Raw genomic sequence first — 72,089 nt, forward strand, 5'->3', positions numbered from 1 at the left:
CCGATTTTGCTTCTTGAGACCCTACAAGGCCCAATTCTTATCGGAATGGACTGAAACATTACTCAATGACTTCTACAATATTCAGCATTCAATTCATTTATGGTCCGAATCGGACTATAACTTGATATAGCTCCAATAGCATAGCACTTCTTAATTATTACTCTTTGTTTGCCTAAAAAGAGATACCGCGCAAAAAACTCGAGGCTTTTCGCAAAGGCTGCTCTCTTATATCATCGCTTGTGAAAGTATTTCTGAACCGATTTCAAATTTTTTAACTGATTTCAAAAGCTAATAAAATTTACTATTTTTTATGCTTAAGTCCGATTCTTCTGTCAAAATTTAATAAAAAGACAATTTCATTGTTTCGTCCTATACAAAAAACTGTAAAGAAGACTTAATGTAGATGCGTTTTAAGTGTAATTTTTATATATTGTGTTAACTCTAATAGGATATCTGTGAAGTACACTATTGGCATTTTTTAACCAAAAAACTGGGAAAACCCTTTGAGTTCTCAAAACGCAAAACTCAAGCTTATAAAATATTTTCATTGGCCCACGTAATAACTAATTGCATTCCAAAAATTTCTTGCGCCATCCACGGCTTGGGGTCTCTACGGACATTTTACTAAAAAATTCCGATTTTGCAAACATCTTTCCCCAGTGTGGGGATTTTGGGTGTTTTCATCAAGAAATGTGGCCAAAATTTGTACTAATTTTTTTAAAAAGATATTTATTTTAAAATTTGTGAAAATTAGAACGATCTTTAGTAGTTTTAATTTTATGAAATGTTCAATTTGAATTTTATTTTTTACAAAAGTGTATTTTTTTATACCCTCCACCATAGGATGGGGGGTATACTATTTTCGTCATTCTGTTTGTAACTACTCGAAATATTCGTCTGAGACTCCATAAAGTATACATATTCTTGATCGTCGCGACATTTTATGTCTATCTAGCCATGTCCGTCCGTCTGTCCGTCCGTCCGTCTGTCTGTCGAAAGCACGCTAACTTCCGAAGGAGTAAAGCTAGCCGCTTGAAATTTTGCACAAATACTTTTTATTAGTGTAGGTCAGTTGGTATTGCAAATGGGCTATATCGGTCCATGTTTTGATATAGCTGCCATATAAACCGATCTTGGGTCTTGACTTCTTGAGCCTCTAGAGGGCGCAATTCTCATCCGACTTGACTGAAATTTTGCACATAGTGTTTTAGTATTACTTCTAACTACTGTGTTAAGTATGGTTCAAATCGGTCCATAACCTGATATAGCTGCCATATAAACCGATCTTGGTTCTTGACTTCTTGAGCCTCTAGAGAGCGAAATTCTTATCCGATTGGAATGAAATTTTGCACGACGTATTTTGTTATGATATCCAACAACTGTGCTAAGTATGATTCAATTCGGCAAATAACCTGATATAGCTGCCATATAAACCGTTCTGGGATCTTGACCTCTTGAGCCTCTGGAGGTCGCAATTATTATCCGATTTGCCTGAAATTTTGTACGACGGATCCTCGCATGACCATCAACGTACGTGTTTATTATGGTCTGAATCGGTCGATAGCCCGATACAGCTCACATATAAATCGATCTCTCTATTTTACTTCTTGAGCCCCCAAAGGGAGCAATTCTTTTTCGAATTGGCTGACATTTTACACAGGTCTCCAACATATAATTTAATAGTGGTCTAAACCGGATCATATCTTGATATCGCTCTAATAGCAGAGCAAATCTTTTCTTATATCATTTTTTGTCTAAGAAGAGATGTTGGGGAAAGAACTCGACAAATGCGCTCCATGGTGGAGGGTATATAAGATTCGGCCCGGGCGAACTTAGCACGCTTTTACTTGTTTTAATTTCATGAAGATATCTCTATCCGTTCCAAATTGGCAGACTTATTTCCACTGTTTTTCGCATCCCTCTGTGCTCCGTTCAGACTCTACTATATAAAGGAGGCCCTTTATTTTTGAGCTCAAAATCAAAATCGGACAGCGCTCATTGACATATGAGAAGTTTGACTCTGTTCCTTTATGGAATGTTCATGGGTAAATTTGCATTTTTGCCTGCCAGTTAAATGCATGGTAATGTTGAGTTGCGTGGCGGAATTTTTGGAATCCCTGAATGAACGCCGCGCTCTTAAAAAGGTGCCGACTTCGGTTCGCGAACATGGTGGAATCATATAAAAAGGGGGACAAATATACTAGGAATGGCTCGTCCACGACGATATACCTGTCGCCGGTTTCGCTTATTCGCTAATAGTCAAACTACTACAATGTTAAGTCACCTAAGGATAACTACGATAATGTTATCTACTGGGCGGTTAATGATCGGCGTTTTGTTTTCAGTGGAGCGGCAGATCTAGAGCCCGGGAGTAGGCCCAGAGTGGACTCCAAAGACCAAATAGCTGCGGTGGTGGTATCATGTCGCCGACTGGTGACTGGTGGCCAGGGGCTTTCGACGAAGTCACCTGGTTCGAGTCTTAGGGACAAGGCCGAACCTATTTTATCTCCGCATTGGTCTTCTCTGGCAAACCAATACGCTCCTTAAGAGGTTGGAATAATAAAAAAAGCATCGCTCTGATTTATTGAGTGGTTTGGTGCAAATTATCCTTAAAATCTTACCGAGATTGGTCTCGAAGATTCGCTGAACAGGCTACTCCAAAAGCTGCACGTCTAGAGTCGAAAATGGCACCGCAGTCATCTTAAAGGTTGCGGTCAACTGGAAGGCATCCCATCCCTTAGTGAAGTAGGACGAACAATAGTGATATTGGTGCAAGAACCATTGCTAATATCGCTATGGAAAGCTTGGTGATGGTCTAAAATTACCTGTCGGAAACTCTGGCGTATATGACACACATTTTCCACGCATACGTCGAAAACGTCGTTGACCTAGCCAAAAAGTAGTTTTTTGACTGAACTAAAAAATAATAATAACTCGTACAACTATGTTAAACATTCGAAAATTTATGATTGTAGCTTCCCTGGTGCATGGTTAAAAGTGTGTCTATAACATAAATCGTGTGGGTACGAATCCCAGAGAAAACGTCAGAAGCAGAAGAGCACAAACTTAAAATATTTAAAAATCATAAAATATTTATGTAGACGCTATAGCAACCACAACCAATCTGAAACAATGTTATGATATCGACACTAAACAAGTAGTAGAGCTTTTTCGAAATTTATGACATTTTATATACGACGTTTTCGACATTTACAACTTTTTGAGTATCGAAAACCTAAACAAGTAAAAGCGTGCTAAGTTCGGCCGGGCCGAATCTTATATACCCTCCACCATGGACCGCATTTGTCCAGTTCTTTTCCCGGCATCTCTTCTTAGGCAAAAAAGGATATAAGAAAAGAGTTGCTCTGCTATTAAAACGATATCAAGATATGATCCAGTTCGGACCACAATTAAATTATATGTTGGAGACCTGGGTAAAATTTCAGCCAATTCGTATAAGAATTGCGCCCATTGGGGCTCACGAAGTAAAATAGAGAGAACGATTTACATGGGATCTGTATCGGGCTATAGACCGATTTAGAACATAATAAATACGTTTGTTGATGGTCATGAGAGGATCCGTCGTACAAAATTTCAGGCATATCGGATAATAATTGCGACCTCTAGGGGTCAAGAAGTCAAGATCCCAGATCGGTTTATATGGCAGCTATATCAGGTTATGAACCGATTTGAACCTTATTCGACACAGTTGTTGAAAGTAAAAATAAAATACGTCATGCAAAATTTCAGCCAAATCGGATAGGAATTGCGCCCTCTAGAAGCTCAAGAAGTCAAATCCCCAGATCTGTTTATATGACAGCTATATCCGGTTATGGACCGATTTCAACCATACTTGGCACAGTTGTTGGATATCATGACGAAATACTTCGTGCAAAACCTCATTCCAATCGGATAAGAATTGTGCCCTCTAGAGGCTCAAGGAGTCAAGACCCAAGATCGGTTTATATGGCAGCTATATCAGGTTATAAACCGATTTAAACCATACATGGCACAGTTGTTGGGTATCATAACAAAACACGTCGTGCGAAATTTCATTCCAATCGGATAAGAATTGCGCACTCTAGAGGCTCAAGAAGTCAAGACCCAAGATCAGTTTATATGGCAGCTATATCAGGTTATGGACCGATTTGAACCATACTTGGCACAGTGGTTGGATATCATAACAAAACACGTTATGCAAAATTTTATTCTGATCGGATAAGAATTGCGCACGCTAGAGGCTCAAGAAGTCAAGACCCAAGATCGGTTTATATGGCAGCTATATCAAAACATGGACCGATGTGAACCATACTGTTGGGTATCATAACAAAACACGTCGTGCAAAATTTCATCACAATCGGATAATAATTGGGCACTCTAGAGGCTCAAGAAGTCAAGACCCCAGATCGGTTTATATGACAGCTATATCAAAACATGGACCGATATGGCCCATTTACAATACCAACCGACCTACACTATTAAGAAGTATTTGTGCAAAATTTCAAGCGGCTAGCTTTACTTCTTCGGAAGTTAGCGTGCTTTCGACAGACAGACGGACGGACGGACGGACGGACGGACAGACGGACGGACATGGCTAAATCGACATAAAATTTCACGACGATCAAGAATATATATACTTTAAGGGGTCTCAGACGAATATTTCGAGTAGTTACAATCAGAATGACGAAATTAGTTACCCCCCATCTTATGGTGGAGGGTATAATAAACAAGTAAAAGCGTGCTAAGTTCGGCCGGGCCGAATCTTATATACCCTCCACCATGGATCGCATTTGTCGAGTTCTTTTCCCGGCATCTCTTCTTAGGCAAAAAAAAGGATATAAGAAAAGATTTGCTCTGCTATTAGAGCGATATCAAGATATGGTCCGGTTTGGACCACAATTAAATTATATGTTGGAGACCTGTGTAAAATGTCAGCCAATTCGAATAAGAATTGCGCCCTTTGTGGGCTCAAGAAGTAAAATAGAGAGATCGATATATATGGGAGCTGTATCGGCCTATAGACCTATTCAGACCATAATAAACACATATGATAATGGTCATGAGAGAATCCGTCGTACAAAATTTCAGGCAAATCGGATAATAATTGCGACCTCTAGAGGCTTAAGAAGTCAAGATCCCAGATCGGATTATATGGCAGCTATATCAGGTTATGAACCGACTTGTACTTTATTTGACATAGTTGTTGAAAGTAACAATAGAAAACGTCTTGCGAAATTTCAGCCAAATCGGATAGAAATTGAGCCCTCTAGAAGCTCAAGAAGCCAAGTCCCCAGATCTGTTTATATGACAGCTATATCAGGTTATGAACCGTTTGAACCATACTAGGCACAGTTGTTGGATATCATAACACAACACGTCGTGCAAAATTTCATTCCAATCGGATAAGAATTGCGCACTCTCGAGGCTCAAGAAGTCAAGACCCCTGATCGGTTTATATGGCAGCTATATCAAAACATATACCGATGTGAACCATACTGGGCACAGTTGTTGGGTATCATAACAAAACACGTCGTGCAAAATTTCATCACAATCGGATAAGAATTGCGCACTCTAGAGGCTCAAGAAGTCAAGACCCAAGATCGGTTTATATGGCAGCTATATCAAAACATGGACCGATATGACCCATTTACAATACCAACCGACCTACACTAATAAGAAGTATTTGTGCAAAATTTCAAGCGGCTAGCTTTACTTCTTCGGAAGTTAGCATGCTTTCGACAGACAGACGGACGGACGGACGGACGGACAGACGGACGGACGGACGGACAGACGGACGGACGGACGGACAGACGGACGGACGGACGGACAGACGGACGGACATGGCTAAATCGACATAAAATTTCACGACGATCAAGAATATATATACTTTAAGGGGTCTCAGACGAATATTTCGAGTAGTTACAATCAGAATGACGAAATTAGTATACCCCCCATCTTATGGTGGGGGGTATAAAAATATTTGTGCAAAATTTCAAGAGTCTAGCTTTACTACTTCTAAAGTTAGCGTGCTTTCGACAGACAGACGGACATTGCTAAATGGACTTAAAATTTCATATATAAACACTTCATGGGGTCTTAGACTAATATTTCTTGGTGCTACAAACGGAATGACGAAATTAGTATACCCCCATCCTATGGTGGAGGGTATAAAAATGGTATGGCAGCCATGTAAACACTTATCCCGAAAGAGGTGTCGCACGGCGGCCATCAGTAAGGACTCGACTATAAAAAGAGGGCTTAAACTTGAATCGGACAGCATTCATTCATATGTCAGAAGTTTGCCCCTGTTCCTTAATGGAATATTCGTGGTTTGCTCTTAGTATATTCGTTGGACAAAAATGGTAAGAGTTAATATAGAACTTTAAAATTTTATACAGAGGTATATTTGAGTGTAATATAGAAAAAAGTGTAGTGTAGTATTGTCGAAATCGGTCTATAATCTTATATACCTCCTATAAAAACCTTCCGATTTATCTTCTTTAGCCTCCCAAAGTCGCAATGAAAAATTAGGAGTCAAAACAACTACCACAAGTATAGTCCAAATCGGTAAAAAAGCTGATATAGGTCCCACATAAACCGATCTCCCTATTTAACATCTTGAGGCTCCAGAGGGTGAATTTTAATCCGATTTGGATGAAAATTTGCTCAATGACTACTGCTATGACTCTCAAAAACTCCGGCAAGTAGGTCTAAATCGGTACATAACCTGATATAGCTCCCATATAAACCAATCTCTTGATTCTTCTTAAGCCTATAGAATGCCTTTACTTTAACATAGGCCTTTTCCTTGAATTGTGATTTACGACCTACTGATTTCAGGTGTTAATGTTAAGTTTTGGAATTTGGTGCATTCAAGGGACTATAATAGTAGAATGTTTCCGAAAAGTGGCCGAAACATGATTTTTTACCAAATTGTCCAAAATATTGAATTGTGGCAAGTTTGTGCAGCTGAAATCTAGCTTTTTTCGATTCGGCCGGGCCGAACTTTGGATACCCACCACCTCGGGTATATATGTAAACCACCTTCCATCAAAATCCGGTGCATACCTTATGTCCCATAGCAGTTATATCGAAATATGTTCCGATTTGGACCAAACACTAATAAGTACAAGTCATTGTTCAATTGTGTATAACAAAATGTTGGTATTTTTAGTAGCTAAATTAATATCTTAAAATAAACCGATCTGAACCATATGCAACACAGATGTCGAAAAGCCTAACATAAGTCACTGTGTCAAAATTTCAGTGAAATCGGATTATAAATGTGCCTTTTATGGGGCCAAGACTTTAAGTCGAGAGATCAGTCAATATGGCAGCTATATCCAAATCTGGACCGATCTGTACCATATTGTATTGGGTTGCCCAAAAAGTAATTGCGGATTTTTCATATAGTCGGCGTTGACAAATTTTTTAACAGCTTGTGACTCTGTAATTGCATTCTTTCTTCTGTCAGTTATCAGCTGTTACTTTTAGCTCGCTTTAGAAAAAAAGTGTAAAAAAGTATATTTGATTAAAGATCATTCTAAGTTTTATTAAAAATGCATTTACTTTCTATTAAAAAATCCGCAATTACTTTTTGGGCAACCCAATAGATTAATGTCAAGGGGCTTAACTTAACTCACTGTCCCAAATTTCGGCGACATCGGACAATTTCATGGACCCAAAACCTTAAATCGAGACTTCGGTCTATATGGCAGCTATATCCAAATCTGAACCGATCAGGGTCAAATTGAAGAAAAATGTCGAAGGGCCTAAGACAACGCTGTCCCAAATTTCAGCAAAATCGGATAATAAATATGGCTTTGATAGGCCTAAGACCCTAAATCGGAGGATCGGTGTATATGGCAGCCATATCAAAATCCAGGCCGAAAATCCAAATTGACGAAGGATGTCGAAGGGCCAAACACAACTCACAGTCTCAAATTTCAGCAAAATCGGATAATAAATGTGGCTTTTATGGGCCTAAGACCCTAAAGGATAAGGATCGGTCTATATGACAGCTATATCCAAAGCTGGACCAATCTGAGCCAAATTGACGAAGGATGTCGAAGGACCTAACACAACTCACTGTCTTAAATTTCAGCAAAATCAGATAATAAATGTGGCTTTTATGGGCCTAAGACAAAAATCGGCGGATCGGTCTATATGGGGGCTATATCAAGATATAGCCCATCTTCAAACTTAACCTGCTTATGGACAAAAAAAGAATCTGGCAAAATTTCAGCTCAATATCTCTATTTTTGAAGACTGTAGCATGATTTCAACAGATTTTTACGCTGATCAAGAATATATATGCTTAGGGTCGAAAATGGATATTTCGATGTGTTGCAAACGGAATGACAAAATGAATATACCCCCATCCTTCGGTGGTGGGTATAAAAAGAAATGGGGCGGCCCAAGTCGGCCCTTTCTGGATCCACTCTGCTGAAAATTTTAATGTTGACAGTTTTTATTATATTTTTGCGGCATTTAAAACTAATGGTACTAACCATATGTTCGTGTCTATGACACCTGTCGTTGACAAATGGGCTTTCAGTGTTTGTATCCCAGTTTAAAACAAGTAAAAGCGTGCTAAGTTCGGCCGGGCCGAATCTTATATACCCTCCACCATGGATCGCATTTGTCGAGTCCTTTTTCCGGCATCTCTTCTTAGGCAAAAAAGGATATAAGAAAAGAGTTGCTCTGCTATTAAAACGATATCAAGATATGGTCCGGTTCGGACCACAATTAAATTATATGTTGGAGACCTGTGTAAAATTTCAGCCAATTCGTATAAGAATTGCGCCCATTGGGGCACACGAAGTAAAATAGAGAGAACGATTTATATGGGATCTGTATCGGGCTATAGACCGATTCAGACCATAATAAACACGTTTGTTGATGGTCATGAGAGAATCCGTCGTACAAAATTTCAGGCATATCGGATAATAATTGCGACCTCTAGGGGTCAAGAAGTCAAGATCCCAGATCGGTTTATATGGCAGCTATATCAGGTTATGAACCGATTTGAACCTTATTTGACACAGTTGTTGAAAGTAAAAATAAAAAAAATAAAATACGTCATGCAAAATTTCAGCCAAATCGGATAGGAATTGCGCCCTCTAGAAGCTCAAGAAGTCAAATCCCCAGATCTGTTTATATGACAGCTATATCAGGTTATGGACCGATTTCAACCATACTTGGTACATTTCAACCATACTTTGTGCACAAATTCATTTAAATTGGATAAGAACTGTGCCCTCTAGAGGCTCAAGAAGTCAAGACCCAAGATCGGTTTATATGGCAGCTATATCAGGTTATGGACCGATTTAAACCATACTTGGCACACATGTTGGGTATCATAACAAAACCCGTCGTGCGAAATTTCATTCTGATCGGGTAAGAATTGCGCACTCTAGAGGCTCAAGAAGTCAAGACCCAAGATCGGTTTATATGGCAGCTATATCAGGTTATGGACCGATTTGAACCATACTTGGCACAGTTGTTGCATATCATAACAAAACACGTCGTGCAAAATTTCATCCCAATCGGATAAGAAATGCGCACTCTAGAGGCTCAAGAAGTCAAGACCCAAGATCGGTTTATATGGCAGCTATATCAGGTTATGGACCGATTTGAACCATACTTGGCACAGTTGTTGCATATCATAACAAAACACGTCGTGCAAAATTTCATCCCAATCGGATAAGAAATGCGCACTCTAGAGGCTCAAGAAGTCAAGACCCAAGATCGGTTTATATGGCAGCTATATCAAAACATGGACCGATATGGCCCATTTACAATACCAACCGACCTACACTAATAAGAAGTATTTGTGCAAAATTTCAAGCGGCTAGCTTTACTCCTTCGGAAGTTAGCGTGCTTTCGACAGACAGACGGACGGACGGACGGACGGACGGACGGACGGACGGACGGACAGACGGACGGACATGGCTAGATCGACATAAAATGTCGCGACGATCAAGAATATATATACTTTATGGGGTCTCAGACGAATATTTCGAGTAGTTACAAACAGAATGACGAAATTAGTATACCCCCCATCTTATGGTGGAGGGTATAAAAATCCATTTTGCTAACATAAATAAAAATTTAAAATTTTTGGGATAAAAATGTAGCATTTCTTAAAAAACCTCCGCAGGAAAACATCGATTAGTTGAAGTGGGACCTCAAATATAAATATTTTTTTGGTAAGTTTCTTATTTGAATGGTTTTTTACCAGATTAGTAAAAAATTTCAAAACTATTTTCATTTTAGGTTCTTGAATTTATGTCCACCTGTGCCCCGTTTGGACTTGGCAATAAAATGAGGTAACTTTTGGTCTTTCTAGTAGTTATATCTAAAAATAAACCGATCTGAACTATATACCACACGGATGTCGAAAAGCATAACATAAGACAGTGTGTCAAATTTCAGTGCAATCGGATTAAAAATGCGCCTTTTATGGAGCCAAGACTTTAAATCGAGAGATCGGTTTATATGGCAGCTATATGCAAATCTTGATCAATCTAGACCAACTTGCAAAAATATGTGGAGGGGCTTAACTTAACTCTTTGTCCCATATTTCGGCAACATCGGACAATAAATGCGCTTTTTATGGCCCCAAAACCTAAAACCCAGAGATCGGTCTATATGGCAGCTATATCCAAATCTGAACCGATCTGAGCCGTATTGACGGGGGACGTCGAAGGGCCTAAGACAACTCACTGTCCTAAATTTCAGCAAAATCGGGTAATAAATGTAGCTTTTATGAGCTATATCCAAATCTGAACCGATCTGGGCCAAATTGATGGAGGATGTTGAAGGGCCTAACACAACTCACTGTCCCAAATTTCAGCAAAATCGGATAATAAATGTGGCCTTTACTGGCCTAAGACCCTAAATCGGAGGATCGGTCTATATGGGGGCTATATCAAGATATAGTCTGATATAGCCCATCTTCGAACGTAACCTGCTTATGGATAAAAAAAGAACCTGTGCAAAATTTCAGCTCAATATCTCTATTTTTGAAGACTGTTCAACATGATTTCAACAGACAGACGGACGGACATGTCTAGATCGAATTTGCATTTCCCATATTGCCAAAAACCATGGTTAACACCAAAACCATATATTCAGAACAAGTAAAAGCGTGCTAAGTTCGGCCGGGCCGAATCTTATATACCCTCCACCATGGATCGCATTTGTCGAGTTCTTTTCCCGGCATCTCTTCTAAGGCAAAAAAGGATATAAGAAAAGAGTTACTCTGCTATTAAAACGATATCAAGATCACATATCACAATTAAATTATATGTTGGAGACCTGTGTAAAATTTCAGCCAATTCGTATAAGAATTGCGCCCATTGGGGCTCACGAAATAAAATAGAGAGAACGATTTATATGGGATCTGTATTGGGCTATAGACCGATTCAGACCATAATAAACACGTTTGTTGATGGTCATGAGAGGATCCGTCGTACAAAATTTCAGGCATATCGGATAATAATTGCGACTTCTAGGGGTCAAGAAGTCAAGATCCCAGATCGGTTTATATGGCAGCTATATCAGGTTATGAACCGATTTGAACCTTATTTGACACAGTTGTTGAAAGTAAAAATAAAATACGTCATGCAAAATTTCAGCCAAATCGGATAGGAATTGCACCCTCTAGAGGCTCAAGAAGTCAAGACCCAAGATCGATTTATATGGCAGCTATATCAGATTATGGACCGATTTCAACCATACTTGGCACTGTTGTTGGATATCATAACAAAACACGTCGTGCAAAATTTCATTCTGATCGGATAAGAATTGCGCCCTCTAGAGGCTCAAGAAGTCAAGACCCAAGATCGGTTTATATGGCAGCTATATCAGGTTATGAACCGATTTGAACCACACTTGGCACAGTTGTTGGACATCATAACAAAACACGTCGTGCAAAATTTCATTCTGATCGGATAAGAATTGCGCACGCTAGAGGCTCAAGAAGTCAAGACCCAAGATCGGTTTATATGGCAGCTATATCAGGTTATGGACCGATTTGAACTATACTTGACACAGTTGTTGGATTTCATAACAGAACACGTCGTGCAAAATTTCATTCCAATCGGATAAGAATTGCGCACTCTAGAGGCTCAAGAAGTCAAGACCCAAGATCGGTTTATATGGCAGCTATATCAAAACATGGACCGATATGGCCCATTTACAATACCAACCGACCTACACTAATAAGAAGTATTTGTGCAAAATTTCAAGCGGCTAGCTTGACTCCTTCGGAAGTTAGCGTGCTTTCGACAGACAGACGGACGGACGGACGGACGGACGGACGGACGGACGGACGGACGGACGGACGGACGGACGGACGGACGGACAGACGGACGGACATGGCTAGATCGACATAAAATTTCACGACGATCAAGAATATATATACTTTATGGGGTCTCAGACGAATATTTCGAGTAGTTACAAACAGAATGACGAAATTAGTATACCCCCCATCTTATGGTGGAGGGTATAAAAATGCTTATCGTAAATATGGGTTGATTATATAATACACGTTAGTTCATGATATTTACTCATTTATTTACCCGATACAGCTCCCATATAAATCGATCTCCCTATTTTACTTCTTGAGCCCCCAAAGGGCGCAATTCTTATTCCAATTGGCTAACATTTTACACAGGTCTTCAACATATAATTTAATTGTGGTCTAAACCGGATCATATCTTGATATCGCTCTAATAGCAGAGCAAATCTCGGGAAAAGAACTCGACAAATGCGCTCCATGGTGGAGGGTATATAAGATTCGGCCCGGCCGAACTTTGCACGCTTTTACTTGTTTTACTTAAACTCATTTCTTTGCAATAAGCAAGCACTATTATCGTCGACAAAACCTCTTCTGAAACTTATTGCTGAATGAACTACTTAAAGAAATTTGGATTTTTAGCTCAATAGTTAGCTCAATTTAATAAATGTTAGTTAGTGTTGAACTAAAATTGTATGTGCTGACTGTGGCATTGTCAACTTCAAAAATATATTTTTTAATCCTTCTGGCTCACCACAAACGCTACAAACCTACTTTAAAGTATGAAAAAATTCTAAATCATTTCACTGGTTCTAGGCTTGAAATCGGGACGTTTGTATTGAGAAGAATAATGACATGATCTATGACACAAAAGCTTCTACACATTTTTGGGCTAAATGTTATTTTAAATTATGCTCACTTCCACTGCAGATATCATTGTGTCTTTAAATAGTATGTCAAACGTAAACAAAAAAGCATGGCCATCTTTGATGGAAAAGAGTTAGAAAATGTTTTGATTTTATGTTGTTAGGAAATATTGGAAGAGGAAAATAGTCGATGACTTAACTAATAGTCATGTGGACGAATGTGTAGAACGTCTGCTTTTAAAACGGAAGGTTCTTGGTTCAACTCTCGGCTGCGACAAAAGGTAAAGTTTTATTTAATTTATAAATACAATGTTTCTTACTAAATTTGTCTTTTTCAAAACTGATAAGCAATTGATAGCGTGGGTGTGGAAGACATGCGGAACTAAATGGATTATATAATTAAGATGTGTCCGCCAATCTCCAATTGGATGCTTCAAAAAGTTCGGAAATATCGATTTTTTAATAATTTCACCTCTCAGTTTCAATGCTCCTAAGTTGACATTTATGAAATTATTGTAGTAGCGAGCATATAATTCTTGAGCACCATAAGAAGTTCAATATTTTTCAAATTTAGTTCATTTTAACTAGTGTTGAGATTCAAAATTTTTTGATTGTAAAAGAAATAACATCGGAAACGCCTGCGCAACGCTCTGATATGGCAAAATCAAGTGTAACCGCAGCCAGGACTGAATATCGCACCTCCGCTTAGCTGGTCAAAAGCATCATTCACAGAGATAAGCGAATATATTTTAAAATGCTAGCAGAGCCAGCCCAAAATGCAGCTAATATTAAAAGCATGCGTGGTGTTTACGAGTCAATCAAACAAATGAGTTCAACGACAATAATAAAAGATGAAGACGGATCGGAATCAACAACACCCGAACAGCAGTTAGAACGATGTAGCGGATTTTTCAGCTCCGACCATCTTAATCCCTCAATATGCCGAAACCTACGCACTATGTACATATCTACAGACCCACCCACCTGTGAAGAAATTGGAGCCGTTCTGGTTTCACTCAAAAACGGCAAATCACCCGGTTCTGACAACACATCTGCCGAAATGTTGCTGTATGGAGCACATCCCAATGCTCAATCAATCAGCCCATGGGCTGGTATACAAATTTTATTCCCACAGAATGGAAAAAGAAGAATCATAGAAAAATCATTCTAAAGAAGGGTGATCTCACCCAGTATAAAATATGGAGAGTGATCCATAATAAGGCGTATTTCGCCTGCAATTCCATTGTGTCTGAGAAGCCTTCCCATACCCCCAAAACCATCAGCAGTGCATATTTACCAATTGGTACAATATGGAAATCAAATGAAAACTATTTAAATTTAGAGTGAGAATCTGGTATAAAAATTTTTAAATTTAATTTTAAAACCCCTCAACAGGGCATATTTACCGACTGAGACACTATGAGTATCAAATGAAAGGTATTTGGAAGTTAAGTACAAATCTGTTGTACGAATTTTACCCAAGTGTCTACAGGGCCTTCCCAACTTTAAAAACCCCCCAAAACGAGGGTGAGGAAGAGACGAATAAACCAGAGGGATGCAGAGTTCGTCCCCACCCATAAAAATGATGAGTTGTGAGTTTAGAGGGGACATCTTTACGCTGCGTTTTGCGTCGGCGGAATGAATTGATACCGTCAAACAGCTCGTCAGAGATATTCACGCTCCCTGGGAGGGCGCAAAGCTCGACCTGGTGAGAAAGATGGATATCCCCCAGCTCACAAAGGCTACGGTCTTCATCACGATATGGGGCAGTAAATTTGCGTCGGAACGCATGTTGGGATTCTTGGGCAAGCAAAACGAAGGTTTGGTCGCAGAGAAGTGGGAGGTCCTCCACAGGAAGGAGACTCTCCTTGTGGTTGGCATTGATCAAGTCTCCGGAATGGCGCACTACGGGAGCACAGCTGTCTTTTTCAAAATTGGGAAGACTAGGATATGCAGAAATTTTTATTCTGCGACATCAGACAGTGCAGTGGCAGGTGACTCAACACCGTCCAATAAACAGGGGGCCACGGAATCTCTCAATATTGGAAAGACTAGGGAAAGCAAAGATCCTAATTCTCAAATATCAGGCAGTGCAGTGGCGAGAGACCCAACACAGCCTAACAAACAGGATCCCGACGACGGACCCATCACCGACTTAATGATTCGGAATACTGGAATAGGTAAAGATCCTAGTATCGGAACATTAGGCAGAGCAGCGACAGGAGTCTCAATGCGACCCAACGAACAGATAGCCGATGATGGTACCATCACCTACTCCCAAGAAGCCCATTTACTTAAGATTTGGAAGGCTAAGACAGGCAAAGATCCTAGTAGTGAAACGTCGGGACCCGACGATGGAACCATTACTGACTTTATAAAGAGTCGGAAGGATAGGATAGAAAAAGAACCTTAACCGATGACATCAGGCAGTGCAGTGACAGGAAAGTCATTGCAGTCTTAACAACAGGGAGCAGACGATGAGATCATCACCTACTCCCAGGATGCACATTTACTGGAGGACCAATAATTGAGGTAATCCAGATAAACGCGAGACTGCTACACACGCTCTGGTAGAGAAAATCAGCACGGGCAAGATTCATATTGCCTTAATTCAGGAGCCATGGATGACCCGGAGCAAAGATTATGGACTGAACCATATCAACTACCAATTATACTGTACTAACACTGGTACTCGGCCGAAGGCCAACGTTATTTGTCATACAAATTTGAATTATATATTTATAGTTGCGGAATTACGAAGGTTTATAATTACGGAATTTATGGTGAAGGAATCCTTCATGAGCTTCAAACCTTTTAAGTCACCCGGACCCGATGGAATATTTCCGGCGTTACTACAGAAAGAGGCAGACTATCTGGCGCCTCGTCTGACCAAAATTTTCACAGCGTGCTTGGAGACTGCCCTGCACGAGGTTGTGCATAAAATAGAAGAATCCTTCGATGCCAAAACGTACACTGGCGGTATGCATTGACATCGAAGGGGCTTTTACCAATGTGCGGACCGACACTCACATCCAATCCTTAGTCCAGTACCGGGTGGACCGGGTCCTTAGAGACAGGATACACCATATGCTAGATAAACCATATGCTATGCATAAATATAGGGGAAGAAAGTGGCACAAGGCACGCCACAAGGGGGCATTTATAGCCACTCCTATGGGCGACCACCATTAATGACCTATTATGGGTGCTGACTGAGGAGGGATTTGATTGGTACAGATGTTGGGCACTATGCACACTGGGCTTAGGCTAGAAAGGGGGCCTGAATCCGAGAATAGTCCACTGGCTCTACAGGAGCGTAATTATACCAATACTTACTTACGCCTCAGTACTTTGGTGGACTGCTATGTAGAAAAAGTGCAACATAAGGACTATACAACAGGTTCAGAGAACATGTTGTCTTGGCATAGGTGTAGCGATGAGGACCATGCCCACTAGGCCACTGGAGACAATTCTAGATATCCGACCCATTGACATACAGATTAACTGTGTGGCAGCCACTGCGGCTATGAGACTTAAGGCGATGGCAGAATGGATTGAGAATGGGAGCAGCTCATACCATCGCTGTATAATCGAGGCGACAATAGGAAACCTGGAAGAAAGGGAAGAGGTTTCCGATCGAATACCAGAGATGAATCTTGAAGTGGAGTGCGAGGCACTCCTGCCAGAGGCACAGTCTTGGATTGACGGAACCTGCCATCTGGAAGATCATGTTACACGGATGGATCAAAGCTAGAGAACAAAGTGGGCCTGGGGGTCTACATTGAGAATAATACTTTCCTGCAAACGGAGATCCGGGCGATCACAGAATGCGCGAAGTGGTGTGGTGCTAACGCGAGTGCGAACATCTTCGACGTCGAGTGCGAACATCTTTACCGACAGTAAAGTTGCGATAAGGGGTAATAACAACCAGGACGGTAAGGTCACGAACAGTCTTGCAGTGTAAGAAGGAGATTAACGCCTTCTCTGAGGATGGCAAAATCCGCATCGTTTGGATGCCGGGCCATAACGGGGTAAGGGGAAATGAAAGGGCAGACGATTTGGCGGTGAAGGACTGGCGTCAATAAACTTGGTTAACCCGAAGCCTTTCGAGTCGACGCAGTCCGAGTTAAGGGAGTGGGCGACAAATGCCCATGCAACATTGTGGAACAGCGAAACGGTCGGTAGGACGGCGAAAATCCTGAAAGGAAGCAAAAGGAGGTCAGTATAGCTATTGGTATCATAACGGGACACATAGGACTACGAGCTCACTTATGTAAAATCGGTGCGTCAAGTCATAGCATGTATAGGGCATACAGGGAAGATGATGAGATGTTGGAGCATTTCCTTTGTCATTGCCGGCTTCCGCGTCTTACAGATACCGGCACTTAGGTGGAGACACAATACCAGACATGAACCAACTTAGGAGAGTGGTATTGAAAACAATTGAATTTTGTAAGTAGCACGGAATTCCTAATTTGAAATTTTCTTAAGGAGGTTACTTTATAGCTTTTAGAGCGCACAACAAGTCGATTACTGGCTTAGGTGTATGTCCATAGTGGCATGGGCCGGATTAATATCTGCACCCTCTTTTCAACCTAACCTAACTTAATCTAAGAGTCATATAGGACGATCGAAACTATATTGTACCCAAAGGGAGTGTCGGAAGGCAATCCCCCTTCGCCTATCCTACCAAAAACCAAGTTAGAGCGTGCTGTGTTCGGCCAGGCCGAATCTTATATACCCTCCACCATGGATCGCATTTGTCGAGTTCTTTGCGCGGTATCACTTTTAAGGCAAACAAAGAATAAGGGTAAGAAAGTTATACTCTAATTCGTACCATAAGTGAATTGAATGTTGAAGACTATAGTAGAAGTCATTGGGTAGTATTACAGTACATTCGTATAAGAAATGCGCCTTGTAGAATAATCGAGAGATCGGTTTTTATGGGAGCTGTATCAGGCTATAGATCGCTTCAGACCATATTAGACACAAATTTTGAAGTTCACGTAGAAGCCGTTTTAAAAAATTTTAGCCAAATCGGGTAAGAATTGCCTTATCGAGAAGCTCAAGAAATCAAGATCCCAGATCGGTTTATATGGCAGCTATATCAGGCTATGTACAAAAAACCTCATGCGAAATTTCAGCCAAATCGGAGATCGGTTTATATAGCAACCAGGGACGTAGCCAGGATATTAATTTGGGGGAGGGCCACCCCACATATTTTCATAATTGCCAAAACTCTTCCGATACTGTAAAATTGGTAAAGAGATCTCAATATTTATTCCAACTCCCATAGGATGGGGCTATACTAATCTAGTCATTCCGTTTGTAACACCTCGAAATATTTGTCTTAGACCCCATAAAGTATATATATTCTTGATCGTCTCGACGTTCACAGTCGGTCTAGCCATGTCCGCCCGTCCGTCCGTCTGTCGAAATCACGATACCGGTCGAACGCGTAGAGCTAGCCGCTCCAAATGTTGTACAGATAATTAATATTGATGTTGGTTGTTCGGGATTGCAAATGAGCCATATCAGTTTAGATTTTTATATAACTCCCATATAAACCGATCTCCAGATTTGACTTCTTGAGCCTTTGAAAGCCGCAACTTTTGTCAAATTTCTTCTTCCACTAACTGTGCCAAGTACGGTCCAAATCGAACTATAATCGATTTGACTTCTTGAGCCTCTGGAAGCCGCTATGTTTGTCTGCCTTTTGCTGAGCGTTTGAAAGCTATCGTGATTTCGACAGATGGATGGACAGACATGGCTAGATAGACTCAGAATATGAAAACTATCCAGAATATATATACTTTATGGGGTCGCAGATCAATATTTCGAGGTGTTACAAACGGAATGACTAGATTAGTATTACCCCATCCCATGGTGGAGGGTATGAAAATTTTGCAATCTAGTGGCGCGGATTAGGATTTTATTTTTGATACACGGTTTCTTCGGAAAAACTTCGTAGAATTGTATGTAGTTTACGTTTTTGTTAAACGATTTGTCATTATACCCACCACCGACGGATGGGGGTATATTAATTTTGTCATTCTGTTTGCAACACATCGAAATATCCATTTCCGACCCTACAAAGTATATATATTCTTGATCAGCGTAAAAATCTAAGACGATCTAGACATGTCCGTCCGTCTGTCTGTTGAAATCACGCTACAGTCTTCAAAAATAGAGATATTGAGCTGAAACTTTGCACTGATTTTTTTTTTGTCCATAAGCAGGTTAAGTTCGAATATGGGCTATATCGGACTATATCTTGATATAGCCCCCATATAGACCGATCCGCCGATTTAGACATCCTCCGTCAATTTGGCTCAGATCGGTCCAGATTTGGATATAGCTTCCATATAGACCGATCCTCCAATTTAGGGTCTTAGGCCCATAAAAGCCATATTTATTATCCGATTTTGCTTAAATTTGGGACAGTGAGTTGTGTTAGGCCATTTAACATCCTCCGTCAATTTGGCTCAGATCGGTCAAGATTTGGATATAGCTGCCATATAGACCGATCCTCCGATTTGGGGTCTTAGGCCCATAAGAGGCGCATTTATTGTCCGATGTCGCCGAAATTTGGGACAGTAAGTTAAGTTAAGCCCCTTGACATACTTCTGCATTATCGCACAGATCGGTCCAGATTTGGATATAGCTGCCTTATTTTCCGATCTCTCGGTTTTAGGTTTTGGGGCCATAAAAAGCGCATTTATTGTCCGATGTCGCCGAAATTTGGGACAAAGAGTTAAGTTAAGCCCCTCCACATATTTCTGCTATGGGACATAAGGTATGAGTTTTGCACCGGATATTGACGAAAGGTGGTTTACATATATACCCGAGGTGGTGGGTATCCAAAGTTCGGCCCGGCCGAACTTAATACCTTATTACTTGTTTTCTTTTCATCTATACAAATCAACCGGGCATTATATATATGGTAGTGTAGACATAATAAAATAGGATGATTAACATGTCCGTGGTGGTGAGTATCCAAAGTTCGGCACGGCCGAAGTTATCACTTATTTGTTTTTAATTTCTAATTTAATTTAATTTCTAAACACTCAAAATTACGATACAGTTACAACTTGGCAGTAAATATAAAGCGACTAGATTGAGATACAGGTACACCCAGACAATATTTTTTGGCTGACTAAAATAGTTTTTTGAAATCCGAACATTTATATACTAAAAAGTAGAAAATGCTACTTTCTTTATAGATTGAGCCAAGGCTTTAAAATTAGAAGACTATAAGAACTTGCGGTAGATATTGGATGACTGGATTTTTTTTTGAAATTCGTACGTTAACACCAAAACCGCACAAAATGGTACTTTCTTTTCAAGCTGAGCTTCAGCTCTGAAATTTGGTATACAGGCATTCCTTAACAATAAGTATATGGCGAGTAGATTATTATTTTTTTTTTTTCTTTGAAATCTGTACATTTGGGGACCAAGAGTACAGAATGGTACTTTTTGAGCGGTTGAGCTATAGCTTGAACAAATATTGATAAAATTGAGCATTAAAACATTTTGGGAAAGTATTACTAAAGTAATAAAAAAGTGTTGCTATTCTTGGTACTACATGGTACATACTTTATGAAAGTGGGCAGATATGTGAAGTTTCATACTCAGGTATGACAAGACTTCATAATTTTATAAACTGTGTGACTACATGGGCTTTCGGAAGTCCAACACTAAAATGCAGGCACTACTAAAAGGATGGTAGCGAAGCGGACCGGGGGAATACTAGTCTGTGTAATAAACAAATATTCAAGGAACTTATGAACGGTTTTATATGTTTTTCTTCAATGTGTTACAAGCAAATGTACTAAATAATAGCAATCCCTCTGGCACAGTAGTGATGTTTGCTATAATTTCGAAACATAAGCATCTGCTTATCAGCAGACATTTAATCACTTATAAACAAATTAAATAAGAACAAAATTACCAGTCTCTTTGCGAACTGTTTTGAACACAGATCTACGTAAGGAACCCAAAAATGAGAAGTATTTTGGGTAGTATTACTGTTTTCCAAATAATCGCTTGGTTTGGTGCTCTATCCGACGCAGATACAGAGTTTGCATGTGCAATTAGAGAGGGAATTTTCATTGATGTTTTCACTTTAAAACATGGTGTTGAAAATTTGCAAGCCGATGTAGATGATATGTACAAAAAGTAAGTGAATAATTGAAATTCAAATTAGGTAGATTTTCAAAATGCCAATTCTTACTAGCACAAAAACCCAAATAAAAATTTTGGAGGAACTTCAACAGCAACAAAATCACGTCATTTATAATACATGTGATAAAGTGACAACTCAAATCACTGAAACCTTCAAACAATACAATGGTATGGAGGGCCACCTAGACCACACATTGAAGGAAATTCAAGATGAGCAAAGTGCAATATTTGATAAAATAGTGCAACTTCAAGATCAAGCGGAACATTGCTTTCAAACATACGTTCATGATGTCATGGCGAAAACATTTGAAGGAGTTAAAAACAAGGTCGATAAATTTGAAGAGCAATTGGTTAATTTTGAATTAATGAAAGAATCAGTCCATAAACAAAGGCAAGCCAAATGGCAAATATTAATGAGTGGGGAAAACTTTAAAATGGTACAGTCTATAAACGAAAGGTTATCCCAAAATCTACAGAAAATAAAAGACTATGAAAATTTCTTACTCAGCTTTCAAAATATAACAGATTTTGTAAATAGTTTGGCTACAAAAAGGAATTCCAAATATGATATATTGTTAAAAACGGCCAAACTTCAAATGAAGAATTGGTAAAAATTTGGAAAGATTAAAAAAAAACATAAATAAAGTGTCTCAAAAAGAAATCTAAGTGCTTATGCTTTCTTTTTATATGCACTCATAGAAAAAGTCTGCTGAAAATAGCAAATGCTGTCTGCTGATTCTTAGTAGGTAAATTTGCTGCTATTACAGCAGTGGTTCCGCAATTTCAGAACAGCAGACTGACTGCTGAAAAGTCTATTGTTTGCTGAAAATGACTGCTGTCTAATTATGAAGGGGATGTAAGAGGAAACAAGTAAGAGCATTATAAGTTTTTCCGGGCCGAATCTTATACACCCTCCACCATGGATCGGATTTGTCGAGTTCAATGAATAAGGACTGAAAAGAATAATGAATACGGACTGTTATGCTATTGGAGCTATATCAAGTTATAATCCGAATGGGAACATAAGTGAAGTGAATGCTGAACAATGTTGATATTTAGTCCATTTGGATAGGAATTGGGCCTTGTAGGCGCTCAAGAAGCTAAATTGGGAGATCGCTTTATATGGGAGTTGTATCAAGCTATAGATCTATTCAGACCATATTGGACACGTATGTTGAAGGTCATGGGAGAAGCAGTTGAATAAAATTTCTGCCAAATCGGATGAGCATTGCTCAAGAGGTTCAAGAAGACAAGATTCCAGGTCGGTTTATATAGCAGCTATATCAGGTTATAATTGATTTGAACCATATTTAGCATAGTTATGGAAAACTATAACGAAACATCAAGTCCAAAATTACAGCCAAATCGGATAAGAATTGCGCCATCTAAAAGCTGGAGAAGTCAAGGTCCAAGATCGGTTTGTATGGCAGCTATATGAAGTTATGAACCTATTTAAACCATACTTAGCGCACGTTGGACGTGACGCCAAAACACCAGGGGCAAAATTTCAGTCAAATCGGACCGGAACTATGCCCTCAAGAGGCTTCAGAAATTAAGACCAAAGGTCGGTTTATACGGCAGGCAGGGACGTAGCCAGGGGAGGGCCCTCGGGACCGAGCCCACCCAATAATCCAAAATGATTTTGTCTATAGAAAAAAAAAAATTTAATTAGTTTCTTCTGAACACAAAATTTTAGTATAACTTCTTAAAATGACAAAAATTCATATGCATATCTAATATTCTACACAGACTAAATTTTGATAATATTTTTTAGTGACATGTTTTCAAAACAAATTGTGATGAAATTTTTTTCTAAAGTGAAAATTTCAGCGTACAATTTTAAAGTCATAACTTTATCAAATTTTTTCTAAAGATAAAATTTTAGCTGTTCAGCGTAACATTATTTTGAGCCCGGGCCGAACCCCCCTCAAAAGTATTTTTTTAAAGACACAATTTCATTACTATTTTTTTGTGCCTGCTCAATGCATATTGCGACGCAACATTTTGCTCAAATATTTTTATCTCAAATAGAAACAAAACCAAGATGAACAAGTAAGAACGTGCTAAGTTTGGCCGGGCCGAATCTTATATACCCTTCACCATGGATCGAATTGGTCGAGTTCTTTGCGCAGTGTGTCGTTTTAGGCAAAACAAAAAATAATGAATAAGAACTGTTATGCTATTGTAGCTATAGCAAGTTAAAGTCCGATTCGGACCATAAATGAGTTAAATGCAGAACATTGTTGAAGTCAATGTGCAATATTTGAGTCCATTCGGATAAAAGTTGCGCCTTGTAGGGGCTTAAGAAGCAAAATCGGGAGATAGATTTCTATGGGAGCTGTATCAAGATACTGATTGATTCAGACTATATCGGACACGTATGTTGAAGGTTATGAGAGAAGCCGTTGTACAAAATTTCTGCCAAATCGGATGAGAATTGCGCCGTCTAAAGGCTCAAGAAATCAAGATCGCAGATCGGCTTATAGGGCGGATATATCAAGTTATCTGCTGATGTACTCCACACTTAGCATAGTTGTTGAAAATCATAACAAAACACCTCATGCAAAACTTCAGCCAAATCGGATGAGAATTGCGCCCTCCAGCGACTCAAGAAGTCGTGTTCCAAGATCGGTTTATATGGCAGCTATACCAGATTATTAACTGATTTAAATCATACTAAGCACAGTTGTTGGAAGTGATACCGAAAAACAACGTGCAAAATGACAGCAAAATCGGATAAGAATTTCGCCCTCTAAAAGCTGAAGAATTCAAGACCCATGATCGGTTTATATGGCGGCTATATCAGGTTATGAACCTATTTGAACCCTATTTAGCACAGTTATTGGAGGTGACACCAAAACTCTACTTTTAAAATTTCAGTCATATTGCGCCTTCTAGCATGTTTAAAAGTTAAGACCTAAGATCTTTTTATATGGCAGCTATATCAAAACATGGACCGATTTGGCCCATTTACAATCCTACCCACCTACACCATTAACAAGTAAATGTACAAAATTTCGAGCGCATGCCTTTACTCCTTCGAAAGTAAGCGTGCTTTCGACAGACATACGGACGGACATGGCTAGATCGACTTAAACTGACATGACGATCAAGAATATATATACTTTACGGGGTCTTTGACGCATATTTCCAGGTGTTACAAATAGTATGACGAAATTAGTATACCCCTATCCTATGGTGGAGGATACAATTATTACAAAAAATAATGTACAAAATGAATTTGTTTTTATGTAAAGATAAAACTTGAAAAATAATTTTTTGTGAATGCAACATTTTGTTGAAGTCTTTATATATAACAAGTAAAAAGGCGTTAAGTTAGGCCGGGCCGAACTTTGGATACCCACCACCTCGGGTATATATGTAAACCACCTTTCATCAAAATTGGGTGAAAATTGCATACCTAATGTTCCATAGCAGTTATATAGAAATATGATCCGATTTGGACCAAATACTATTAGATACAAGTCATTGTTCAATTGTGTATAACAAAATATTGGTCTTTTTAGTAGCTATTTCTTAAAATAAACCGCCTAACATAAGTCACTGTGTCAAATTGAAATCGGATTGTAAATGCACCTTTTATGGAAGCAGGACTACATGGCAGCTATATCCAAATCTGCACCGATTTGAGTTAAGTTGCAGAAAAATGTCGAAGAGTCTTACACAACGCACTGTCCCAAATATCAGCGAAATCGGACAATAAATGCGCCTTTTATGGCCCCAAAACCGAGAGTTCAGTCTATATAGCAGCTATATCCAAATCTGGACTGATCTGTGCCATATTGCAGAAGTATGTCAAGGGGCATAACTTAACTCACTGTCCCAAATTTCGGCGACATCGGGCAATAAATGCGCTTTTCATGGGCCCAAAACCTTAAATCGAGAGTTCGATCTATATGACAGCTATATCCAAATCTGAACCGAATCTGACGAAGGATGTCGAAAGGCCTAACACAACTCACTGTCCTAAATTTCAGCAAATTCGGATAATAAATGTGGCTTTTATGGGCCTAAGACCTTAAATCGGAGGATCGGTCTATATGGCAGCTATATCCAAATCTGGACCGATCTGGGCCAAATTGACGAAGGATGTCGAAAGGCCTAACACAACTCACTGTCCTAAATTTCAGCAAAATCGGATAATAAATGTGGCTTTGATGGGCCTAAGACCCTAAATCGGAAGATCGGTATATATGGCAACAATATCAAAATCCGGGCCGATCTGGGCCAAATTGACGAAGGATGTCGAAGGGCCTAACACAACTCACTGTCTCAAATTTCAGCAAAATCGGATAATAAGACCCTTAATCGGAGGATCGGTCTATATGGCAGCTATATCCAAATCTGAACCAATCTGGGCCAAATTGAGGAATGATGTCGAAGGGCCTAACACAACTCACTGTCCTAAATTTCAGCAAAATCGGATAATAAATGTAGCTTTTATGGGCTTAAGACCCTAAATCGGAGGATCGGTCTATATGGCAGCTATATTGAAATCTAGACCGATCTGAGCCAAATTAACGAAGAATGCCGAAGGGCCTAGCACAACTCACTGTCTTAAATTCCAGCAAAATCGGATCATAAATGTGGCTTTTATGGGCCCATGACCCTAAATCTGGGGATCGGTTTATATGTCAGCTATATCCAAACCTGGACCGATCTGGTCTGAACAATTAACGAAGGACGTTCGGGGACCTTACAAAACTCTCTGTCCTAAATTTCAGCATAATCGGATAATAAATGTGGCTTTACGGGCCTAAGACCCTAAATCGGCCGATCGGTCTATATGGGGGCTATATCAAAACATAGTCCGATATAGCCCATCTTCGAACTTAACCTGCTTAAGAACAAAAAAAGAACCTGTGCAAAATTTAAGCTCAATATCTCTGTTTCTATACCCACCACCGACGGATGGGGGTATATTCATTTTGTCATTCCGTTTGCAACACATCGAAATATCCATTTCCGACCCTATAAAGTATATATATTCTTGATCAGCGTAAAAATCTAAGACGAACTAAGACTATATCTTGATATAGCCCCCATATAGACCGATCCTCCGATTGAGGGTCTTAGGCCCATAACACCCACTTTTATTATCGCATTTTGCTGAAATTTGGGACAGTGAGTTATCTTGGGCCCTTCAACGTCCTTCGTCAATTTGGCCCAGATCGGTCCAGATTTGGATATAGCTGCCATATAGACCGATCCTCCGATTAAGGGTCATAGGCCCATAAAGCCACATTTATTATCCGATTTTGCTGAAATTTGGGACAGTACGTTGTCTTAAGCCGTTCGACATCCTCCGTCAATATGGCTCAGATCGGTTCAGATTTGGATATAGTTGCCATATAGACCGATCTCTCGGTTTTAGGTTTTGGGGCCATAAAAGGCGCATTTATTGTCCGAAATTTGGGACAGCTAAGTTAAGCCCCTCCACATATTTCTGCAATTTGGTCTAGATCGATCAAGATTTGCATATAGCTGCCATATGGACCGATCTCTTGATTTGAAGTCTTGGCCCCATAAAAGTCGCTTTTTTTAATCCGATTGCACAGAAATTTGACACACTGACTTATGTTGGGCTTTTCGACATCCGTGTCGTATATAGATCAGATCAGTTTATTTTAAGATATAGCTACTAAAAAGACCGATATTTTGTTATATACAATTGAACAATGACTTTTACTTATTAGTATTTGGTACAAATCGGAACATATATTGATATAGCTGCTGGGGGGCATAAGGTATGAGTATTGCACCGGATTTTGAAGAAAGGTGGTTTGCATATATATCCGAGGTGGTGGGTATCCGAAGTTCGGCCCGGCCAAACTTAACGCCTTTTTACTTTTTAAAGACTGTAGCTTGACTTCAACAGACAGACGGTCAGACGGACATGTCTAGATCGTTTTAGATTTTTACGCTGATCAAGAATATATACTTTATGGGGTCGGAAATGGATATTTCGATGTGTTGCAAACGGAATGACAAAATGAATATACCCCCATCCTTCGGTGGTGGGTATAAAAATGAATTTGTGTTTGTTTGTTTGTTTACTAGTGGGTTTGTAAATTTGTTTGTTCCGTATAGACTCAAAAACGGCTAAACCGATTTCTTTGAAATTTTCACAGATTGTGGGGAGTGGTCCGGAAGGAGCAATAGGCTATATAATTTTTATACCCTCCACCATAAGATGGGGGGTATACTAATTTCGTCATTCTGATTGTAACTACTAGAAATATTCGTCTGAGACCCCATGAAGTATATATATTCTTGATCGTCGTGAAATTTTATATCGATCTAGCCATGTCCGTCCGTCTGTCCGTCCGTCCGTCCGTCCGTCTGTCTGTCGAAAGCACGCTAACTTCCTAAGGAGTAAAGCTAGCCGCTTGAAATTTTTCACAAATACTTCTTATTAGTGTAGGTCGGTTGGTATTGTAAATGGGCCATATCGGTCCATGTTTTGATATAGCTGCCATATAAACCGATATGGGGTCTTGACTTCTTGAGCCTCTATAGTGCGCAATTCTTATCCGATTGGAATGAAATTTTGCACGACGTGTTTTGTTACGATATCCAACAACTGTGCCAAGTATGGTTCAAATCGGTCCATAACCTTATAAGCTGTCATATAAACCGATCTTGGGTCTTGACTTCTTGAGCCTCTAGAGGGCGCAATTCCTATCCGATTTGAATGAATTTTGGCATGTAGTATTTTGTTATGATATCCAACAACTGTGCCAAATATGGTTCAAATCGGTTCATGCAAACGGAATGACAAAATGAATATACCCCCATCCTACGGTGGTAGGTATAACAAGTAAAAGCGTGCTAAGTTCGGCAGGGCCGAATCTTATATACCCTCCACCATGGATCGCATTTGTCGAGTTCTTTTCCCGGCATCTCTTCTTAGGCAAAAAAGGATATAAGAAAAGAGTTGCTCTGCTATTAAAACGATATCAAGATATGGTCCGGTTCGGACCACAATTAAATTATATGTTGGAGACCTGTGTAAAATTTCAGCCAATTCGTATAAGAATTGCACCCATTGGGGCTCACGAAGTAAAATAGAGAGAACGATTTATATGGGATCTGTATCGGGCTATAGACCAATTCAGACCATAATAAACAACGTTTGTTGATGGTCATGAGAGGATCCATCGTACAAAATTTCAGGCATATCGGACAAGAATTGCACACTCTAGAGGCTCAAGAAGTCAAGACCCAAGATCGGTTTATATGACAGCTATATCAGGTTATGGTCCGATTTGAACCATACTTGGCACAGTTGTTGGATATCGTAACAAAATACGTCGTGCAAAAATTCATTCCAATCGGATAGGAATTGCGCCCTCTAGAGGCTCAAGAAGTCAAGACCCAAGATCGGTTTATATGACAGCAATATCAGGTTATGGTCCGATTTGAACCATACTTGGCACAGTTGTTGGATATCGTAACAAAATACGTCGTGCAAAAATTCATTCCAATCGGATAGGAATTGCGCCCTCTAAAAGCTCAAGAAGTCAAATCCCCAGATCGGTTTATATGACAGCTATATCAGGTTATGGACCGATTTGAACCATACTTAGCACAATTGTTGGATATCATAACGAAATACTTCGTGCAAAAATTCATTCAAATCGGATAAGAATTGTGCCCTCTAGAGGCTCAAGAAGTCAAGACCCAAGATTGGTTTATATGGCAGCTATATCAGGTTATGGACCGATTTAAACCATACTTGGCACAGTAGTTGGGTATCATAACAAAACACGTCGTGCAATATTTCATTTCAATCGGATAAGAATTGCGCACTCTAGAGGCTCAAGAATTCAAGACCCAAGATCGGTTTATATGGCAGCTATATCAGGTTATTGACCGACTTCAACCATACTTGGCACAATTGTTGGATATAATAACAAAACACGTCGTGCAAAATTTCATTCTGATCGGATAAGAATTGCGCACGCTAGAGGCTCAAGAAGTCAAGACCCAAGATCGGTTTATATGGCAGCTATATCAGGTTATGGACCGATTTGAACCATACTTGGCACAGTTGTTGGATGTCATAACAAAACACGTCGTGCAAATTTTCATTCTTATCGGTTAAGAATTGCGCACGCCAGAGGCTCAAGAAGTCAAGACCCTAGATCGGTTTATATGGCAGCTATATCAAAACATGGACCGATATGGCCCATTTACAATACCAACCGACCTACACTAATAAGAAGTATTTGTGCAAAATTTCAAGCGGCTAGCTTTACTCCTTCGGAAGTTAGCGTGCTTTCGACAGACAGACGGACGGACGGACGGACAGACGGACGGACATGGCTAGATCGACATAAAATGTCACGACGATCAATAATATATATACTTTATGGGGTCTCAGACGAATATTTCGAGTAGTTACTAACAGAATGACGAAATTAGTATACCCCCCATCTTATGGTGGAGGGTATAAAAATAAAACAAGTAAAAGCGTGCTAAGTTCGGCCGGGCCGAATCTTATATACCCTCCACCATGGATCGCATTTGTCGAGTTCTTTTCCCGGCATCTCTTCTTAGTCAAAAAAGGATATAAGAAAAGAGTTGCTCTGCTATTAAAACGATATCAAGATATGGTCCGGTTTGGACCACAATTAAATTATATGTTGGAGACCTGTGAAAAATTTCAGCCAATTCGTATAAGAATTGCGCCCATTGGGGCTCACGAAGTAAAATAGAGAGAACGATTTATATGGGATCTGTATCGGGCTATAGACTGATTCAGAACATAATAAACACGTTTGTTGATGGTCATGAGAGGATACGTCGTACAAAATTTCAGGCATATCGGATAATAATTGCGACCTCTAGGGGTCAAGAAGTCAAGATCCCAGATCGGTTTATATGACAGCTATATCAGGTTATAAACCGATTTGAACCTTATTTGACACAGTTGTTGAAAGTAAAAATAAAATACGTCGTGCAAAATTTCAGCCAAATCGGATAGAAATTGCGCCCTCTAGAAGCTCAAGAAGTCAAATCCCCAGATCTGTTTATATGACAGCTATGTTAGGTTATGGACCGATTTGAACCATACTTGGCACAGATGTTGGATATCACGACGAAATACTTCGTGCTAAAACTCATTCAAATCGGATAAGAATTGTGCCCTCTAGAGGCTCAAGAAGTCAAGACCCAAGATCGGTTTATATGGCAGCTATATCAGGTTATGAACCGATTTAAACCATACTTGGCACTGTTGTTGGGTATCATAACAAAACACGTCGTGCGAAATTCCATTCCAATCGGATAAGAATTGCGCCCTCTAGAGGCTTAAGAAATCAAGACTCAAGATCGGTTTATATGGCAGCTATATCAGGTTATGAACCGATTTGAACCATACTTGGCACAGTTGTTGGATATAATAACAAAACACGTCGTGCAAAATTTCATTCCAATCGGATAAGAATTGCGCACTCTAGAGGCTCAAGAAGTCAAGACCCAAGATCGGTTTATATGGCAGCTATATCCGGTTATGGACCGATTTGAACCATACTTGGCACAGTTGTTGGATGTCATAACAAAACACGTGCAAAATTTTATCCCAATCGGATTAGAATTGCGCACTCTAGAGGCTCAAGAAGTCAAGATTCAAGATCGGTTTATATGGCAGCTATATCAAAACATCGACCGATATGGCCCATTTACAATACCAACCGACCTACACTAATAAGAAGTATTTGTGCAAAATTTCAAGCGGCTAGCTTTACTCCTTCGGAAGTTAGCGTGCTTTCGACTGACGGACGGACGGACAGACGGACGGACGGACGGACGGACGGACGGACGGACGGACGGACGGACGGACGGACGGACGGACGGACGGACGGACGGACGGACGGACGGACGGACGGACGGACGGACGGACGGACGGACGGACGGACGGACGGACGGACGGACGGACGGACGGACGGACGGACGGACGGACGGACGGACGGACGGACGGACGGACGGACGGACAGACGGACGGATATATATATATATATATATATATATATATATATATATATATATATATATATATATATGTATATATATATATATATATACATATATATATATATGTATATATATATATATATACATATATATATATATGTATATAAATATATATATATATATATATATATATATATATATATATATATTTCCATTTGTAAACCAAATTTCTGTTTTCCACTTATTATAAACAAACAAAATTTTGCTTAAATCGCCCCAACCATCTCCATGATCAGGTCCGCCCATTAAAGTTTGGATGTTAGATCTACTTCATTCTTTTGGTTTTGGTGGTGCATTGGAGTAGCCAAACCCTTTGCCCCAAAAATGGATAACAGGTACATACTCTACTCCCAAAACCACATTTGAGCTACATATTGCTTTAGTCGGTATATATGTCGTCCCTGGAACACTTCGCCATAAAATAGATATCAGATTTAAGCCCCTTTTTGCCATGATCCACAAACATGTCCAGTTTGATGAGTATGTAGGGTTGGATGGCCTACATATACATAGCCCTGAAAAAATATCAGCATCGAGCCCTTCTGTTAAATTCCTTTCATTTGAGCCGCAAATATAATTGGTTTAGGGGAGTTTATGGGGTGACACTACCCCCAAACACTTGGCCTCAAAATTGCTTATCAAATTCGTTTCCTACTGTCAAATAGCTATTATTTGAGCCCCTTATTGCCATAGTAGGCAAACATGGCTATAGCTCCCATACATATCTTTCATACCATATGGTCTTTTAAGACTATAGAAGCCACAATTTTGGCCCGATCTTTAAACAATTTAGAATGAGTTATTTTATTTGATGTCCAAATACGTGTGCAAAATTTTATTAAAATCGGTTCAGATTTAGATATAGCTCCCATATATATCTTTCATCCGTTGAAGGCTATAGAAGCCACAATTTTAGTCCGATCTTTTGCATGAAATGTTTTATTTGACGTTCCAATATGTGTATCTTCCATATATTTTCCATTCGATATGGCTTTTTAAAGTAGTATTAGTATTAAAAGTAGTACGCAGACACAGTAGGGTATTATATAGTCGGCTCCGACCGACTTTTACCTTTCCTTACTGGTTTCAAATTTTTTTTTTTTTTGGGTAGTATATGTGGGCGGCGATTGCCCTCTCACACGTCCATTTATTTAAATTCAATATATTCTCATTCGTCCTACATGACAGTTTGGTGTTGTATTTATTGGGAGGAGAGCGTCGGTCCCCCCGACGCTAAGACCCAAAAGACAATTTATTTGAGTCCTTTAATGCCGAGATCTACATGTCCGACAGAACGGCAGGATGGGGTTAAAGAGCCCCCGTAGACACCTTGGACAAAATTCTTATAACAGATGTGTACTCAACATCCAAACACCTTTCATTTAATACCCATATTGTACCAACCGGTAAATATACCCTGTGGAGGGGTTTTTGGGTGGTGGGGCGCCTCAAAAACCAAGGATTAAATTTTTATATTAGCCTTTTACTATACTTTTAAATACCTTTATTTGATATCCGTATTGTTCCAATCGGTTCAGATGTCCAGCTGGGGTTTTTGGGGATGGGGAGACCCCTCAGACACCAAAGAATACATTTTTATGGCAGAAGATTTTTACTCTTCTTTTAAATACCTTTCATGTGATACCTATATTGCCCAAAGCGGTAAAAGTGCCCTGTTGGGTGGTGTTTTTGGATGCGGTACGACCCCGACACTTACGGTGAAATTTTTATGCCAAGTACGTACTCTACTCTTAAATGCCTCTCACTTGATACACATATTGCCCAATACGGGAAAAGTGTCCTGTTCAGTGGTGTTTTTGGGGATGGCGTACGCCCCCGACACATAGGGTGCCATTTTTATGCCAAGTTCGTACTCTACTCATAAATACCTTTCATTTGATTCCCATATTGCCCAAAGCGGTAAAAGTGTCCTGTTAGGTGGTTTTATGTGGGGTGGGGTACCCCCCGAGTTCGTACTCTACTCATAGATACCTGTCATTTGATACCCATATTGTTCCAATCTGTAAATATGTCTTGCTGGGGAGTTTTGGGGGGTGGGGAGGGGTGGACGCCTCAGACACCAAAAAATTAACTTTCATGTCAAAATTGTACTCTACTTTTAAATACCTTTCATTTGATACCCATATTGCCCAAAGCGATGAAAGTGACCTGTTAGTGGGTTTTTTTTGGGGTCGGGGACCCTTCCGACCACTGAAGGTGAAATTTGTATACCATGTTCGTACTCTACTCTTAAATATCTTTCGTTTTGATACCCATGTTGTCCCAATCGGTAAACACGTCCGTTCGGATAGGTTTGGGATAGGGCGTCCCCCCAGGTAATATGACCCCAAAATTTTATACCAATTTCGTGATTTTGGGGTACCATAAGGTGGCATACAAAATTTCGCTGAAATCGGTGCACCCATCTCCGAGATCTGGCATTTTTGAAAATTTGGGTAAGGGGGAGGTTCAGGCCCTCCTTCGGATATCGAAAAATGTAGTACCCTATTTTCACCGGGGGCTCAAACTGTACCATCTGTGAAAATTTGTTAAAGCTATACAGACAAGCTCGCTTCAATAGACTTATTGGAAGATAACATTGGAGCATTTATTCGTAAGATACCGGCCGAAATGTTGGAAATGTATGCCAAAATTGAACTAAGCTAGTGAACCATTTGAGGCGCAGTCACTGTGATTATTTGCATGAAATAATCTTCAAATATTATATTATATGGACCGTTCTATCAATTCAACTAAAGATTTTATGAACTTTTCTGAATATTATGTGTTTTTTTTTCCTTTATTTACTGCCCAAAGCCTTGGCCGGATTCCACGATATATGGGTTGACTCCAACCCTCTTATAGCGGATCCATGTGTTTTTGGGCGTTCCCTCTCGGTCGGCGTAGAATATGACCCAACCAAATCCATTTTCTCTTCCGGATTTTTACATCGATAGGGGTTTGGCCACAAAATTCGAAATTTTTGTCATAGGCAGTGATTTATAAAAACTTGGATTTTATGGGTAGTCGCTTGTGAATATTGTACCCTTCACAATCAATCAAATTTGTTATTTAAAACAGCAAAAATTTTTGCTAAATAGCAATTTTTGTCTCCTGCTGTTTCAGCAAACATTGGGCTGCTGTAATAGCAAACATTTTGGTCAGCTAAATCTGCAAACAAAATCTGCTGTTTTAAGAAAAAAATCTGCTGAAAAACATTTTGTTGTGCTATTCCTTATGTTTGTCTGGTATTTGTTTTGATTACATGAGGCATTTTTTGTAGAAATTTTTTTTGGAAGCGATGACATTAATTGTGGATTATTACTGTAAAGAAGCTACCTGATCAACAGGTTCCTTGTACACATTACATCGCATCCATTGGTAAACATTGCGAAATGTGGCTGAGCTCGCTCGCATTTTTTATACCCTCCACCAAAGGATGGGGGTATACTAATTTTGCAATTCCGTTTGTAACAACTCGAAATATGCGTGTAAGACGCCAAAAAGTATATATGTTCTTGGTCGTCATGACACTATAAGTCGATCTAGCCATGTCCGGCCGTCCGTCTGTCGAAAGAACGCAAACTTTCGAAGGTGTAAAGCTAGACGCTTGAAATTTTGCACATATATATCTTATCAGTGTAGGTCGGTTGGGAGTGTAAATGGGTCATATCGGTCCTTGTTTTGTATCCACTTCCAACAACTTTGCTAAGTAAAGTTTAAATTGATCTATAACCTGATATAGATGCTATATAAACCGATCTCGGGTCTTGATTTCTTGAGCATCTAGAGGGCACAATTCGTATCCGATTTGGCTGGAAATTTACATGAAGTGTTTTGTTATGTTTTCCATTTACTGTAATAATTGTAATTCAAATTGGTCTATAACCTGATATAGCTGCCATATAAACCGGGTGCAATTCTCATCCGATTTGGCTGAAACTGTGCATGAAGTTTTGCGATATAACATGCAAAAATAGTGATATGTATGGTTAAATCCCTACATAACTTGATATAGTTGCCATATAAACCGATCTGGGATCTTGACTTCTTAAGTCTCAAGAGGGCACAATTCTCATCCGATTTGACTGAAATTGAGCATGAAGTGTTGTGTTATGACTTCCAAAAATTATGCTAACTATGGTTAAATCGGTACATAACCTGATAAAGCTGCCGTATAAATTGATCCCACGCCATTTTTTTTTTTTTTTTTTTTTCAAAATAGAAAATTGCCAAAATTTTTCTGTTACTGCGAAATTGGTATAGATGCTTAAAATTTTTTTTTTTGAAAATTGTGGTCGCTACTGGTTGCAGAAACTGGCCCATCGGCGGTGACATTTGGTTTAAGTCAGAGCTGCATCTTGTACTGCTTGCCAACATTTTATTTATAAGCCGATCCTTATATTTCTGAGTCTCCAAAATATGGTTGCCTTTGCGAATTTCTTAGATTTATAGCTATAGTTTCGGCAAATCAGCTTCAGTATTTTGAAGAATTTTTTCTTTTGCGTTCGTTTGAATTTGTTCTCTAACTAGTCATTTGATTTTAAAAGTTGAGCAACTATAAATAATAAAGATTTAAAAAAAAAAAAAAAATTTGGCCAGTTTTTACGACAAGCCATTTACGTTCTGCTTAAATGATGCCGCAAATTTCTCCTCCGAATTTTATTAAAATCGATCGAGAATCCGCATATGACTACAATTTGCATCATGTCTTTATAAGTTCAAAAGTTCTCCTAATTTATTGGAGATATAATAAGATAAGGTTGAAAGATTATCAAGTTATAAAGGGTGATTTTTTTGAGGTTAGGATTTTCATGCATTAGTATTCGACAGATCCATGGGATTTCAGACATGGTGTCATATATATATATATATATACAGGGTGGCTGATGAAAGCCGCTACCAAAAAAAAATTTAATAACTTTTTTTCTATTTAATAATAATAATTTAATAATTAATTTAATTAATTAATTAATTAATTTAATTAATAATAATTTAATAATTAATTTAATAATTTAATTTAACATGAATAAAAGAAAAATGTATTCCATACACCGAAAAAAAAATGTAGCAATATTCATCATTGTAGCAATATTCATCAGCCACCCTGTATATATACATATATATATATATATATATATATATATATATATATATATATATATATATATATATATATATATATATATATATATATATATATATATATAAATATATATATATATATATATTTAGGCCCTACCATAAAAAAAGCATTTATGGTTCTTCTCTATATTTCACTTTTCACTTTCCTTACCTCAATCGAAATTTGCGGAAAAATGTAACGTTCGTCACGCAGGATTCAACCTTATTTATAGGAATACTAGCTGGACCGGGCCATTCTTTTACTTTATATGGAACAAAATTTTCCTTTGAATATTTATTTTCGACAATTAAAGAGCTTTTAGTGAAATACCATGCTACGAAAATAGTAAATCGCTTGACAAACAGTTGAACAATATAAGTGTCTTTATCTGAATCCCATATGATCTTTATTTAAGTCACATTTTGGCATGGTCGAAAAATTATTACCCTTTGGGGGTGTTTTGGGGAAAACCAAATACCTTTATTAGAGTCCCATATTGCAATGGTCAGTAAAAAATTGCTGTTTGTGGGGTATTTTGGGAAAAATGGTCTACCCCTTTTCCCAAAAAAAATTGGTCCCGAAAGTGGGTATCAATTCTTGCTCCACCCGCCAATACCTTTCATTTACCCTCCACATTGTCAAGGTCGCTTTAAGGGTGTTTTGTGGAGTGGGGTGGTCCCCCAAACACTAAGCCCTGAAAATATATCAGCAACGTGCTACACTGTCATATATCCATATATCATTTTGTTGAACCCCATATTGCCATTGGCCTCAAAATTGGATATCAAATTCGTTTTCTAATCTCAAATACCATTCATTTAAACCCCTTATTGCGAAAGTCAGCAAATATGTCCGGCTTGGGGTATGGACCCTAAAAACTATGAATATCGAGCTCCACTGTCTTTACTGTCCACTGTCTTATTTGGGGGTTGTTTGGTGGTGGGACGTTACCTAGACAGTTGGTCCCGAATGTTTATATCAAATTGATGTTCTACTCCCAAATACCTTTCATTTGAGCCCCACTTTTTCACAGTCGGCAAACATGACCGTTTTGGGAGACGTTTTGGTGACTTGGCCCTGAAAATATATTACAAATTCGTGTGCTACTCGAAAATACTTCTTATTACAGCCCCATATTGGAATGGTCAGCAAATACGTCCTATATAAGTGGTGTTATGGGGGTGGGGTGGCCCCATACACACTTTTTTCCGAATATTGATATCAAATTCATGCTTTACTCCCAAAGACCTCTCATTTGAGCCCCATATTGCTACGTCCATAAATTTTACCTTTTTGGGATTTTTTTTGAAAGGGGCGGCCCCCAATACACTTGGTCCCACATTTGGATATCAGGTTCGTATTCTACACTTAAATATCTTTTATTTGAGCTCCATATTGTCATGATCAGTTAATAAGTCCTGTTTGGGAGGTGTTTGCGGAAGGTGTGCACCCTCAGAAACTTGGTCTCACATTTGGATTCCAAATTCGTATTCTACTCGCAAATACGTCTCATTAGAGTTCCATATTGCCAAGGTCGGTAAATATGTCAGATTTAGGGGTGTTTTGGGGTTGGGTGTTTTGACTTCTTGAGCCTCTCGAGAGGTCGCAATTATTATCCGATTTGCCTGAAATTTTGTACGACGGATTCTCTCATGACCATTAACATACGTGTTTATCATATAAATCGATCTTTCTATTTTACTTCTTGAGCCCACAAAGGGCGCAATTCTTATTCGAATTGGCTGACATTTTACACAGGTCTCCAACATATAATTTAATTGTGGTCCAAACCGGACCATATCTTGATATCGCTCTAATAGCAGAGCAAATCTTTTCCTATATCCGTTTTTTTGCCTAAGAAGAGATGCCGGGAAAAGGACTCGACAATGCCATGGTGGAGGGTATATAAGATTCGGCCCGGCCGAACTTAGCACGCTTTTACTTGTTAATGTTAACAAGAAGCGCATTTTGAATCTTTAAACAATCGCATTTAAGTGGGACATCGCTCTCAAAAATCATGCCTGCCGGAAGCAACTGTGTATGCTAATGTCACGATAGTTTTAACTTACACTATTGCATCCGGGGGTGCAATATTTTCTGCTGGGTCCTTAAATTTACGTCCTTTTATTAAAGACAAAAATCTAAATAATCGTCTATGTCTCGACCTTCTGAGTCGATCTATTTGTCTATCTGACGTTCTGAGTCGATCGATTTGTCGAAATCACGATGGCGGTCGAGCGCATAAAGCTAGCCGCTTGAACTTTTTCACAGATATTTACTATTGATGTAGGTCGCTAGTGATTGCAAATGGGCCCTGTTTGTGAGCTCAAGAAGTCTCGACCTTCTGAGTCGATCTATTTGTCTATCTGACGTTCTGAGTCGATCGATTTGTCGAAATCACGATGGCGGTCGAGCGCGTAAAGCTAGCCGCTTGAACTTTTTCACAGATATTTACTATTGATGTAGGTCGCTAGTGATTGCAAATGGGCCCTGTCGGTTCAGATTTAGATATAGCTCCCATATAAACCAATCTCATGATTTCACTTCTTGAGTCCTTACAAGCCGCAATTTTTGTCCGATTTGGCCAAAATTTTGCATGCAATATGTAGAATAAGATTATGCCCTTCAAATAAATTTATTTTATATTAATTTTTTTGGGTTTCCAAGACTCGGCCCTGCCGAATTTAATACGCATTTACTTATTTGTTTAAAAACTTCAATATTGTATTCAGTTATTTTTTTCTGCTGTTATTAAAATTCGTATGTTATCTGTTTCGCAAAAAATTGCGTCTGTCCCATTTTTATCAGACTTTCTGCTGTTCTAGCAAATGTTTTTGCTGTTTTCACTTACAAATTTCTCACAGCTGTCTTAACCATCCATCAGGCAGCTGTTCGTGGGCTCAAATTCTCGTAAGTCCGCTCTGTTAAGCAAACACTGTCATTTTGAAAGTAGCGGAATTGCTCAATTGGGATATTTTTCTCGTCAAATAACACGATGTTCCGAAATTCACCACGTTTTGCCATCGCAGCATTCTCATATATATTTACGTATATACATGCATTCCATTTAATTTTTACTACAGCGTGCATTTCATTGAATTCGAGCCTTCACTCGCCGAACCATTTAAGGTGGTTACAGTTTTTTTTTTTAACTATGACAACGCCTTGGCTTTTGGCAATGCTACTTGTGTGCTTATAACCATTTATGGTGCAATATATCATTTTGGGTATGTAGAGTATTTGGCTGAACTTAGGAATTAGAAACTGGCAAAAATTTGGATTTCCTAAAAGATGGTAGATTTGGTTAAATCTCGGAAATATATCCATTCAATGTCGGTGATATGGAATTAAAAAGCAGAAAGAAATACGAAAAACAAACGAAATCAGGTTTCAGTAAGCCACGAGGGAGAGTTCGGTTGCTTAGCCTTACCAAAATGGTTCCTCTTTAAGAAAACGTAGAAATTTATGGTTAAGTAGACGATGACTTTTAACTTTATTATTCGATGGTAACAAATTGAATGAACGAGAAATCACTCGGTGAGCTAATACAAAAGAACAAGTAGTAAACTTAACGCAACTACTTTTTAGCCTTATCTAAGATGAAAAGTGACATCTGGATATGAAAATTCATTTGACTTAACACTAAACGGCGAAGGTATGCGGCATAAACATTCCGGCCCCTCTTGCAGTAATGCAAATATTAAAAAGTTGCCTTATTTTCTAAAGGAATTCATAATAAATTGTATAATTCATATTTGATATTTCAAATGTTTATAATAAAATAGGCTACTAAGCTGAGCACGATCCAGACAAAACCCATCCAAATATAGTATTAGTTGCAACGGGAAGCCCGGCATTGCTTGGTAGAAGACCTGGTAGAATTATCTTGGCGTATAAGTCGGATCCAAAAACGATGTCGAATGGTCCACTTTGATAAAAATGGGGATCCGCCAACTTCATGTTTGGGAACTTGTCTGCAGTTGTTGCTGGAATTGATCTTTTTGGGGTGTCCATAGATATGCGATGGTTCACAGTCATCATGGTTTCTAATAACCTGTTGGTGATACATTTGGAATGGATCGCGACAGGGCAGATAGTTTCGCTGCCAAGAGTAGTAGTAGTTAGCCCAATTTTCTCTATCAATCGCTGTGAAATTTTGCTAATAGATGTGCATGGATCTATTACGGCTCTGACCGAGTGCTTTTTCTTGCCATGGAGTACATCTACCACGGCCGTTGGGAAAAGATTAGTTGTATGGGGACTGGTAAGTGTTTCAAGGCTCACGGCTTGAGATATGGTTGTTGTTGTTGGACGTTTATGTTGGGTTGTTGTTGAACGTTTGGGTTTTTGATAGTTATCCTTGGCTTCTGTTTTTTGGTTGTCGTGTTTCTCGGAGTGGATATGCAAATAGGAATGATGACTGCCTCCACAATGTTTGCATCCTAAGCTAGAAAAACATTTTCCGGATGAATGCGTATGGGCCAGGCAATTGGGACAGTAGTTATTAGCTATAACTGCATGCAAACGTTTATCGACGGTCATGCAGAGAAATTTCTGGCATTTTCGCAGCCCATGGTTGCCCTTACACAATCTGCAATTAAAGCTGAACTTGGTGCGACGTCCTTTGGACACTTTACATTTTATCGAAGGCATACTGAAATTAAATAAGGATATATTGTAATAAAATTTAGCAAGGAGGGAGGAGAACAATTTTCACTATCGGACGAGTGATTATACCCCTTGTCGTGACAATATCGGCCACTCTTACCAAATGGTCTTTCCCAGTATAAATTTTAGAAACTCTACCCAGTCTCCACTCATTTGGGGGTAAACAATCATCTCGAATAACGACCATAGAGCCAACTTCTAAGTTCTTCTGAGGGGTTTGCCATTTCATACGTTTATGAATTTCTTTGATATATTCATGTTTCCATCGGATGCTAAATTGTTGGCATAGAGCCCTTACTCGACGCCAACGGTTTAAAACGGAAAGATTGCCATCGGACTCCGATGGTTCGGCAATGGAGAGGATCGGACCACCGGTAAGAAAGTGACCAGGCGTCAATGCCAATAGGTCATTTGGATCCTCAGATACCGGAGAAATTGGCCTGGAATTTAAGCAGGCTTCAATTCGGGCTAGAATTGTAGCGAACTCTTCCAGAGTAAATTTATGATTGCCAGCCATTTTACGGAAATGTAGCTTAAAACTTTTTACCCCGGCTTCCCAGAGTCCTCCCATGTGAGGAGCTCCCGGGGGTATAAAGTGCCATGTTATACTCTGGTACGAAAAATTTGCGGATATTGAATCGCGGGAACAGCGAAGAAAATTCTGAGAGATTTCTTTAGAAGCGCCCACGAAGGTGGTACCATTGTCTGAATATAGATTACGTGGACACCCTCGTCGTGACACGAATCTGTGAAAGGAAGCTAGAAATGCTGCAGTGGAAAGGGAAGTAGTGAACTCGAGATGGATTGCTCTCGTGGCGAAGCAGACAAAGATACACACATATCCCTTTGTAGTTTTGCAAGAACGCCCTGTATATGCCTTTATCTCGAAGGGGCCTGCAAAGTCTAACCCCGTATTCGTAAAGGGGCGGGATAGTGTTGTCCGCTCTGGAGGAAGGGTTCCCATCAATTGCTTTTGCAACTTATGCTTAGCAATAACGCAAATCTTGCAATTGTGAACGGTAGATTTGATGAGATTCTTAGCTCTAGGCATCCAGAATTGGAGCCGTAGCATACGAAGCATCAGATTGTTTCCGCCATGTAATGTTATGGTATGAATGAAACGTAGTAAAAGCCTGGAAAACGTACTGTGGTATGGAAGTATAATCGGATATTTTTCGTCATAAGTTAAGCTTTCTGACCCAGCGATACGGCTACAAACCCGCATGAGACCATTCTTGTCTATAAAGGGATTGAGATTAGAAAGTGAACTAGAGGTGGGTATTAGCTCCTTCTGAGAAAGTTTGCGATATTCGTTTGGATATTGGTGCATTTGCGCCAACTTAATTATCGAATTTCTAGTCGTCTCGATGACATCTCCCTCAGAATGAATACTGTCATTTGAAGCCCTACTGCCCTTCAGACTGGCAATAAATCGGTACACGTATGACATTACTCGGAGCGCCCTTCCTAGGCAAGAAAATCGGTCAAGAAGGTCTTCGAAATTCGGAAAGTACGCGAAATTATTTTGAACTTGGCGAACCTCCATTAGAGTTTCGTCAATCTGGACCGAACTTGGTATTGGCCACAAACTTGGAGGAAGTTGCAACCATGGCGGTCCACACCACCATGTACAATTACCGGAAAGCTCTTTCGGATAAGCACCCCGAGAGGCAATGTCTGCAGGATTGTGTCTAGATTCCACATGGGACCAATTGTCCCCACTGATAATCTCGGAAATTTTGGAAACCCGATTGGCTATGAACGTTTTCCAAAGGAATGCAGGTTTCTTCAACCATGCTAGGACAATCATGGAATCCGACCAGCAAAAGATTTTCGTATTCGGAATAGGGAAAACCTGCATCAATGCCTCAATCGTCTCGGCAAGTAAAAGTGCGGCGCAAAGTTCTAGCCTTGGGATCGAAACGGTTTTCAAAGGAGATACCCTGGACTTTGCCACGAGTAAATAGGTATTTATATTGCCATTGGAATCGATGGTGCGTGAATAAATGGTAGCGGCATATGCCTTCTCGGAGGCGTCACAGAAGCCATGCAGTTGCACCTCGCAGTCGGGTGTGTATTGTACCCAACGGGAAATACGGAGGTCATTTATATCAGAATAATTGGCCAAGAAATCTAACCAATTAGTCAATAAATGTGTCGGAACTGGGCTGTCCCAGTCGGTATTGGAGGCCCATATATCTCGCATTAATAGTTTGGCTAGTACAATATATGGACAAAGCCAGCCAGCGGGATCAAACAGTTTAGATATCTCGGATAAAATGAACCTCTTAGTAGGCCTCTCATTAGGCCTGATGGCTTTGGCAGAAAAATAGAAATAATCATATCTGGCGTTCCACCTTACGCCCAAAGTTTTAGCCGTGCTATTGTCATTAAACTGTAGGAAATCTTCATTGAGTAAATGTTCCCTAGGAATGGAAGCAAGGAATTCGGATGAATTGGAGGTCCATTTCCTCAATGCGAATCCAGCGGATTCCAGGGCAGCAGTCAGTTCTGTCTGGACCTTAATGGCTGATGACACGTCATGGCCTCCTGCCATAACATCATCTACGTACATACACGACATTAAAACATGACTAGCTAGCGGATAAACATCCTTAATGTCAGTGGCTAGCTGTTGAATTGTACGAAGTGCGAGATATGGGGCGCAATTCAATCCAAACGTAACCGTTTGGAGCTCATATTCGTGGAGGTTGTCGTTTGGATCATCCCTAAAGATTATACGCTGGAAGGGTGTGTGGCTAGGATTAACGGAAATCTGGCGGTACATCTTTTCAATATCGCTGTTAAAGACGATTTTGTAAAAGCGCCATTGGAGAAGCAAACTAGTCAGGTCAAGTTGGAGGGACGGTCCGCAGTAAAGGACGTCGTTCAAGCTTACACCATTCGAAGTTGGATTCGAAGCATTGAAGACGACGCGGACCTTCGTAGTCACGCTGTCAGGGCGAACCACAGCATGATGTGGAAGGAAATATCTGGAATCATCTTGGGAAGGATTTGACGGAACCTCTTTCATATGGCCAAGTTCCAAGTATTCCTTGAGCACTTTGTCATATTGTACCTTCAGATCTGGTGTTCTAATCAAACGATTCTCGTTCCGAAAATATTGGGCCGTTACATTCCTCTTCGACGGACCTAGTCTCAAAGTATTTCCAAACTCTTTCTTGAATGGCAATGATACAACATATCGGCCCGTTGGGCCCCTTCGCGTGGACTCAGCAAAGTACTCTTCACAGTATTTGTCATCATCCGACATGTGTTTTCGTTTAGGAATATCTTCCATCTCAAAAAATTTGGATATCCTCTCATCGAGCGCTAACTCGTTAAAGTAGGAGACCGTTGTTCGAAAGGAGGAAATATTATCAGAAGCAACAGGCCCTGTCAAAATCCATCCGAACACTGTCTCTTGAGCCATCAGTGTTCCACAAACCTTGTGTCTCACCCCACCAAGCATTACCTGAGGAATTAAGTCTGCCCCGATCAGAATATCAATGTATGATGTTCGAAAGAAATCAGGATCCGCCAGACGAATGTCCGGTAAACGGGAAAACATGTCGCTATCAGCCGTAAAGGTGGGCAATGAAGATGTCAGTCGGGGAAGAACGATTGCGGAAGCATTTATGAAAATTCCGGAGTCTATGGGTGAACTTAAACATAAGTCGCATATTTTCTGTGAACATGCGGACACACACCCATTCAGCCCGGAGATCTGGGCGGATATCCTTTTGCTATTAAGTCGAAGAAGGTTGAAAAGGTGTTCAGAAATGAACGAAGCTTCTGAACCAGAATCAAATACAGCCCTTGCTTTAAATATCTCACCTCTATGAAGGATGTGAATAATTGCTGTACCAAGGAGAACCTTTCTGGATGTGGTAGCAGCACAAGACTGAATTGTCACACCGCTAGAAATTTGGGGCGTATCTTCGGATGTGGACTGTAGAACTGGTGTATTTGGAGCGGTGATACATTGGTTACCCGATTCAGTTCCTGTATTGCAAAGCAAGGTATTATGTCTTCGTTGACATTTCGAACAATTAAATGCACTTTTGCAATCTTTTACCACATGTCCCTTCGAAAAGCAATTCAAGCATAGCTTTATCTTCTTTATAAAAGCCAACTTGTCGTTGTAGCACATGCTTATAAACTTTGGGCACACTCGGATTGTATGTGATACGTCTGGACAAAGTTTACAAGGAGGAAGAGCTAAGCTGTTCTGATAAGAATTAACCCGTTTCTGACCGGATAGTTTGACATTAACTTTGGGAGGTTCGCTCGATTTAGAAGTGGAAGGCTGATCACTTAAATTTCGAACCGTCTCCAACGTTTGGTATCGGCTAGTGAGGAAGGAATCAAGGTCCTTCCAGGACGGACATTCTGTCTTGTTATTGACAGACTGCTCCCATAATGAAAGGGTATTTTCGGGAAGTCGAGTGCTACATAGGTAGACGAAAATAGGGTCCCAACTTTGTATCTCGATTTGGTAGAGTTTCAGAGCAGATATTATGCTGTTGATGGAATTTTGAATCTCCTTTATGGAGTCTCCGGATTCGACAGATATTCTTTGAAGGCTAAACAAAACCTTCAGTTGGCTATTTATAAGCAACCTCCTGTTTTCATACCGAACTTGCAGAGCTTTCCAGGCAATATCAAAGCCCTCATTGGTCAATGGGGCTTTGCGGACAATATCCCTGGCTTCATCTCGCGTTTTATTATTCAAATGGAAAAGCTTTTCCACCGGTGAAAGCCTCGAATTCTTTATATAGATGGCCGTAAACAAGTCTCGGAAGGTCGGCCAAGCTAGATAATCTCCGTGAAAGAGCTCTGTGTCACACGGTGGTAAATGAACTGACGGATATTCATCTCGGACGGAAGATGTATTCATCGGAATTGGATTGGATATCGACGCCCGTTTGGATTCTATACAGGCACTTATCTTAGCTACAGAATCGACATATGTAGTGTAAGTGCTGTGGTACCGGGCTCGAATAGTCTCAAGATCAGCTTTGCTATTCTCGTCCGCAGAAGCCATTAGTTCCTGAACACTTTCCTCATACGTGGGTTTCATTCTCTGCCAAATATCTCGCAGTTCTTCCTTATGTACCTCCAAAGAGTAGACTGAAGAATTGTTGAGAGATTCTCCGCAAATATCGGCGTTGAAAATAATCAAAGCGTCAGATATTTGCGTAAACCTTGTCAAAGCGGACATTCTGACCACACAATAGTCCAAACCTCAGAATCTCAACGAACATATATATCAATATTAGAAAAATATCTGTAAACCCCGTTCAAAAAGAGTATAAGAAAATTAAATGTAAAACGAATGAATTCAAAACTTCGATCCAATCAACTTCCTGCCCTTTTGGAGCAAAAACAAAATTCAAAATATACTCCAAAATTTAACCTCAATTAGAAAAACCTTTCATATGTGGGCAAACGCAATTGGATTGAAAATCGAAGACCACAAATGCAGCCATGTGGAATATTCTCACATAAGTTGTATCCGTACAATGGACTAGAAGGAAAATTTCGTTTATGGCAGGGTAATTCAATGGTAAATTTAATAATTTTTAAGAAAAAATGAACGAAAAAAATAGTCTACAAATGATGCAACTCGTATCGGAAATCCAAAAAAATTATCGTAGGAACAACAAAAACTAAAGACCATTCACGAATCTGATCTAATATAGTTTAGCTCGACTTCACTTTTATTATCTCACAAAATACCTGCATTAATCCCCAGAATTTGGTTCAAATTTGGTATTCTTCCTTGATGTTCTTTTCTCCTTCTGGGCCATGAACTTGGTGTAGGATTATAGAGGTTAAGGCTTCTTCACTGCCCTTAATGCCGTCTTCTAACTGATGGTGTCTTTATGATCCAGCCCCTTTTGGAATTCTTCCCAAAGTATATATCGCCAAAATACTTTTGTCTCTATGTTGTGTTCAACCAAAAATAAACACAAAAACTAAGGTCCTCTGACGTATCTCGTTCCGCAATGAAATTTACTCTTTATAGTCCGCAGTTTCAAAAGTCGATAAATGTAGCAAGTAGCACTTTCTAACTTTTCTATATTTAATTCACACACGTTGCTTTGATCAACAATATCAGTAATGACAAATAGGGCGAACAAAGGCAAAATAATGACAGTATAAAAACGATGTAAGTGGATATGGCTTCCGACAACACACTGCCCTTTTGATATTTTACTTCTCCTTCAATTTTATGATCTGATTATCATGAATACATAAACGGTACCCATAATGGAGTGTTATAAATCCCTATGGAAGGGAACCTGTTTTGATAGTCAGCTGAATCAAAACAAAAACGAAACTGTGCTACCGCTGCTCACGACTGCTATATCAATTCGCTGTTGCTATCTATTATGGAGCAGTGCTGTAGCAGATCTTGACCAACGATTGACGCGTATGTCAACAAAACAGGCAAAAATTAGCATTGATATTCCCAATTAAAGTGCCGAATCAAATGGATTGAAGAGGAATGGGATTCTCACCACTGGGTATGTTAAATCGATGCCCAACAAAGAGATTGGAAGTTTATTTTCGCCTTACACAATGTACGAGCAATTGTACCAAATTATTGGAATATAAATGTTGTTGCTATCTAAGAGCACATATGTAGTCTCATTTAGATTTTTTTTTTTTTTTTCTTTTTTGGACTTCTATGTTAAATGCACCATTTAACACCTGTCTCCGCAGAAAAGGAACTTTGTGAGGAAAACCACGTTACGTAACTTCTGTCCCTCTACTTTTATACGAAAATAGTTTTTCATTAGCCGAACATACCTGGATTCGATTTTATTTCTGCTTAAACGAAATTGCAATTGTGGATGAAAAATTTCTTTTAGGCTTTCCAAATCCGGTTCGAAGGACCATGTAGAGTATTTGGCTGAACTTAGGAATTAGAAACTGGCAAAAATTTGGATTTCCTAAAAGATGGTAGATTTGGTTAAATCTCGGAAATATATCCATTCAATGTCGGTGATATGGAATTAAAAAGCAGAAAGAAATACGAAAAACAAACGAAATCAGGTTTCAGTAAGCCACGAGGGAGAGTTCGGTTGCTTAGCCTTACCAAAATGGTTCCTCTTTAAGAAAACGTAGAAATTTATGGTTAAGTAGACGATGACTTTTAACTTTATTATTCGATGGTAACAAATTGAATGAACGAGAAATCACTCGGTGAGCTAATACAAAAGAACAAGTAGTAAACTTAACGCAACTACTTTTTAGCCTTATCTAAGATGAAAAGTGACATCTGGATATGAAAATTCATTTGACTTAACACAAAAAGGCCAAGGTATGCGGCATAAACAGGGTATTTGGAATTTTTGAGTTTGCCAACAAAAGCTGGTTATAATTTTCCAGCCAAATATAAGACTATAACGCCCGAACTCCATCAAGAATAACTTTAATATACCCTCCACCATAAGATGGGTGGTATACTAATTTCGTCATTCTGATTGTAACTACTCGAAATATTCGTCTGAGACCCCATAAAGTATATATATTCTTGATCGTCGTGAAATTTTATGTCGATCTAGCCATGTCCGTCCGTCTGTCCGTCTGTCCGTCCGTCTGTCCGTCCGTCTGTCTGTCGAAAGCACGCTAACTTCCGAAGGAGTAAAACTAGCCGCTTGAAATTTTGCACAAATACTTCTTATTAGTGTGGGTCGGTTGGTATTGTAAATGGGCCATATCGGACCATGTTTTGATATAGCTGCTATATAAACCGATCTTGGGTCTTGACTTCTTGAGCCTCTAGAGTTCAGAATTCTTATCCGATTGGGGTGAAATTTAGCACGACGTGTTTCGATATGATATCCAACAACTGTGCCAAGTATGATTCAAATCGGTTAATAACCTGATATAGCTGCCATATAAACCGATCTTGGGTCTTGACTTCTTGAGCCTCTAGAAGGCGCAATTCTTGTCCGATTGAAATGAAATTTTGCACGACGTGTTTTGTTATTATATCCAACAACTGTGCCAAGTATGGTTCAAATCAGTCTATAACCTGATATAGCTGCCATATAAACCGATCTGGGGTCTTGACTTCTTGAGCCTCTAGAGTGCGCAATTCTTATTCGATTGGAATGAAATTTTGCACGACGTGTTTTGTTACGATATCCAACAACTGTGCCAAATATGGTTCAAATCGGTTCATAACCTGATATAGCTGTCATATAAACAGATCTGGGGACTTGACTTCTTGAGCTTCTAGAGGGCGCAATTCCTATCCGATTTGGCTGAAATTTCGCAAGACGTTTTTTTTTATTGTTACTTTCAACTACTATGTCAAATAAAGTACAAGTCGGTTCATAACCTGATATAGCTGCCATATAAACCGATCTGGGATCTTGACTTCTTGAGCCTCTAGAGGTCGCAATTATTATCAGATTTGCCTGAAATTTTGTACGACGGATTGTTTCATGACCATCAACATACGTGTTTATTATGGTCTGAATCGGTCCATAGCCCGATACAGCTCCGATCTCTCTATTTTACTTTTTGAGCTCACAAAGAGCGCAATTCTTATTCGAATTGGCTGAATTTTACACAGGTCTCCAACATATAATTTAATTGTGGTCCAAACCGGACCATATCTTGATATCGCTCTAATAGCAGAGCAAATCTTTTCTTATATCCTGTTTTGCCTAAGAAGAGATGCCGGGAAAAGAACTAGACAAATGCGATCCATGGTGGAGGGTATATAAGATTCGGCCCGGCCGAACTTAGCACGCTTTTACTGGTTTTTTTAATAAACTCAGAAGCAAATGCCATTGGTGGCTTATAAACAATATAATGAGCTTTCTATAAACATATATCATTTCTAGATTGATATATGTGTATACCATTGTGAACGTGTTAACACTTCGTACCCTTCCCTGTACCATTTTTGTGGGGTCGGCATTTATTAAAATTTTTTAAATATAAATATCAATCAATATTTTCGAGGTAGCAGTATTGTCAGTCAACTTATACCTCTATTTGTTTTCCGCGATTTTTTTGCTCATAATAGCTGATAACAATTCACAATCACTGACTAGATAGATTCATGGTATGAGTACCGAGCACTCATTATCATTAGTTGTTGATTAACTGCGCGGAGAATACTTGTAGCAAAATGAATCTCAAAATTAAAAGTGTGCTTTTCCTAATTATAACTTTAACAAGGTTATCCTCAATATGGGCACAAGATACTGAAGGAACAATTAAAAGACAACAACAATTAGCGATTGATATACTGCTATTGAAAAATGATATCAATAGTCTCAATGAAAATTTAAACTCTTTAAAACAACGGTAAGAAGCAAATTTACATTTAATAAAAAGCGCCTGAATTCAAAATAGATTTCTCATCTCAGTCATAATCAGCAAACTGAACACATAAAGAAGGTTAAAACTTTGTATGGTCAAACTGAAAACATTCTTGATCATTGCCATGTCAATAAGGCCTTCAGTGACTTCGCCACCACAACGAGTGAAATAAAACAAAAAGTTGGAGGAATTATAAACGACAATTACGATAAGCATACCAGCAAATTAAACCAAACATTACAATATTTAAATAAATTATCGGTTGGTTGTGGTGCAGGAGAAAGACAGGTCCTAATAGATCTTCAGAGGCAAATTGAAGAAAAATTATTGAAGTTGAAAGGATTTGAGCAACGACTAAAACAACTACAAGAGAACTCCAGTAACATAGCGATTCAAGAAGAAATGCAGCCACTTGCAGAGCTGCTCAATGAAATCATTTCTAAGTTAGCTACTCAAGAAGATAAGCTTAAGAATTTTGAATCTGTTCAGCCTGCTATACAAAATTCCTTAGAAAACATTGAAGCCATAAAGAAAAAAGAAGTCGCACAGTGTCATCAAAAGAAATGTATTGCTGAAAAGATTTCGAAATTGAGAGAAAAATAAAAAAGTGTAGGCCTAAAAATGTTTTTGATAATGTAAAAATTGACAGAAAAAAAAATAATAAACGAAATAACAAATTTATATTAATGTTTATAAAAACAAGTAAAAGCTTGCTAAGTTCGGCCGTGTCGAATCTTGAGAACAAACCACTATCGTAGATTCTGCTAAAAATTATACAAAATGAATTAAGTTGTAGAACACAATTTAATTCCGCATACCAAACTTCTGTCAAACCAGCAAAAACTCAAGCTTCTACCAACTGAGAAAGGATGATCGAGAGACCGGTATACATGGGAGCTACATCAGGTTATAGACTAATTTTGGCCGCATATAGCACAGTTGTTGGAAGTCGTTATAAAACATCGCATTGGACTGATTGGACAAAAATTGCGGCTTGTAAGGACTCAAGAAGTCAAATCGGGAGATCGATTTATATGGGAGCTATATCAGGTTCTTAACCGATTTAGACCCTACTAGGCACAGTTGTTGCAAGTCATATCAAAACATTGCATGCAAAACGTCAGCCTAATTGGACAAAAATTGCGGCTTGTAAGTGCCTAAGAAGTCAAATCGGGAGATCGGTTTATATGGCAGCTATATCAGGTTAAAGAGCTATTTGGACCGTACGAAGCAAGTCATATCGGGAGATCGGTTTATATGGGAGCTATATATCAGGTTCTTGACCGATTTAGACCGTACTAGCCACAGTCATTAGAACTCGTAACAAAACATCGCATCGGCAGATCGGTTTGTATGGGAGCTATATCAGGTTAAAGACCGATTTGGACCATACTAAACACAGTTCTTGCAAGTCATAACGGAACACCAAATTCAAAATCGGACAAATATAGCGGCTTTCAGGGGATCAAGAAGTCAAATCGGGAGACCTGTTTATAGGGGAGCTACATCCAAATCTGAGCTGATATGGCCGATTTGCAATTCCCAACGACCGACATCGATGTATCTGTGCAAAATTTCAATCAGCGAGCTTTATGCGTTCGACGGTCATGGTTGGAACGACTGAGAACGTCGAGACGATTAAGAATATATATACTTGATGCGGTCTTAGATGAATATTTCGAGGTGTTGTAAACGAAATGGGTAGATTAGTATACCCCCATCCCTCGGTGATGGGTATATATAGTCTAAGCTGGTTAATCCAACAACAAATTGAAACAATTGTTTTGACCAAACTAAAGTTACAAATTTTCTAAAGATAAAATTTCTTTTAAAGGTTAAATTTTAATGATTTTTTCTGAATACTAACGTTAGGTTCGGTTTAAGTGACGGTCACCAGACTCACTTAGACGTTTTCGTCCATTGTGATACCACAGGAACAGAAGAAGGAAGAAGCTTTCTAGTTCCTACCGTTGAACCATCCAGATCGTTTTAAAAGGCCAAACAACTTGCGAATGTTCACATCCGCTAAATCAGACAGCTTTTCAAAGAAATGAGAACCTAAAGTGAAACTCCTTCTAACTGCCAGTGCGGGACATACACACAGAAACACAGAAGGTGTTTTACATTCTCTTCTTTTTCAATGTCCTCACAGCTTCTGCAAAAGTCGTTATTGGTAACCTGTCAGCATGTTTTCCGATTAGACAGTGACCTGTCATGACGGACACAATGACTAAGACGTCTGTTCTAGCCAGTGACAGCAAAGCGATAGACCTCTTCAAGTAGAGACTAGGCCACATAGTTTTGGAATGCTCACAAAACTCCCCCTTCTTTGTGGCCATCTATAATTCGTTGTCCTTCGGGCCTGGTCCTGAAAACTTAGCTTACATGTCGCTAGGGCATACACACAGATTACCTGAAATGTGTAAGGTAGTTTATAGCCTCGCAAGCTCATCCGCTTTACAACTTCCTGTGATATCTCTGTGGCCCGGCACCCAGAAAAGGTGAATTTTGAACTGTTCAGCCATATCGTTGAGAGATCAGCGACAGTCGAGGGCTCTTTTTGTGTTCAGATACACATTCTTCAGGTATTTAATGGCTGCCTGGCTGTCTGAGAAGACATTTATGGCAATCGTCGTTATGACATTATATTGGGTTGCCCAAAAAGTAATTGCGAATTTTTTAAAAGAAAGTAAATGCATTTTTAATAAAACTTAGAATGAACTTTAATCAAATATATAATTGCCATTTTGTTCGATAACCTTTTGCCATCTTCCTGGCAAATTTAGTATTTCACTCTCATAGAACTTCTGGCCTTTATCTGCAAAAAACTGAACCAAGTGCGATTTTATAGCCTCATCATTGCCGAAAGATTTACCGTTTAAGGAGTTCTGCAAAGATCGAAATAAATGGTAGTCTGATGGTGCAAGGTCAGGGCTATATGGTGGATGCATCAAAAGTTCCCAGCTAAGCTCACTCAGTTTTTGGCGAGTGACCAAAGATGTGTGCGGTCTAGCGTTGTCCTGGTGGAATATGACACCTTTACGATTGACCAATTCTGGTCGCTTCTCCATGATAGCTGTATTCAATTTGTCCAATTGTTGACAGTAAACATCCGAATTAATCGTTTGGTTCCTTGGAAGAAATCCAATCCCACCAAACAGACAGCATAACCTTCTTTTGGTGGATATCAACCTTTGAAGTGGTTTGAGCTGGTTCACCATGCTTGGACCATGATCGTTTTCGACTAACGTTGTTGTAAACAATCCATTTTTCATCTCGAGTTATGATTCGTTTTAAAAACGGATCGAATTCATTGCGTTTAAGGTGCATATCACAAGCGTTGATTCGGTTTGTTAAATGAATTTCTTTCAATACATGTGGTACCCATATTACAATTGACGCCAAACAAACAAAAAGCAAGCTAAAGTAACAGCTGATAACTCACAGAAGAAAGAATGCAATTACAGAGTCACAAGCCGTTGAAAAAATTTGTCAACGCCGACTATATTACTACTATACTATATATCTTAGCCATTCCACAACCTCCTTAATTGCAAGGATCTCCGTTTGATACACACTGCAGTGGTCGGGTAACCCCTTCGATATCATCAGTTCTAGATCTTTAGAGTACCCCCCAAAACGCACCTGGTCGTCTAGTTTGAAACCTTCCGTATAGAAGTCTACGTAACATGACATGCGGTCTAAGCCTCTAATTTTGCCAATGGCTCTCTTGCAGGTGTATAGGGCATGAGTTGCTTTTCGTGCCCGTTCCAAAATGTTGGATTTGAAGTTCAATTTCCTGTCCAGCCAAACGCCCAGTTATTTTGCGCTTTCTGTAAATGGAACATTCTCTCACCCAAGGAGACAGGTTCCACTGTAGGCAACATATATCTCCCGCTGAAAAGTAATACTTCTGTCTTGCAAAGATTTATGCTTAAACCATTTTCGGTAGCCCACTTTGCTGTTGCACGTAGAGCTTCCTGAAGTTATCTGTTAGAGAGCGGGGAAACTTTCCCCTAACCGCAATTGCCACTACCGACCATTTTTACAGATTTTCTTCCAGAGACAATAATATATTGTTAATGGCTTTATTCTAAAGTAGAGGAGACAGTACACCTCCTTGAGGCGTTCCTCTGCTGACCCATCTTTTTAGATCTACAGATCGCAAGACTACAATAAAGCTCGAACTCCTTCATGAATTTTCGGATCAGACACAATATCTCTAATAACTTCCGGAGATTGCATACCAGAGACAACCTCTTCTGGCGCCACGTTGTCCATTGGAGAATTCCCCCGGAAATGTGTATCAAAGAGTAGTTCTATTGTTTCCTCACTAGACGTTGTCCATACATTCTCTGATTTATACTGAATATATCCCACCATAATGAGTCTAGAGGGTAGAAACTTCCTTAGCCTAGAGGCCTCAAATGTATCCACCACGGAGCTAAAGAGCTTTATAGATGTTCCAATCTTGTGGTGCTCTTGTGGCTTTCGATCTGTTGAAGAGTTTTCTGCAGTCGTTTTATAGATCAACTATCTCAGGGGTCCACCATGGAGGTCGCTGTTTGCCCCTTGGCTTGGAACTAGGAAATGCTGACACAAGCGAGTCATTCAGGGCCTTCGTGATCCGCTTGACCATTACGTCTGTATCTTCCGCAGTTGCCACTTCCTTTTCTGGTCTAGAGGGGGTAGACGTCCAGAATTTGTGCCGAAATTTGGCCCAATCCGTCTTTCTGCTGTTTATCTGCGGGACCACTTCTGCAGTATTTTCTCCAAGGCTGAAACAAATATAACAATGATAAAAGACGCTGTGGTCATCCAACACTTCCCAGTTACATATCCTTCCGCTAATACACTCCGATACAAAGGTATTATCTATCTACCTCCTGCCTGTTCCTACTAACAAAGGTCGGTTTATCCCCCTTATTACAATTCTCCAGATTGCAACTTATAATATACTACCTGATCCGAGCCAGCTCCGCTGCGCCTTCTTTTACTTTATATGGAACAAAATTTTCCTTTGAATATTTATTTTCGACAATTAAAGAGCTTTTAGTGAAATACCATGCTACGAAAATAGTATATAGCGATATATAGTGTTTTCGGGGTTGAGGTGGTCCCCCAGACACTTGGCCCTGAAAAAATACCATTCGTTTAAACCCCACATTTTCATTAGCTTAAGGGGAGTTTATAGGATGAGGCGTCCCCCACACACATGGCCCCAAAATTGGTTATCAAATTCGTTTTCTAATCTCAAATACTTTCCATTTAAGCCACATATTGGCATGGTCGAAAAATTTTTACCCTTTGGGAGTTGTTTTGGGGAATACCAAATACCTTTATTTGAGCCCCATATTGCAAATGTCAGTAAAAAAATTGCTGGTTGTGGGGTATTTTGGGAAAAGTGGTCTACCCCTTTTCCCAAAGAAAATTGGTCCCGAAAGTGGGTATCAATTCATGTTCTACCCACCAATAACCTTAATTTAAGCCCCACATTGTCGGTAAATATGACCGATTTAGGGGTGTTTTGGGAAGTGGGGTGGTCCCCCAAACACTAAGCCCTGAAAATATATCAGCAACGTGCTCTTTTCTCATATATTATTTTTTTTTTTGAACCCCATATTGCCATTGGCCTCAAAATTGGATATCAAATTGTTTTTCTAATCTCAAATACCATTCATTTAAACTCCTTATTGCAAAAGCCAGCAAATATATCCGGTTTGGGGTATGGGCCCTAAAAACTATGAATATCGAGCTCGACTTGAATATCGAGCCTGACTGTCCACTGTCTTATTTGGGGGTTGTTATGGTGGTGCGACGTCACCTAGACAGTTGGTCCCGAATGTTGATATCAAATTCATGTTCTACTCCCAAATACCTTTCATTTGAGCCCCACTTTTTCACAGTCGGCAAACATGACCTTTTTGGGGGGTGTTTTGGTGACTTGGCCCTTAAAATATATATCAAATTCGTGTCCTACTCTAAAATACTTCTTACTACCCCATATTGGAATGGTCAGCAAATATGTCTTATGTAAGTGGTGTTATGGGGATGGGGTGGCCCCATACACACTTTTTCCCAATTATTGATATTAGATTCATGTTTTACTCCCAAATACCTCTCATTTGAGCCCCATATTGATATGGCAGTAAATTTTACCTCCTTGGGGTTGTTTTTGGAAGGGATGACCCCCCATACACTTGGTCCCTCATTCGGACATCAGGATCGTATTTTACACTTAAATATCTTTTATTTGAGCTCCATATTGCCATGATCAGCAAAAAAAGTCCTGTTTGGATGGTGTTTTTCGGAAGGTGTGTCCCATATTGCCAAGGTCGGTAAATATGTCCGATTTAGGGGTGCTTTGGGGTTGGGGTGGTCCCCCAAACACTTAGTCCGACAATTGGATATTAAATAAAAGGTATTTGAGTGTAGAATTAGAATCTGATATCCAAATATGGGACCAAGTGTTTGGGGGACCGCATCTCCCCAAAAACTTCCCCCAAAGTGGACAAATTTACGACCATAGCAATATGGGGCTCAAATGAAAGATCTTCAGGAGTAAAGCACGAATTTGACATCAATATTTGGAAAAAGTGTCTATGGGGCCACCCCACCCCCACAACACCACCCAAATAGTAAGTATTTGCTGACAATTGCAATATGAGGCTCAAATAAGAGGGTTTTTAAAGTGGAACACGAATCCGATATATATTTTCAAGGCCAACTAACTGAATGGCCGCTTATCCCACAAAACACCCCCCAAGCTGGTCATGTTTGCCGACTATGGAAATATGAGGCTCAAATAAAAGGTATGTGGGAGTAGACCACGTATCTGATATCAACATTAGGGGCCAACTGTCTAGCGGACGTTCCACCACCATAACAACCCTCAAGTAGGACGTATTTGTTCACCAAGGCAATTTGGGTCTTCAAGGCAGTGGAACTAAATATTCATGGTTTTTATGGTCAATACCTCAAACCTGACATATTTGCTGACTTTTGCAATAAGGAGTTTAAATGAGATTAAACAAGTAAAAGCGTGCTAAGTTCGGCCGGGCCGAATCTTATATACCCTCCACCATGGATCGCAATTGTCGAGTTCTTTTCCCGGCATCTCTTCTTAGGCAAAACAGGGTATAAGTAAATATTTGCTCATCTATTAGAGCGATATCAAGATATGGTCCGGTTTGGACCACCGGTTTGGAGACCTGTGTAAAATGTCAGCCTATTCGAACAAGAATTGCGCCCTTTGGGGGCTCAAGAAGTAAAATAGAGAGATCGATTTATATGGGAGCTGTATCGGGCTATAGGCCGATTCAGACCATAATAGACACGTATGTTGATGGTCATGAGAGAATCCGTCGTACAAAATTTCAGGCAAATCAGATAATAATTGCGACTTCTACAGGCTCAAGAAGTCAAGATCCCAGATCGGTTTATATGACAGCTATATCAGGTTATGAACCGATTTGAACCATACTTGGCACAGTTGTTGGATATCTTAACGAAACACGTCGTGCAAAATTCATTCAAATCGGATAAGAATTGTGCCCTCTAGAGGCTCAAGAAGTCAAGACCCAAGATCGGTTTATATGGCAGTTATATCAGGTTAAGGACTGATTTGAACCATACTTGAAACAGTTGTTGGATATCATAACAAAACACGTCGTTGAAAATTTCATTTCAATCGTATAAGAATTGCGCACTCTAGAGGCTCAAGAAGTCAAGACCCAAGATCGGTTTATATGGCAGCTATATCAGATTATGGATCGATTTAAACCATACTTGGCACAGTTGTTGGATATCATAACAAAACACGTCGTGCAAAATTTTATTTAAATCGGATAAGAATTGCGCACTCTATAGGCTCAAGAACTCAAGACCCAAGATCGGTTTATATGGCAGCTATATCAGATTATGAACCGATATGGCCCATTTACAATACCAACCGACCTACACTAATAAGAAGTATTTGTGCAAAATTTCAAGCGGCTAGCTCTACTCCTTCGGAAGTTAGTGTGCTTTCGACAGACAGACGGACGGACGGACAGACGGACGGACGGACAGACGGACGGACGGACAGACGGACAGACGGACGGACGGACAGACGGACGGACATGGCTAGATCGACATAAAATGCCACGACGATCAAGAATATATATACTTTATGGGGTATTAAACGAATATTTCGAGTAGTTACAAACAGAATGACGAAATTAGTATACCCCCCATCCTTTGGTGGAGGGTATAAAAACTACTTTAATATCCAATATTGAGGGCATCTAGAAACCGAAGAAGGATGATCAAGAGGCCGGTTTACGCGGGAATAAAGTCAGGTTATAGACTGATTTGGATCGCATTTGGCACAGTTGTTGGAAGTAGTAAAAGAACACAATGTGCAAAATTTCAGCCAAATCGGACAAAAATTGCGGCTTCGGAACGTACTTGGAACAGTTGTTGGAAGTTATAACAGAACATCACATGCAAAATTTCAGCCAAATCGGACAAAAATTGGGGCTTGTAAGGGCTCAAGAAGTCAAATCGAGGCATCGGTTTATAGGGGAGCTATACCAGGTTATAGGCCGATTCGGAACGTACTTGGCACAGTTGTTGGAAGTTATAACAGAACACCACATGCAATGGCCCATTGCAATCCCTAACGACCTACATTAATATTAAGTATCTATGCGTTGGACCGGTATCGTGATTTCGACGGACGGACGGACGGACGGACGGAAGAATAAGGCTCGATTGACTTAGAACGTCGAGAAAATCAATAATATATATATATATATATATATATATACATATATATATATATATATATATATATATATATATATATATATATATATATATATATATATATATATATATATATATATATATATATATATATATATATATATATATATATATATATATATATGTATATATATATATATGCCTCGATTTGACTTCTTGAGTCCTTACGAGCCCTTATATATGTGTGTGTGAATATATTTTATGGGGTCTTACACGAATATTTCGAGGTGTTACAAACGGAATGAATAGATCAATATACCCCTATCCTCTGCTTGTGTTATAGACAATTGTGGAAGGTTTTATATTCACCAAAGTCTATTTATGATACGTAAACATTGTGACAGTGTTTCATTCATTACCATTTGGTCCTTTTCTCGAAAAGTTTGCTTTCATGTCGCTAGAGGAATAACTTTTGATTAAAATTCCCCTGCAATGATGAAGATACATATCCCATGTGCTGAAAATAAACCCTTCGTAACCGGAATGAAATCTTACATTAATGCAATTTGTTATTGTTTTAGAATGAACATAGATCTTCATTGCATTAATGAAACAAGTTCCATTCAACCATTAGAAAATAATTTATTTTTTTCTAATGATAATTAATAAGAAAAAATTTTGCCGCCGCCGTGATTCGAACTCATGATCATATGTTTCGCAGTCTTGCATACATCCTATAGCCATCGGCATCATCTTCCTTATGACCAAACAAGTAAAAGCGTGCTTGGTTCGGCCGGGCCGAATCTCACATACCCTCCACCATGGATCGTATTTGTCAAGTTTGAACGACATTTTAAAATAGAACAAGTATAAGCGTGCTTAGTTCGACCGGGCCGAATCTTATATACCCTCCACCATGGATCGCATTTGTCGAGTTCTTTTCCCGGCATCTCTTCTTAGCCAAAAAAGGATATAAGAAAAGATTTGCTCTGCTATTAGAGCGATATCAAGATATGGTCCGGTTTGGACCACAATTAAGTTATATGTTGGAGACCTCTGTAAAATGTCAGCCAATTCGAATAAGAATTGCGCCCTTTGGGGGCTCATGAAGTAAAATAGAGAGATCGATTTATATGGGAGGTGTATCGGGCTATAGACTGATTCAGACCATAATAAACACGTATGTCTATGGTCATGAGAGCATTCGTCGTACAAAATTTCAGCTTTCACAGACAAACAGAATGACGAAATTAGTATACCCCCCATTCTATGGTGGAGGGTATAAAAACACCAGTCATAGAAAAACATCACATTCAAAATTTTAGGCAAATCGAGTAATAATTGCGCCTCCAGAGGCTCAAGAAATAAAACTGGGAGATCGGTTTATGTGGCAACTCTATAAGGTTATAAACAGTTTTAGACCATACCAGGAACAGTTGTTTGAAGTCATACCAAAAAGACATATTTGAAATTTCAACCATATTGCGCCCTCTAGAAGCCCAAGAAGTCTAATCAGGAGACCGGTTTATAGGGTGGCTTTATCAGGATATGGACTGATTTAGAACATTCTTGACACAGTGGTTGGAATACAAAACAAAACACTCCATGCAAAATTTCAACCAAATCGGATAAAAATTGAGCCCCCTTCAAGCTTTTGACGTCAAGACCCAAGGTCGGTTTATATGGCAGCCATATCAGATTATCAACCGATTTTGCCCATACCTAGCTCAGTTGTCGGAAGTGACACCAAAACACCGTGCAAAATTTCAGCTAAATCGGAAAAGAATAGGTCAAGAAGTCAAACCCAAGATCGGTTTATATGGCTGCTATTTAAAAACATGGACCGATTTGGTCCATTTACAATTCCAATCACAACTTTATTTGTTAATTTATTCTATACACGCTGCGAAAAGATGTGATTTCATGTGGTAAATTTTTAGCATATTATTGTTGTCGCGACAATGTCATGATTGTGGTAGCACTATATATATTGCAATTTGTGCCATAGAAATCAATATTTGACCAATAAAACAACAACAACCAACGATATTTCACAATATGGTCAAAATTTAATAAAATAGTATAGTTGCCGTTTACCATATTTAAATATACCCACCACCGAAGGATGGGGGTATATTGATTTTGTCATTCCGTTTACAATACACCGAGATATCCATTTTCAACCCTATGAAGTATATATATACTTGATCGTCGTAAAAACTATGAGAAACAAAGGAATAGTAACAAGTAAAAGCGTGCTAAGTTCGGCCGGGCCGAATCTTACATACCCTCCACCATGGATCGCATTTGCCGAGTTCTTCCCCCGGCATCTCTTCTTAGGCCAAAAAGGATATACGAAAAGATTTGCTCTGCTATTATTATATTATTAAATGTTGGAGACCTGTGTAAAATGTCAACCAATTCGAATAAGAATTGCGCCCTTTGGGGGCTCAAGAAGTAAAATAGAGAGATCGATTTATATGGGAGCTGTATCGGGCTATAGACCGATTCAGATCATAATAAACACGTATGTTGATGGTCATGAGAGTATCCGTAGTACAAAATTTCAGGCAAATCGGATAATAATTGCGACCTCTAGAGGCTCAAGAAGTCAAGATCCCAGATGGGTTTATATGACAGCTATATCAGGTTAATGACCGATTTGAACCATACTTGGCACAGTCGTTGGATATCATAACAAAACACGTTGTGCAAAATTTCATTCCAATCGGATAAGAATTGCACACTCTAGAGGCTCAAGAAGTCAAGACCCAAGATCGGTTTATATGGCAGCTATATCAGGTTATGGACCGATTTAAACCATACTTGTCATAGTTGTTGGATATCATAACGAAACACGTTGTGCAAAATTTCATTCCAATCGGATAAGAATTGCGCACTCTAGAGGCTGAAGAAGTCAAGACCAAAGATCGGTTTATATGGCAGCTATATCAAAACATGGATCGATTTTAACCATACTTGGCACACTTGTTGGATATCATAACGAAACATGTTGTTCAAAATTTCATTCCAATTGGATAAGAATTGCGCAGTCTAGAGTCTCAAGAAGTCAAAACCCAAGATCGGTTTATATGACAGCTATATCAAAACATGGACCGATATAGCCCATTTACAATACCAACCGACCTACACTAATAAGAAGTATTTGTGCAAAATTTCAAGCGGCTAGCTTTACTCCTTCGGAAGTTAGCGTGCTTTCGACAGACAGACGGACGGACGGACAGACATGGCTAGATCGACATAAAATGTCGCGACGATCAAGAATATATATACTTTATGGGGTCTCAGACGAATATTTCGAGTAGTTACAAACAGAATGACGAAATTAGTATACCCCCCCTCTTATGGTGGAGGGTATAAAAACGGACTCCCCCAACGTTGACGACCCACGCAAACGAAAAAAGGACCATGATTTGCAGATCTGCACCTGGTATGTCTGCACTCTTTATAGACAAGGATGATGGATGAAAGATGTATTAGGGAAGTACAAGGCAGATATTACTGCCTTACAGGAAGTGCGATGGACTGGTGACGAACTATGCTATAGCTGCCATAACACGAGGCATGAATTTGGCAGTGGATTTGTGGTTAGTCGGAGACTGAAACACCTAGTCTCCAGCTTTACTCCGGTGGATGAGAGGCTAGCCACAATCCGCATAAAATATTTTCTACAAGCGTTTAGAGAGGGAATATGACCGCTGTCCCGCCCATAATATTAAAATCGTTCTGGGAGATTTTAATGCGAACATAGGGAGGGAAGATATTTTTGGTCCAACAGTCGGAAAGTTTAGTCTCCACGAGATAACGTCCAGTAATGGGTTGAGGCTGATACATTTTGCCTCGGTAAAAAACATGGTAGTTAGTAGCACCAGATTTCAACATAAAAATATTTACAAAGCCACATGGCTGTCATCCGATCAAAGCACGATAAACCAATTTGATCACGATGTAATAGATGGAAGGCATTCAGATGCACGATCGATCCGTGGAGCGAATATAGATTCGGATCATTACCTTGTTGCAGCAAAGGTTCGCAACCGTTTGAACATGGCGAAGTACGATCTGACACTGCACGGAAGCTGGACATTAAAAAGCTGCAAACACAACAAATGGCAGCGGCATACTCCACTCGACTGACCCAAATGCTGGATGAAAGCACTCCTTGTTCCGATGATATAATGGCACAGTGGCAAACTATTGCCCACTCTATGGAAATGCCGCGAAATCCGTATTTGGGTACCGGAAGCCTCCTCCAAGAAACCCATGGTACGACCAAAAGTGCCGAGATGCTACTGAAGCCAAGAATGCGCCATATAGAGCAACAATACCATCAGTAGCAAAGCGCCAGATGAAAAGAGGTATTGTTTGAAAAGGAGAGAGGAGAAACGTTTATTTCGCAGAAAGAAAACGGAAATGAAGAGACGTGAGTGTGAGCGAATTGAGATGTACAGGAGTCAGAATGAAGTCCGGAAATTCCTCCAAAGAATAAAACATCAAACCGATGGCTTTGATGCAGGCACATCCTCCTGCAGAGACAAAGAAGGAAATCTGGTAACTGACACAGATAACATGCTGACGATATGGAAAGAACATTTTACCCAGCTGCTAGTGTCCGACGTTGGCGGCGAAGAGTATGCCGCAGAACCAATCCCTGATGATGGTATATAATGTTTTAGACCGGAAGCGACACGCTGATAAGGCGCATACATCAGCCTATCTGCGCAATCTGGCTAGAAGAACGCATAATCGATTATTGGAACCTCAGCATACAATGTCCCGTACGCAAGAAAGGAAACAAGAAGGAGTTTATCAACCACAGGGGAATAAGTCTCCTTCCCATCGCATACAAGATACTCTCGAGCGTACTGTGTGAAAGATTAAAGCCTAAAGTCAATGAGATAATTGGCCTGCTGCTTTAGACCTGATAAATCCACGCTGGACCAGATATTCAAACTGCGCCAAGTCCTGGAAAAGACACGAGAAAGACAAATCAACACCTACCGTCTCTTTGTTGACTACAAAGCCGCCTTCGATACTCCTTTACGTTCAAAGGCATTTCAAGCCGTTCCTCAGTATGAATAGGAAAGAATCTCTCCGAACCATTTACCAAAAGAGGTTTCAGACAAGGAGACAGCCTATCGTGTGATCTCTTTAATATCCTGTTGGAGAAGAATATACAAGATGCAGATGTGAATAGATATGGCACTCTAATCACAAGAGAACACATGCTACTCGCCTATGCAGACGACATCGTTTTCGTAGGTCGGTCACCGGAAGTAGTAACTGCAACCTTTGAAAGAAACGAAAGAGAGTCAGTGAAAATGGGTTTTGCTGTAAATTTAGATAAGACGAAATGGATGGTTTCAACTCCTAAAAAGCCTTGCATAATCGAGCAGATAAAGAAAATGGAGAAAGTTTGAGACAGTCAGTAACTTTATCCATTTCGGCACCGCCGTAACCGATATGAATGACACCAGTTTTGAGATTAAATGAAGAATAATACTGGCAAATAGTCGATACTTTGGATTAAGTAAGCAGTTTAGAAACAAGGCCACCTCTCGATAGATAAAGATTACACTATATAAGACACTGATACTACCCGTGCTGTTGTATGGTTCTGAAGCATGGGTACTTGTGAAAGCAGATGAGGTAGTGCTTGGAGTATTTGAGAGAAAGATTCTTCGTAAAATATATGGACCAGGTACCGATAATGGAGAATGTAGGCGACATATGAACCACGAGCTGTATGACAACGATAGCATAGTTACACGCATCAAAATACAACGGCTGCGTTGGCTAGGTCATGTTGTCAGAATGGATGAAGCAGCTCCAGCAAATAAGTCTTTTGAAGGCAAACACGGTGGTACACGCAAACCGGGAAGACCAAAAGCCTGATGGGAAGATCAAGTGGTGGGAGACGCTTCGAAACTTGGTGTCAGAGATTTTAGAAAGATCGCTGCGCTTGAAACGCTATTCTACGTTCGACTAGTGGAACAAATATTCTGTCATAGCCAATTAAAGTAAGTAAAAACTAAGACGATCTAGCCATGTCCGTCCGTCTGACCGTCTGTTCGTCTGTCTGTTGAAATCACGCTACAGTCTTTTAAAATTGAGATATTGAGCAAAAACCTTGAACAGATTCTTTTTTTTTTGTTCATAGGCAGGTTAAGTTCGAAGATGGTCTATATCGGACTATATCTTGATAAAGCCCCCATATAGACCGATCCACCGATTTGAGGTCTTAAGCACATTAAAGCCACATTTATTATCCGATTTTATTTATTACCCGATTTTGTTGAAATTTGATATACAAAATTCAACAGTGACTTGTATTTATTAGTCCACTCAATATCCGTGTCGAATTTGGGTGCATAAGTTTTCGAATTTTCACCAGATTGTGCCGAAAGGGGGTTTTCATACATACCGGAGGTGGTGGGTATCCAAAGTTCGGCCCGGTCGAACTTAATGCCTTTTTACTTCTTATTACTGGTGAATTTCACAGAAATCGGTTCAGATTTAGATAAAGCTGCCATATGTGTTTATCGCGCGATTTTCACTCTAAGAAACACAGCAAGCGCATTTATTAACTAATCGTGCCAACATTTTTTACAACGCATTCCTCCACGACTACCGTAATATGTATAAACTTTTGTTCAGCTTTTTATAGCTCCCATATATATTCATCCGATTTTGGGTAATATACAGTATTGTTGTCATCTGTCAACCGTATATGTTACAGTTTGAACATATTTGCTCGAAATTTGATGCGGATTGTTTAATAGAACATCCGCCAGAACATCAGAATTAGACATAGCTCCCGCTTTTTACCCATAGGAAGGGAGTAGGGTATTATAAAGTCGGCACCGACCGTCTTGTGCCTTTATTTACTGATTTTAGTTTTGTGGTTAAATATCTCACTTTTACTTACTTCCGTCCGTCCGTCTGTCTGTCGAAAGCACGCTAACTTTCGAAGTAGTTACGCTAGCCGCTTGAAATTATGCACAAATAGTTTTTATTAGTGTAGGTCCGTTGGTATTGTAAATGGGCCAAATCGGTCCATGTTTTGATATAGCTGCATTATCAGATCGGTTGGGTCTTGACTTCTTGAGCCTCTAGAGGGCGCAATTCTCATCCGATTTTATTGAAATTTTGCACGAAGTGTTTTGGTAGCACTTCCAATAACTGCGCTAAATATGGTTTATATCGGTCCAAGGTTTGATATAAAGGGTGATTTTTTTGAGGTTAGGATTTTCATGCATTAGTATTTGACAGATCACGTGGGATTTCAGACATGGTGTCAAAGAGAAAGATGCTCAGTATGCTTTGACATTTCATCATGAATAGACTTACTAACGAGCAACGCTTACAAATCATTGAATTTTATTACCAAAATCAGTGTTCGGTTCGAAATGTGTTAAAATTTTGACAAATTTTGTTCAGCGATGAGGCTCATTTCTGGTTGAATGGCTACGTAAATAAGCAAAATTGCCGCATTTGGAGTGAAGAGCAACCAGAAGCCGTTCAAGAACTGCCCATGCATCCCGAAAAATGCACTGTTTGGTGTGGTTTGTACGCTGGTGGAATCATTGGACCGTATTTTTTCAAAGATGCTGTTGGACGCAACGTTACGGTGAATGAACACATTTCGAACCGAACACTGATTTTGGTAATAAAATTCAATGATTTGCAAGCGTTGCTCGTTAGTAAGTCTATTCATGATGAAATGTCAAAGCATACTGAGCATCTTTCTCTTTGACACCATGTCTGAAATCCCACGTGATCTGTCAAATACTAATGCATGAAAATCCTAACCTCAAAAAAATCACCCTTTTGCTGCCATATAAACCGATCTTGGTTCTTGATTTCGTGAGCCTCTGGAGGGCGCAATTCTCGTCCGATTTAACTATAATTTTGCACGTATGTTTTGGTATCACCTCCAACAACTACGCTAAGTATAGGTTAAATCTGTCCATGTTTTGACATAGCTGCCATATAAACCGATCTTGGGTCTTGACTTCTTGAGCCTCTAGACGGCGCAATTTTCGTCCAATTTGGCTGAAATTTTGCATGTAGTGTTTTGGTAGCACTTCCAACAACTGTGCTAAGAATGATTCAAATCGGTTCATAATCTGGTGTAGCTGTCATATAAACCGATCTTGGAACTTGATTTCTTGAGCCAATAGAGCGGGCAATTCTCATCCGACTTGGCTGAAATTTTGCATGAGGTGTTTTGTTATGACTTTCAATAACTGTGCTAAGTATGGCGTAAATCGCTATAAAACCTGATATAGCTGCCATATAAACCGGTCTGGGATCTTGACTTCTTGAACCTCTAGAGGACGCAATTCTCATCCGATTTGGCTGACATTTTGTACAACGGCTTCTCTCATGACCTTTAACATACGTGTCTAATATGGTCTGAATCTATTAATAGCTTGATACAGCTCCCATAAAAACCTATTATCCGATTTTGCTTCTTGTTTTTAAGTTCGGCCGGGCCGAATCTTATATACCCTCCACCATGGTGCGCATTTGTCGAGTTCTTTTCGCGGCATCTATTCTTGGGCAAAAAAGGATATAAGAAAAGATTTGCTCTGCTATTAGAGCGATAACAAGATATGGGCCGGTTTGGAGCACAATTAAATTTTATGTTGGAGACATGTATAAAATGTCAGCCAATTCGAATAAGAATTTTGCCCTTTGGGGGCTCAAGAAGTAAAATAGAGAGATTGATTTATATGGGATTTGAACCTTATTTGACACAGTTGTTGACAGTAAAAATAAAATACGTCGTGCACAATTTCAGCCAAATTAGGTAGGAATTGCGCCCTCTAGAAGCTCAAGAAGTCAAGTCCCCAGATCTGTTTATATGACAGCTATATCAGGTTATTGACAGATTTAAACCATGCTTTGCACAGTTGTTGGATATCATAACAAAATACGTCGTGCAAAATTTCATTTCAATCGGATAAGAATTGCGCACTCTAGAAGCTTAAGAAATCAAGACCAAAGATCGGTTTATATGGCAGCTATATCAGGTTATGGACCGAATTGAACCATACTTGGCACAATTGTTGGATATCATAACAAAACACGTCGTGCAAAATTTCATTCCAGTCGGATGAGAATTGCGCACTCTAGAGGCTCAAGAAGTCAAGACCCAAAATCGGTTAATATGGCAGCTATATGGCCATTTACAATACCAACCGACCTACACCAATAAGAAATATTTGTGCAAAATTTCAAGCGGCTAGCTTTACTCCTTCGGATGTTAGCGTGCTTTCGACAGACAGACGGACGGATGGACGGACAGGCGGACGGGCAGACGGACGGACATGGTTAGATCGACATTAAATGTCGCGACTATCAAGAATATATATACTTTATGGGTCTCAGACGAATATTTCGAGTAGTTACAAACAGAATGACGAAATTAGTATACCCCCATCCCCCATTAGTGGAGGGTATAAAAAAGGAAATTCACCAAAATAATAATAATTGAATAGTCGTATTCGCAGTTAAATAAGAATCAATGAACGATCAAATTTGAAACGGATGGTCATATCCGTTAATAAATAGGAAATAAAATTAAAAGATGTCATCTAAATATTTTTAAGTTTTGGTTCTAGTGCCAATCAATAAAAAAAGTTGTCACAAAATTCAAGATTCAAGCAATATCAGGTTATAGCACGACTTGGCACAGTTGTTGAAAGTCAGAACAGAACACTACATGCAAAATTTCAGCCAAATCAGACAAAAATTGCGGTTTATAGGGGCTCAAGAAATCTAATCGGGAGATCGATTTCTTTTATACCCACCACCCATCCTATGGTGGTGGGAATAAAAATTAAAAAAAATGTCCGGCTGTGGGATTCGAGCCTGAGTTTGCAAAAAGTAAGTAAAAATGAGATGTTTAACCACAAAACTAAAACCAGTAAGGAAAGGCACAAGACGGTCTGTGCCGACTTTATAATACCCTACACCCACCCTATATATATGTATATATCGCCCTATTTGCACTTCTAGGATCATTGCAAGTGCATTGTTTGAACAATATTGCCAACATTTTTTACAATGCTTTCCTCGGCACCTACCACATTATCTGAGAAGTATGTTCGTCAGATTTTGGGTAGTTTTCAATAATGAAATTTGTCAACCGCAGTTATTACAGATTGAACATATTTGCTCGAAACTTGATACGGACCCATCTGAAAGCATCCGCCGAGGTCGATCAATATTCGTTCACAATTGGATATAACTCCCACATTGTACTAATATGGTAGGTGGTTGTCTTTAATAACAAGACGCAAAGCTAAAAATTTATTAATCTGCCGGATTGTTCTTGACTTGACTTTAATACTACACTTAAAGGCTCAAACTAGACATTTTGTCTGTTACCATACAACTTCTTCAAGAGCACTATATTGTTCAATGGCTCCTCAGTTCATCATCAATAAAAATGCAATAATAACTGATTGTATCCAAATTCATGATTTCAACTACAATATCGTAGTTTCTCATTATATGCCTCACTATAAAAATCATGCTTAAGTATTGATTTGTTGCAATCCCGCATTCTATTCCATTCAAAAATTGCCACAACTTTATTGCCCATTGTGTATAAGTATATTTCACTATGAACTACTGTGAACGACTGTGAACATTCAACACTTCCGACATAATTTTTTTGGACATGAAATGACTCCAATCAGTGGCAAGCAATTGCTGTAGTAACAAATAAGAGCGTGCAAAGTTCGGCCGAGCCGAATCTTATATACCCTTCACCATGGATCGCATTTGTCGAGTTCTATGCGCAGTATCTCTTTTTAGGCAAACAAAAGAAGCAAAATCGGGAGATCTGTTTATATGGGAGCTGTATCAAGCTATTGATCGATTCAATTGCACAAAATTTCTTTCAAATCGGATGAGAATTGCGCCATCTAGAGGCTCAAGAAGTCAAGATCCCAGATCGGTTCATATAGCAGCTATATCAGGTTTTGTACCGATTTGTTCCATACTGAGCACAGTTATTGGGAGTCACAACAAAACACCTCGTGGGAAATTTCAGCCAAATCTGATGAGAATTGCACGCTCTATTGGCTCATGAAGTCAAGATCCAAGATCAGTTTATATGACAGCTTTACCAAGCTATGAACCAATTTGAATCATACTAAACACAGCTGTTGGAAGTGATACCAAAACACCATGTTCGTCATTATGTTTTTAACACCTCGAAATATGCGTCTAACACCCCATAAAGTAAATATATTATTGATCGACATGTCATTTTAAGTCGATTTAGCCATGTCCGCCCCTCTGTCCGTCCGCCTGATAATAAAATCCTTCTAAGTTCGGCTGGGCCGAATCATGGGAACCCACCACCATGGATTCTGCCAAAAATTTATAAATACTAAATTTAGTTGAAGAGCAAAATTTTATTCTACATAACTAAGTTCTATCAAAGCAGCACAAATAAAGGTTTCTAGGAACCGAACAAGGATAATCGAGAGACCGATTTATATGGGAGCTATATCAGGTTATAAACTGATTTAGACCATACTCGGCACAGTTGTTAGAACTCAAAACAGACTCTATCTGCAAAATTTTAGCCAAATCGGACAAAAATTGCGGCTTCCAAATGCCCAAGAAATTAAATCAAATCGGGAGATCGGTTTATGTAGGAGCTATATCCAAATCTGAACCGATATGGCCCATTTGCAATCCACAATGACATACATCAATTTTAAGTATCTACATAAAATTTCAAGTGGCTAGCTTTACGCGTCTGACCGCTATCGAGATTTCAACAGGCAGACGGACGGCATGGTTAGATAGACTCAGAATGTCAAAACGATCCCGAATATACGTACTTTGTGGGGTCACAGATCAATATTTCGAGTTGTTTTAAACGGAATGATTGAATTAGTATGGTGGGTGTAATAAGATGATTGGTATAACAAGTAAAAACGTGTTAAGTTTCGCCGTGCCGAACCGCCACCATGGATATATCAATCATCCTATTTTATTATAACTCCACTACCATATCCATAGTTGAATCTAAATAGGAGCTGGTCTGAATCTTATTCGATTAAGGTCCAGAGAACGTTTACACAAGTCAAAGTTTCTGCCAAATCAAGAAATAAATCAGCTTTTTATGGGATTAAGACCTTGAATTGGAAATTCGGTCTATATGGCAAATATATGTAAATATAATCTGATATGTATAATATTCTGGGCGAATGACTGGAGATTAAATACAATGTCATCTCATTGTTTAAAATGTCAGCGCAATCGGATAATAAAAGCGGCTTTTATGGGCTTAAGACCCTTAATCGGCAGTTCGGTCTATATGGCACCTATATCCAAATATAGTCCGATCTGAATCGTATTTGATTTGAATGTCGGGAGGCTTGAAACAACTCACAGTTTAAAATTTCTGCGAAATCGGATGATAAATACTGCATTTATGGGTTTCAAACCGTAAATTGGGGATCGGACTATATGCCAGCTTTATCTTAATAAAGGCCGATCTGACCCATATTTGAGTCGGATCTCGGGAGGCTTTTAAAAAACTCACTATTTTATATTTCGACGAAACCGATATATGGCCCGATTTGGCCCGTTCAAGAACTAAACCTGCTTGCAGTAAAATGACGTATCTCTGCCAAATTTCAACTTAATACCCCAATTTTTGAAGGCTGTTGCCTGATAACAACAGACGGATAGACAGACACACGGACATAGTTAAATCGCCTTAAAA

The 72,089-nt window shown here is 39.4% G+C and overlaps 3 protein-coding genes across 3 annotated transcripts; 2 read left to right on the forward strand and 1 right to left on the reverse strand.

The window, feature by feature from the left end:
• The first annotated feature begins 21,131 nt into the window (after positions 1-21,131).
• Positions 21,132-21,976, forward strand: LOC131994134 (uncharacterized). Its single transcript, XM_059360482.1, has 2 exons — positions 21,132-21,348; positions 21,407-21,976. The coding sequence occupies exons 1-2, from the start codon at positions 21,173-21,175 to the stop codon at positions 21,963-21,965; spliced, it is 735 nt and encodes a 244-aa protein (XP_059216465.1). The 5' UTR covers positions 21,132-21,172; the 3' UTR covers positions 21,966-21,976.
• Positions 21,977-41,171: 19,195 nt separating this feature from the next.
• On the reverse strand, positions 41,172-45,359 carry LOC131995958 (uncharacterized). Its single transcript, XM_059365307.1, has 3 exons — positions 42,845-45,359; positions 41,307-41,974; positions 41,172-41,192 (listed from the first exon to the last, which is right to left on the reverse strand). Exons 1-3 carry the CDS (start codon positions 45,357-45,359, stop codon positions 41,172-41,174), a joined length of 3,204 nt encoding a protein of 1,067 aa, XP_059221290.1.
• Positions 45,360-50,302: 4,943 nt separating this feature from the next.
• On the forward strand, positions 50,303-51,241 carry LOC106095042 (myosin-9). The gene is made up of 2 exons (XM_013262283.2): positions 50,303-50,545; positions 50,608-51,241. The coding sequence occupies exons 1-2, from the start codon at positions 50,367-50,369 to the stop codon at positions 51,161-51,163; spliced, it is 735 nt and encodes a 244-aa protein (XP_013117737.2). The 5' UTR covers positions 50,303-50,366; the 3' UTR covers positions 51,164-51,241.
• The last annotated feature ends 20,848 nt before the right edge of the window (positions 51,242-72,089 follow it).

This window comes from Stomoxys calcitrans, chromosome 1 (genome assembly GCF_963082655.1).
Source record: "Stomoxys calcitrans chromosome 1, idStoCalc2.1, whole genome shotgun sequence".
NCBI classification, from domain to species: domain Eukaryota; kingdom Metazoa; phylum Arthropoda; class Insecta; order Diptera; family Muscidae; genus Stomoxys; species Stomoxys calcitrans.

What these genes read in the sequence shown, in the direction of transcription:
- LOC131994134 (XM_059360482.1), top strand. Translation starts at nt 21,173, where the DNA reads ATGAGAAGTATTTTGGGTAGTATTACTGTTTTCCAAATAATCGCTTGG. An exon ending in GTAGATGATATGTACAAAAA is followed by an intron (nt 21,349 to 21,406) that starts GTAAGTGAATAA and finishes AATTCTTACTAG; the next exon opens with CACAAAAACCCAAATAAAAA.
- LOC131995958 (XM_059365307.1), bottom strand. Translation starts at nt 45,359, where the DNA reads ATGTGCTACAACGACAAGTTGGCTTTTATAAAGAAGATAAAGCTATGC. An exon ending in TTATCCGAAAGAGCTTTCCG is followed by an intron (nt 41,975 to 42,844) that starts GTAATTGTACAT and finishes TTTCCACTGCAG; the next exon opens with CATTTCTAGCTTCCTTTCAC. An exon ending in ATACTGGGAAAGACCATTTG is followed by an intron (nt 41,193 to 41,306) that starts GTAAGAGTGGCC and finishes ATTTAATTTCAG; the next exon opens with TATGCCTTCGATAAAATGTA.
- LOC106095042 (XM_013262283.2), top strand. Translation starts at nt 50,367, where the DNA reads ATGAATCTCAAAATTAAAAGTGTGCTTTTCCTAATTATAACTTTAACA. An exon ending in TTAAACTCTTTAAAACAACG is followed by an intron (nt 50,546 to 50,607) that starts GTAAGAAGCAAA and finishes TTCTCATCTCAG; the next exon opens with TCATAATCAGCAAACTGAAC.